This window comes from Dromiciops gliroides, chromosome 6 (genome assembly GCF_019393635.1).
Source record: "Dromiciops gliroides isolate mDroGli1 chromosome 6, mDroGli1.pri, whole genome shotgun sequence".
NCBI lineage: Eukaryota > Metazoa > Chordata > Mammalia > Microbiotheria > Microbiotheriidae > Dromiciops > Dromiciops gliroides.
This window is the reverse complement of record NC_057866.1, coordinates 14,768,987-14,841,075: the sequence shown is the minus strand read 5'-3', so window position 1 is coordinate 14,841,075 and position 72,089 is coordinate 14,768,987. Positions and strand designations below refer to the sequence as shown.

The 72,089-nt window shown below is 38.7% G+C and overlaps 2 protein-coding genes across 2 annotated transcripts; both read right to left on the bottom strand.

Annotated features, from left to right (window-relative positions):
- Window positions 1-25,898: 25,898 nt before the first annotated feature.
- LOC122732932 (high affinity immunoglobulin epsilon receptor subunit beta-like) lies at window positions 25,899-45,411 on the bottom strand. Its single transcript, XM_043973373.1, has 7 exons — window positions 45,334-45,411; window positions 34,773-34,929; window positions 33,893-34,024; window positions 29,949-30,005; window positions 29,030-29,185; window positions 28,566-28,673; window positions 25,899-26,399 (listed from the first exon to the last, which is right to left on the bottom strand). The coding sequence occupies exons 2-7, from the start codon at window positions 34,911-34,913 to the stop codon at window positions 26,226-26,228; spliced, it is 768 nt and encodes a 255-aa protein (XP_043829308.1). The 5' UTR covers window positions 34,914-34,929; window positions 45,334-45,411; the 3' UTR covers window positions 25,899-26,225.
- Window positions 45,412-56,422: 11,011 nt separating this feature from the next.
- LOC122731814 (high affinity immunoglobulin epsilon receptor subunit beta-like) lies at window positions 56,423-68,774 on the bottom strand. Its single transcript, XM_043972085.1, has 6 exons — window positions 68,631-68,774; window positions 64,815-64,949; window positions 60,182-60,238; window positions 59,636-59,782; window positions 58,641-58,727; window positions 56,423-56,545 (listed from the first exon to the last, which is right to left on the bottom strand). The coding sequence occupies exons 1-6, from the start codon at window positions 68,772-68,774 to the stop codon at window positions 56,423-56,425; spliced, it is 693 nt and encodes a 230-aa protein (XP_043828020.1).
- Between the last annotated feature and the right edge of the window lie 3,315 nt (window positions 68,775-72,089).

Sequence of the window (72,089 nt, the reverse complement as noted above, 5' to 3'; positions counted from 1 at the left end):
ATCTCAGTGATGACTATAAGTTCAAACTGATCTCTTTATTTAGTGGAATTACTAATTAATTTTATTTATTACCTAAAGTTTGTACAAATGTATATAGAGGGTGTTTGATAAGGAATTTTCCTCAAATTGGTTGAGTTTATAGATAGGTGAGCCTTTGTTATTTTTTTCTATATCATTTTTTTTCACTATTGATATATTTTTTTGGTGGGGCAATGGGGGTTAAGTGACTTGCCCAGGGTCACACAACTAACAAGTGTCAAGTGTCTGAGGTTGGATTTGAACTCAGGTCCTCCTGAATCCAGGGCCCATGCTTTATCCACTGTACAACCTAGCTGCTCTCTGATATAATTTTTAATTGTGCTGATGTAGGCTCCACAAGGGTTTTAAAAAGCTATGAAATAATCTTTCAAAAAACTTGGTTGTTATTGAGAAGAAAGTAAATATGAGGATAAAAAAAGAATAGGTAAATATCTTTTTTGTTCTTTCATTAGTGAAATTGGGAAAGCCTCTTCATAAGATTTAGAGATTCAAATTTTTCTCCCTCCCTCCCTCCCTTTCCTCCCCCCTCCACAAAATCACAATCAGGTTATATATGTACAATCCACAAGTGTTCTTTTTATCAGTTCTTTCTATGGGGGTGGATAGTAAGCTTCCTCATTAGTTCCTTGGGATTGTCTTGGATCATTGCACTGCTGAGAGTAGTTAAGTCATTCACAATTACTCACTGAACAATACTGCTGTCACTATGTACAATGTCCTTTCAGCTCTGCTCACTTCACTATACATCGATGTTCATTAGTCTTTCAAGGTTTTTTGGGGATCAACCTGTTTGTCATTTCCTGTAGCACAAGACCATTCCACTACAGTCATATAACACAGCTTTTTCCATCATTCCTCAATTGATGGACATTCCCTTGATTCTCAATTCTTAGCCTCCACCAAGAATTGCTATAAATATTTTTTGTACAATTTTCCCCCCTTTTCTCTTTTTCATGATTACTATTGTTAACTGTTTCCCTTCCATCCTATTCCCTTCCCCATGATGTTTATTCTATTATCCATCTTCTTTCATCCTATCACTCTTCAAAAGGGCTTTGCTTTTGTCCTCCCCCACTCTGCCCTTCTTTCTTTTGCCCCCCCCCCCTCTCTCTCTCTCTCTCTTTTTTTTTAGTGAGGCAATTGGGGTTAAGTGACTTGCCCAGAGTCACACAGCTAGTAAGTGTTAAGTGTCTGAGGCCGGATTTGAACTCAGGTCCTCCTGAATCCAGGGTCGATGCTCTACCCACTGCGCTACCTAGCTGCCCCTAGCCCCTCTCTCTTTATCCCTTTCCCCTCCAATTTTCCTGCAGGGTTAGAGAGATTACTCCACCCAATTGAGTGTGTACATTATTCCCTCCTTGAGCCAATTCTAATGAGATTGAGGTCTTTGAGCCAATTTTGATGAGTGTTAGACTCATTTACTGCCCAGATTAAATAGATTACTCCACCCAGTTGGGTGTGTCTATTAGTCCCTCCTTGAGGCAGCTCTGATGAGTTTAAGATCTTTGAGCCTTTTCTGATGAGTGTAAAATTCATTTACTGCTCTGCTCCTCTCCCATCTCTTCCCCCACTCCATAAGCTTTTTCCTGTTACTTTCATGTAGGATTTCACTTCTGTGCTTCCCCCTCCCCCAATGAATTCCCTTCACTCCTCAATTTAATCCTAAAGATGTTATCATCTAGCTAATTGACACAGTGGACAAATCATCACCCCTGGACCCAGGGGGATCCCAGTCAAAACCTGGCCTCAGATACAAGACAGTCGCCCACTGTACAACCCCAGGTATGTCCCCCAGCTTCAATTTTTTTTTTTTATGGTTCTCTAGGGTCTTGTATTTGAAAGTCAAATTTGCCATTCAGTTCAGGTCTTTTCATCACAAATATCTGAAAGTCTTCTTTTTCATTAAAGTCCCATTTTTTCCGCTGAAAGATAATGCTGAGTTTTGCTGGGTAGGTGATTCTTGGTTGTAATCCCATTTCCTTTGCCCTCTGGAATATCATATTCCATGCCCTCTGGTCCTTTAATGTAGAAGCTGCTAGATCTTGTGCTATCCTGACTGGGGCTCCACAGTACTTGAATTCTTTCTTTTTGACAGCTTGCAATATTTTCTCCTTGACTTGAGAGCTCTGGAATTTGGCTATAATATTCCTAGGAGTTTTCTTTTTGGGATCTCTTTCTGGAGGTGATCAGTGGATTCTTTCAATTTCTATTTTAGCTGCTTCTTCTAGAATTTCAGGGTAATTTTCCCTGAGAATTTCTTGGAAGATGGTGTCTAAGCTCTTTCCTTGATCATGGTTTTCAGGTAGACCAATAATTTTCAAATTATCTCTCCTGGACCTATTTTCCAGGTCAGCAGATTTTCCCAGAAGATATTTCACATTGCCCTCTATTTTTTTATTCATTCGGATTTGCTTTATTGTGTCTTGGTTTCTCATAAAGTCACTGGCTTCCATTTGTTCAATCCTAATTCTTAGGCAATTATTTTCATCAGAGAGCTTTTGTACCTCCTTTTCCATTTGACGTTTCAAGCTGTTGACTTTTTTCTCATGTCTTTCCTGCATCACCCTCATTTCTCTTTCCATTTTTTCCCCTACCTCTCTAAATTTATCTTCAAAGTCCTTTTTGAGCACCTCTATGGCCTGAGACCAATTCATATTTTTCTTGGAAGTTTTAGATATAGGGGCCCTGATGTAGATATCTTTCTCTGAGGGTGCCCCTTGGTCTTCCTTGTTACTGAAGAAACTTTCTATGGTCCTCACCTTTCTCTGTTGGCTCATCTTGCCTTTCTTTTACTAGACTTTTAGCTCCTTAAAGTGGGGCACTGTTTCCAGGCTGCAGTAGCTCAAGCTTAAGAAGTCCCAGGTGGTATGATTTCTTTTCTTTTCTTTTTCTTTTTTTTTGTGAGGCAGCTAGTAAGTGTTAAGTGTCTGAAGCCGGATTTGAACTCAGGTACTCCTGACTCCAGGGCCGGTGTTTTATCCACTGCGCCACCCAGCTGCCCCTAAGGTGGTATGATTTAAGGAGAATCAGGTTCTTCCCTCACCCGGCCTGTTTCCTGGTCCTAGATGACCCCAGACCAACTTGCTAATCAACCAGCTTTGTGTGTTGTGGTTGTCAGCTCAGAGGAGCCTGTGCCCCTCCCCCACCTGGGCCACTGCTACTGGAGCCTACCTCCTGGTTCTCAGTAGGGGTGTAAAATCCAAGTTCCGCCTTAGCACCAGCATAGACCCCTGTAGTCTCTCCCCTGCCCAGGGCTCAGTCCAACTCACCAGACTGTGAGCTTAGTTCCAGACAACACTGGTGCTTCAGCTGATTCAGAGGCTCTGGGGGTCTCCTTCTCTGGTGAGGACTTCCTGAGACTGGATCTGTGTCAGGGTGACTGTGGGGTTGGGCCCGACTCCTGTATCAGCACAGCAGCTCCCTCCTTCTGACTTTCCAAAACGTTCTTGGTTAGAAGATGATTTCAGAACATTCTTCTGTGAGTTTTGCTGCTCTCGTGTCATGAGTTCGGGAGCTCACTGCCTTTCCTCCGCCATCTTGGCTCTGCCCCGGAAGTCCTCAAATTGATTTTTAAAAACTTTTATGTTCCAAATTTTCTTCCTCCCTCCACACCCTATGAAATCAAGAAATTCTATATAAGTTATACATGTTCAGTCATGCAAAACATCTCCATATTAGTCAGGTTGTGAAAGAAAACAGACAAAATACCTTTAGAAAGAGAAACTAACAAAAATTATGCTTCAGTCTGTATTCAAATACCATCAGTTCTTTCTCTAGAGATGGATTTCATTTTTCATAAGTCCTTCTGATAGCATCCTGCTCATCATTTCTTTCACAGTTACTATTGCTAACTGGATTGCCCTTCATCCTATTCCCTACCCTTGATATTTACTCTATTTTCTATCTTCTTTCACCCTATCTCTCCTCAAAAGTGTTTTGCTTTTTACTGCCTCCTCCCCTAATCTGCCCTCCCTTCCTTCACCTCTCTCCCCTTATCCCACTCATTCTCAGCCTACCTGGCCTGTAAGTAACCATGGGCCCGCTTGCTCTTTAACCCAGAAGCAGAAATCTGATTGAAATCTGATTCTCTGTGGTCTGCAAACTTGGCGTGCCTGTACCTCTCCCCACTGGGCCTCTGTCATTCAAGTCTGCTTTCTGGGCAATGTGCTACACCTCTGCTCCTGCAGAGACCCCCACTATTCCCCCCAGCCTACCACTGGACCCTTAACTGGTCTATGAGCCAAAATTCAGAAGAAGCCATTGACAGTGAAGATTGTGAGGCTCTGAATGTGTAGCCTGCCTGGGGCTGGATCTGTACCACTTGCTGAGCTCCTCTCTCACCCTTGTATAACAGACCACTCCTGCCGACCTTCTAAGCTGTATTTGAATGGAAAATGATCTTTGTTCTTTTGTGGGTTCTGCTGCTCCAGGACTTGTTTTATGGCATTTTTTGCAGGTATGTGGACAGATCTGTTGGGAGCTCTGAGAGTCACAGCCTTTCTTCCACCATCTTGGCTCTGCCCTCCTTCTATATTATGTTCTTTTGCAAAATGTAGACATGCCTGTTGGTATCATGATTAAATCTCTTCATTAAATCTAAGCATCTATGGTTGTTCCAAGAAGAGTAGTTATCTCAGAAGCTTGGGTGGATGGATTTTTGGGGAAGGAGCAATTCTTTATTTGTCTATAATAGAGCACAAAGGATGTCTTTCCCAACATGGTTGATCATATCGAGAGTCAACCCATCTCAGTAACAGATCTCAAACTATACTACAGAGTGGTAATCATAAAAAAATAAAAACCAATCTGGTACTGGATAAGAAATAAAGTGGCTTGATCAATGTAATAGGCTAGGCACCCTATATAAAGAAATAAATGATCACAGCAATCTAGTGTTTGCTAAACCCAAAGATCTAAGCTATTAGGGCAAGAACTCACAAAACCTTCTGAGTAAACTGGAAAGCAGTGTGGCAATAATTAGACATAGAACAATATCTCACACTGCTCCAAATGGGTGAATGCTTTAGATATAAAGAATGATATAAAAAAAATTAGAGCACCATGGAAAAGTTAGTTTTCAGATTTATAGATAAGTGAAGAAGTCATGACCAAATAAGAGACAGAAAAGATTATAAGAGGTAATATAGACAATTTTGATTACATTAAATTTAAAAGGTTTTGCACACATAAAACCAATGTAGCCAAAATTAGAAGGAAAAAGGGAAATTAGGGAAATATATGAAGTTTCTTTGATAAAGGTCTAATCTGTCAATTTTTTTCTTTTTTTAATCTGTCAAATTATATAGGGAACTGAGTCAAATTTATAGACAAGATTATTTATAGACACAGGTGATCAAAGGTTATGAACAGTCAGTTTTCATAGGAAGAAATCAATGCTATCAATGGTCACATGAAAATTCCTCTAAATCACTATTGATTAGAGAAATAAAAATTAAAACAACTCTGAGGTACCACCTCAGACCTTTCAGATTGTCTAACATGACCGAAAAAGATAAAGACAAATGCTGGAGGGGATATGGAAAAATAGACACTGTTCATGGAGAGAATAACTGGTCCAACCATTTTGGAGAATGATTTCGAACTATACTCAAAGGATTATCAAGTTATGCATATGCTTTGACCCAGTAACACTAGTCTGAAGTTCATATACCTAAAAGATCAAAGGAAAAGGAAAAGGACCCATGTATACAAAACTATTTATGGTAACTTTGTGATAGTAAAAATTGGAAATTGAATGAATATACATCAACTGCAAAATGGTTGAACAAGTTTAGTGTATGATTGAAATGGAATATAATTGTGCTATAAGAAACTGAAGGAGACAGTTTCAGGAAAACATAGACTTATAGGATGACTTGATGTAAAGTGAGCAGCTAAGTCTTTCACAGTTGATCATCATTAGAATATTCCAAAGTACCCACGATGAAAAGTGCTATTCACCCATCAGAAAGAGGACTTATGAACTCTGAGTGCAGATTGAAGCTTATTTTTAAACTTATCTTATTTTTTCCTGGCTCTTAAAATTTTTAAACATGGCTAATATGGAACCACATTTTGCATGACTTCCTAAGTACAATGGGTGTGATCTTTCTTGCATTCTCAGTGGGTAGGGAGTAGAAGGAGGTAGAGAATTTCTAATTTAATTACAAATAAAAATGCAAAAAAGAGAATAAATGTGAGAAAACATTAAAAAAGAAATAAAATTCTAAAACTAAAAAAGACTCAACTCATTCATCTTGGGAAATCCCTGTCAGTGATGTTTAAATAGGAGTTATCTTTTTATCTCTCATCAAAATGAAAGGAGGCATGTTCATAGCATCCTAAATTGGGAGATAGGAAGGATTTTTAGAGACTAGTAAGATCAAATATTTAATTATACAAATAAGGAAACCACAGTCTGGAGAGGTTAAATATTATAGATATTAAGCAGAAAAGAATATTAAATTATTTCTAATAAGCATGTGTTAAGTGACTTTCTATGTGTAAGGATGAAGAACTTGGGTAACAAGTTCACCTAAGAAGAAGACACATTCCTGGACTTTAAGATGACTCCTATGTTTGCCAAAATCAGTTCTGAATGTTTCTCTGGTACTTATGAGAATGATCTAGTTTGACATATCATATGGAAAGGATGGATACTTAAGCAATTTCAGTTTTAGCTTGTATCTGGGGAGTTTTGCCATGGCTTGAGTGCATCGGATCCATCCTTGTTCTCAGAGCCAGTGCTAAGAAAGAATAGGCTAATGTGGAAAAGAAAGACACCATTAAGACAACTTCCCAGAAACCCAAGTGCCCAATTCAGGTTTTCTGTTACTATAGCCAGATGATTTTTTTCTTTTTCCTTCCCCTTTCATATGGCAAGAAAAGGGCAATACATTCCTTCCTCTTTTTCATCAAGCTTTAGAGAAAGAACTGTCACTCACCAGAACCTTTGTGGTTTTATTCACTGTTGTAATGGAAAAGGAACCTGTCATGATGAATTGGGGGCAGAAAGGGAACATTTCAGTGCTTGATTTCCTACATCCTGTTCTCTTCATCCTTTCTTTCATTCAGCCATACTCTAAACCTATGATCCTATGACATTATGACCACATATACTATATTTAGTTTCCTACCTCTATGCTTTTGTACAGATTTCCCCCTTATTCCTGGAAAATTTGGCAACACAGCAACTAGTGCCAGGGGGCCACCGTTAAACAAGCTCTTGCCTGAGACATCAGTCAGTTTTCCTCTTTTGTGCCTCTTTGTTCTTGATTATAATTGAATGAGTATTATAAAGGTGGATATATCCAGGGCGATAGGTAATCTTGTTATTTTGAAGGGTAGGACATACCATTGACAGTCAGAGATGAATGGATGTCAGAGAAACTGGTCTGTAGAGGTGTTGTCTCTTGCGATTATCACAGTGCTTTTGGAGTAGAAGCCACTTTCAACAAGTGAACTGGCCAAAATCTGCTTGCTTTCCCATCAGCATTGTTTGTACAGTACATAGCAGAGGTGATATGTAAAATGCCTGCTATTCAATCTTAGAAATTGCTTCATGGTCTGATGAGGTTTAAATATCAGCTTCAGTGTATACTGTTTGACCCTCACAGAATTTAATTCACTTTGTAGCTATTTTGAATGAGTTTTCTATTTCTTTTACTTTTTCTTGAATTGATTTTATGACTATTATTATTAAATTATGTTGATTTTAATTCTTTTGTTTTATGGTCTGCAAACTTAGTATCTTTGGTGATTTTCTAATATTTCCTAAGTAACACATCATGCCATCAGTAAATACAAAACTTTAGTTTATAGTAAAGACCTCTCTCTTTCTTTTCCCCTGTTTCAAGTCTTCTTTTTTTGTCACTTAACCCCTTCTCCCATAGCCTCCCTTTTTCCTGAGAAAGAAAGGTATTTCCTACAAGTTATGTTCACTTCACTGTTTACCATTGATTTGATTTGATTGGGTTTTATTACATATTTCTCTCTCTCTCTCTCTCTCTCTCTCTCTCTCTCTCTCTCTCTCTCTCTCTTTCTCTTCCCCCCACCCCTGTCTCTCCCTCCCTCTCTCCTTCTTTTATGCACATGTCCATTCTAAAGTTTGGTTCTTCAAAATATGTTACTCTAGTGGCTTCCTATGGTCTGCAGGAGCAAATACAAAATATCAAAATATTCTCATCAGCATTGAAAGCCCTTCTTAACCTGGTCCCCTCAAACTTTTCCAGTCATCTTAAACCTTTCTCTTTTTTTTTTGTGGGACAATGAGGGCTAAGTTACTTGCCCAGGGTCACACAGCTAGTAAGTGTCAAGTGTCCGAGTCTGGATTTGAACTCAGCTCCTCCTGAATCCAGGGCCGGTGCTCTATCCACTGCACCACCTAGCTGTCCCCCCCCCAATAAATTTATATTCACCACAATTTCTTTTACTATTTTTTCATTTTGAGCTCCAAATTCTCTCCTTCCCTCCAGTCCCTCACCTACCCATCGAGAAGACAAGCAAAATGATAACACTTACACATGTGAAATTATGCAAAATTTATTTCCATGTCAGTCATGTTGCCAAAAAGCAATAAAGATAAAGAAAATGAAAAAAAAAGAGTGTGCTTCAATTTGTACTCAGAGTCTATCAGTTCTCTTTCTGGAGAGAACACTCTTCATCATGGGTACTTTGAAACTGTCTCGGATCGTTGTATTGATTAATCGATCATCGTTACAATATTGCTGTTACTGTATACAATGCTCTCTGGGTTCTTCTCGCTTTACTTTGCATCACTTCATATAAGTATTCCCAGGTTTTTCTGAAATCATCCTGCTCATCATTCCTTAAAACACAATAGAATTCCATTACAGTTATTTACCACAACTCATTCAGTCATTCCCCAATTGAGGAGCATTCCCTCAATATCCAATTCTTTGACATCACAAAAAAGAGGTACTATAAATAGTTTTTGAATAAATAGGTGCTTTTTTCTTTCTGGGGGTGTCTTTTTTTTGTGGGGCAACGGGGGTTAAGTGACTTGCCCAGGGTCACCAGCTAGTAAGTGTCAAGTGTCTGAGGTTGGATTTGAACTCAGGTCCTCCTGAATCCAGGGATGGTGCTCTATCCACTGCGCCACCTAGCTGCTCCAGGGTGAGGGGGTGTCTTTCTGATAAAGACCTAAGAACAGTATTGCTGAGCCAAAGGGTATGCACAGAGTCATCACCATTTAGACTAGAATGGTTGGACTAGTTCAAAACTCTACTGACAATGCATTAATGTACCTAGTATTCCATATCCCCTCCAGCATTTATCATTTACCTTTCCTATTGTGTTAGTTAATAAGACAGGTGTCATGTGGTACCTCAAAGTTGCTTTAATTTGCATTTATCTAATCAATAATAACATAGTAATTTTTCATGTAGCTTTTCATAGCTTTTGTTTCTTCTTTTGAGAACTGCCTGTTGATATCCTTTGACCTAATATCAAATGGAGAATGGCTCTTATTTTTAACATTTGTCTCAGTTGCTTATATAGAAAATGCCTTTCTTTAATTGAATATCCATTTTTTATCATTGATAATTAGGCTCAGGCTTGCAGGATATGCCATTTTGGGATTGAATCTTGAGTTCCTTTACTTTTGAAATATACTACTCCATTACCTTCTGCTGATTCTGGTAGGTTTAGAATAGTTTTCCATTATTCAGATTTCCTTTTCTTTATATTAGATAGCTATTGCACATAAGATTTGTCATTGGAGTTAATTTAATCACGGTATATCTCAGATTTTGTAGCATAGATTTGATTGTGTGGTTTTCACTGTTGTTCTTTTGTTCTCTTCTATATTTTTTTTCTGCAGACATATGTGGATCATTTCAGTTGTTATTTTTGTTTTCATGTCCAGAAGTTCTGCTGTGCAGGCCATAAATACTATCATTTGTTACCTTTAAAATTTTTATAAGACTCTAATTTCTCTCTTGAACCATTTGGGAGCATCTAGTTCTGGTTTCCTGATCTCCTGGGAATTCACAGGGTTCAATGTTCCATAAGATGCTGACTCAATTATTTCCTTTATCTTACAGTATTTATTGAGATATTTCCAATTGCTTATATCCATTGGTAACCATAGTTTCCTCTATTTTATTAACTTCTTTGTATGTTTATCTACTTGTGTTTTAGGGATTTTTTGGGGGGCGAGGCAATGAGGGGTTAAGTGACTTGCCCAGGGTCACACAGCTAGTAAGTGTCAAGTGTCTGAGGCCAGATTTGAACTCAGGTCCTCCTGAATCCAGGGTTGGTGCTTTATCCACTGCCCTACCTAGCTGCCCCCTTGGGTTTTAGTTTTAAATTTTTTTCCCACATAAGATTAATGGTTAAATTATTTTTTGTCCTTATATTACTTTATTGTTCATTTTTCTGTTTTATTCTCATTTGATAATTGCTCCTCTGGGGATTAGACATCAAAGCTATCTCAGCTTGCACCCATGATAGGAGATTTACTCTTCCCTGGCCCCACTCCTTGATTTAAATGGTTCTCCAGAGACCAGACTGACCCTAGCAGAATTCCAAGTTCTTTTCCTTCAGGGCTGGTGCAAACCTCAGCATCCTCAACAAAAACACACCCTGGTAGCCCATCCAAGTCCTCTTTGTTCTTAAGTTCTTGGGCTGAGCTCTATCTCCTCAGGCAGAGGGCAGTCTTCTCTTTCTATAGCTTCTTCTCCAAAAGCAGGTTGTGAGATTAGAAGGTTTTTTTTTATTTAGAATTTTATTTTCCCAAATTACATGTAAAAACAAATTTTAACATCGGTTTTTAAAACATCGTGCTCCACATTCTCTTCCAAGTTTCTTGTTTTTTTGCTGCAAAATTTTGGGGTGAAGGGAGAAGCAGGGTGTGCCAGCAGCAGCCACAGAAGTAACAGTAACATAACTGAGTAAATCCCTGAACCCACACATATGGATTGAATTGTGTACTTTGTCAGAGTGAAAACATTGCATAGTGTAATGGTTGTGAAAAGCTTAAAGTTAGGTTTAGAAGTTGTGATGAGGGAAGTTTCTGAATTCTATTGTTTGTTTATTTAGTGTGTGTGTGTGTGTGTGTGTGTGTGTGTGTGAATCCATACTTGTGAACGTTCTGTATTTCACATTCCTTTTGTGTATAAGAATAATCACCTATGGGGCAGCATCTGCCCTGGATTCAGGAGGACCTGAGTTCAAATCCAGCCTCAGACACTTGACACTTACTGGCTGTGTGACCCTGGGAAAGTCACTTAAGCCTCATTGCCCTGCAGGGAAAAAAAAAACCAAAAGAATAATTACCTATGCCAGATGCATATTGTACATTGTCTACCTCTTTTATTACCTCTCCTTTTGGGGCTGGGGAAGTTAGACCTAAAGACCAACTAAAAATTCTGTTAAGTAGTTTTCCCTAGGTTTGTGGTTCCTGCCTGGTGTTCACTCATAAGGAACAGTAATTCTAAGCATTTTCCATGGGGTGGAGTAGGTATATTGGGGGGGGATGCCAATGGCCCCTGTTACACACACTCACTCGCACACACATACACATGTGTTTATATCACTATCTACCTATGATTTTCCCAAGTTCAAATCCAGCCTCAGACACTTACACTTACTAGCTGTGTGACCCTGGGCAAGTCACTTAACCATCATTGTCCCGCCCCCCCCCAAAAAAAGTAATTGGAAAACATTTAACAAAATAAATAAAAGTACAACAAAATAGAGATAATATTTTTTGTTTTCTAAGTTAATATATGGCTTGAAGGCATGCTCCTGTACTATTTAGTGACCCTTGTTTCTATTTGAGTTAATCATTGGGTTAATCCTTCTCTAAGGCCTTTTTTTCAGTTTTAACTTTCTAAAATTTCTATTGGTCAGTCCCCTATTGCAAAAAATCTAATAAAACAGGGGTGAACCAGTCATATTAGGTATTTTAGAAGTTGGGAGTGGAAGACTTTTCAAAATGTGAACTAGGAAATCATTCAATTCCCAAGATTAGAAATCAGGTGGATTTTATAGGAAGATGAAAAATGTTTCAAAATGAAGTCAGTTTTACAAGATGGAGTCAGTTTGGTTCACACAATTCTTTCATTTATCCCCTTTGATTCATGGGGGAGGGAACCATCCCACTCCACCTCACTTCTATGGATTATTTATCTATTAGCCAAATTTATAAGATTTTTAATGTGCTCATGCTATCAAGATTACATACCAAGAAAAGATTACTTGAAAGTATCCTCTCACGTAGCTTAGTAAAAGAGCTAATACCAAGTCTAAGAAAAATAATGACAATATACAAACCTTGTTAAATAGATTCTATAGGGAAACTAAATCAGGTCACAGATCAAACTACTGGGACAGCTCACAATAGACCAGTTTTGAGAGGGGAGATTTGCTCGTCAATAAGGTAAGCGATAAACTCAGCAAATATAAACATGATGAAACCAAAGGTCAAAGCAATATGATGATATGATAGATTATCACCAATATTAAATAACATCAAGTTTCCTTGTATCCTAGTAATCCGCTCCCCAAATCCATTTAATCAGAATAATTTGTCTTGAGTCCCAGATGTTCCTAGTAGTGGAATAGGCCCCATTCTCAGGATTGCTTCATAGGGGCTCTACTTTTCTGGTTCCAAGTCACTTAGAGAAATTCCTAGGTAATTCTGCTACAATCTGCCAGTAACAAGGCTTAATACAATTTAGTACAACTCTCCAATTTAATTTTCTATTAACTTTCATGTGGTGAAACTCAGTTTGAGCCTCATGGTTCTGATTCTATTAACAACAGACCTACAGGGGCAACTAGGTGGCACAGTGGATAGAGCACTGGCCCTGGAGTCAGGAGTACCTGAGTTCAAATCCGGCCTCAGACACTTAACACTTACTAGCTGTGTGACCCTGGGCAAGTCACTTAACCCCAATTGCCTCACTAAAAAAAAACCAAAAAAAAAAATTAAAAAAAACAACAGACCTATATGAAGAACTTCAAATTAGGAATCCGTAATTCACCCGAAACATCAAAGAATTTCAGTTTTTACATACCACTTGATGTTTTTTTTTTTGTTAACCTTAGCCCTATACATGGCATAAGAATCTAAAAAAAACTCACGAGTATTTGACATAAAGTGAACCCTTCTATCTTTTTTTTTTGAGGCAATTGGGGTTAAGTGACTTGCCCAGAGTCACAGAGCTAGTAAGTGTCAAGTGTCTGAGGCTGGATTTGAACTTAGGTACTCCTGACTCCAGGGCCAGTGCTCCATCCACTGTGCCACCTAGCTGCCCCGCCCCTTCTATCTTTTAAAGTTATCAAACAGATACTTTAAAATGAGAAAATAATTTCACTTTCTTTACAATTATCAATGCAATTTTATGTAAAATCCTTAATCCAATTTTGAGAATTTAACATACTCAAAGTCTGTATTTCCCACTAAACACATTTAAAAGCCAATCACATACAAAACTCCACTTTCTTCACAAGGTATCATTGCCAGGATCAGAATTAACTAACTAGGAGGGAATATTTTCCTGTTTAAAAAGGAAATGGCACCATGAGGAAACTAAGTCAAAAGCATCCTACCCTACACTATGCCAAGGCTGTTTCCTCAACCTTCCCCAGGGACAGACATCCACTGTTATCAGTTCTCAGATGGCAGTATGTGCTATTTTCTCCCTGAATGTCGGACTGTTGGCTCTTTGACAATTCATACAACTATCTCTGTAATCAAAGTAAAAACAATATTAAAGTGTAGTCCCAAGAGTTTTTACTTTAAATAGTAAAATTTCACTAATAACAGCTTAGGGCTTGAATATTATTTCCTCATGTTTCCCCAACAGTTACGTTTAATTTATCCTTAATTTATAAATTAAAAATGAACACATTCTGGAGTACTTCAAATTACACATACAGTGAATACACGATAGTTAACTCATATTACTATATTGAAGCTATAACTTTAAACCACTCTAAACATTTTGATAATTTTTACATGATTGTCAGATAATTTAAAATAAAAATTCACTCTTTATTATAGTAACTTGTAAATTCCTCCTGCCCCATTTTTTTTTTATTACTAGGAATGGGAGAGAAGATCTTATTTTCTTGGTTATAGGTTCTCAAAGCTCAGTACTTTAGAATTTTACATGTGTTCAGTAGGACTGATAAAATTTCAGGATCTAGCTTGAATACAGTTTCAAGGGACCTCACAGATAAGGATATCTTAAAGAGTCTGTGCAACTATTTCCCCCCAAACAGTGAATTAATATTATCTCTTTTAAAACAAAATATATCCAATTAAATATTTAAACATTTTCAAATATCTAGTTTTATCACACATTTTAAAAAATTCAATTTGTAATATAATAATATTCAGATTAAAAAAGAAGTTATTCGTCTACCAGCATTTCTGATACAAGGGTCTCTCAAATTTCAAAATAGAAAAATATTAAAAACACAATAATAGGGGGCAGCTAGGTGGAGCAGTGGATAAAGCATTGGCCCTGGATTCAGGGGTACCTGAGTTCAAATCCGGCCTTGGACACTTGACACTTACTAGCTGTGTGACCCTGGGCAAGTCATTTAATCCCCATTGCCCTGCAAAAAACAAAACAAAAAAACCCCACAATAATAATATGCAATGTATTGTATTTAAAACATGGAACAAAACTTGTTATCAGTCAAATGACATCAATTCAACCTATTGCATTTCCAAATTATATTACATAGAAAATAATTTATTTGATCACCTTTGACACTTAATACTAATCACATCTAAAACCTGGTATGGAGCTATCAAGTATGGAACAATTAAATTAAAGATTTAATAATAATAGTTAACATTTATATAGTGTTTGCCATAGGCCTGGCTCTGTGTTAAGCACTTCATAATCATTATATCATTGGATACTCACAACAATCCTGGGAGGTGGATGCTAATACAATACCCTTTACAAATTAGGAAGGAGAAACAATCAGAAGTAAAGTTACTTGCTTAACATCACACAGCTAATAAATTTCTGAAACTAGAGAAAATCAGGTTTCCCTGATCCATGCATTTTAAAACATTTTTTTTTGCATTTGATGACATAATTAATAAAAGAACACTTTCCACCACATCATAATTTAGTTAAAGACAAATTTCAACCAAATTAAATATGGATTTGAAGTCACAAAATCAAAATCTCAATTAGGTACCTGTGCTTTAAAATTTAGAGCTCTGAATTAAGAATTAGTATATTTCCAAAGGTTTCCAATAGCACTTTCATCTTTCCATAAACTTTTTATTATTTTCTTTCAAAAATCACCCAGAGATGGAGTTGTGAAAAGGTCCAACCATTCTGGAGAGCAATTTGGAACTATGCCCGAAGGGCTATAGAATTGTGCATACCCTTTGATCCAGCAATACCACTGCTAGGTTTATATCCCAAAGGCATCTTCAAAAAGAGAAAAGGGCCTATTTGTTAAAAATATTTATGGTAGCTCTTTTTGTGGTTACTAAGAATTGGAAATCAAAGGAGTGCCCATCAAATGGGGAATGTCTAAATAAGTTTTGGCATATGATAATGATGGAATATTATTGTGCTATAAGAAATGAGAAGCAGGATGATTTCAGAAAGGCCTGGAAAGACTTGTATTAATTGAAGTGTAGTGAAGTGAGCAGAATCAAGAGAATGTTGTGCACAGAGACAGTAATATTGTTTGATGAAGAACTGTGAATGACTTAACTATTCTAAGCAATACGATGATCCAAGACAATCCCAAAGGACTAATGATGAAACATGCTATTCACCTCCAAAGAAAGAACTGATATTGATTGAACACAGGCTGGAGTATGCTATTTTTCACTTTCATTTTTCCCTTTTTATTCAAGCTTTCTTATACAAAATGACTAATATGGAAATGTTTTACATCATTGCACAACCCACATCTGATTGCTTACCTTCTCCAGGATGGGTTAGGGGAGAGAGGGAAGGAGGAATAAAATTTGGAACTCAAAACTATTAATAAAAATGTTTGTTATTTAAAAAAAAACACCCAAAGAGCCAAATCAATTTCTTTCATGTTCATAATCTAGCCCCACACTTTCTTTCCCCAAGGCTTTTTAGTTTTAACACTGGGTCAAAGGTAAGGAAGTGATTTCAAGTGGCAGCCTCATATTTTTATCCCCTTATTTTGGAACTCAAAATTCTAAAGACTTGGGAATATGTCCCTGAGATGGTCTTCCTTCCTTCCTTCCTTCCTTCCTTCCTTCCTTCCTTCCTTCCTTCCTTCCTTCCTTCCTTCCTTCCTTCCTTCCTTTCTTTCTTTCTTTCTTTCTTTTTTGGTGAGGCAATTGGGGTTAAGTGACGTGCCTAGGGTCACACAGCTAGTAAGTGTTAAGTATCTGAGGCTGGATTTGAACTCAGGTATTCCTGACTCCAGGGCCGGTGCTCTATCCACTGTGCCACCTAGCTGCCCCTGAGATGGTCTTTCAAGGGCCGAGTATTACATTTTCTAATCATATCTCAAACTATCTAAATAACTAATCTTCACTTGTATTTTTTTCTGTAATTTAACACCAATTTTTAAAAAATTCCAATTAATTATAATACTGTTAACTTTTTGGATTTCTAACACCTTATAATTAGTGAATTTGGGGACCTTGCTTCTGATTTACTTAAACAACTCATTCTGCTGGATAAGGTTTTGAAAGTTCTACTTTAGCCTTTTCAAAGGACATTCCTAGTTCCCAGTCACCTCCTTGCCTTGCCCATTATGTTCAACAGGGTCTGGGTTCAGGCCATAGATGGGAGTAAGATAGGTGGTCTCACATGACTGAGGGTGAGGTTTGATAGCCCCTCCTCCTGGACCCTTCTTCATTATAAATCTCACTTTCTATACCTTAAAAATTAAATTTTACTTATTTTTAAATTGCACCCTGATCTAAATAAGCTTTTCTCTTTTCATGGCCATGAAAGGGTTAACAAGAGGCAGCTACTAAGTGATGGGTTTCTTTTTTGTTTGTTTGTTTGTGTGGGGGCAATGAGGGTTAAGTGACTTGCCCAGGGTCACACAACTAATAAGTGTCAAGTGTCTGAGGCCAGATTTTGAACCCAGGTCCTCCCGAGTCCAGGGCCAGTGCTTTATTCCCTGAGCCACCTAGCTGCCCCAGGATTACTTTCAAACTAGCTGCCTTCTTTCATTACACTGAAACAATCTCTCTGTAGGTTTCCAGGGAAAAGGTACCTTCTTTCCCAAACTACTTTGTAGTTAACTATATTTTTACTTTACACACATACTCTCTCTCTCTCTCTCTCTCTCTCTCTCTCTCTCTCTCTCTCTCTCTCTCTATATATATATATATATATATATATATATATATATATATATATATATATTTATTACTATTGGTTTCTTATGAAGGATCATTTTACTCATATTAATATCTCCATTACAAGTGTCTGACTCATAGTAATCATTTAATAAATGCCTATTGATTGATGGAAACTGAGGCCCAGGGAGAGTACATAACTTAACAAATCTCACCAAATAGTTAAAAGTAGAACCTGGATTTGAACCCATGACTTCTGACTACAAATCCAGTGTATGTTCTACTACACCACACTGTTCTCCATCTTCTCCCCATGTGACACATCCCTCTTTCTCAGTGTGGTAAAAATTATTTGTGGTATAGGCAGCTTTTGAAGGACCTCCCCTTTTCGGGGAGAAAAGATTGAACGCTCCCTGTAGGGAGGTTAGAGGGCGCTTCCAGAACGCTAGCTCTGGAGTCACTTCTGGAACGCTAGCGCATGCTCAGTGTGGCGAGTGCTGGTTCTTGGTCTGGCGGGCTGTTCAGGTGGTTGGTGAGTTAATTACGGAAAACCCTAATAGGCTAAGTTTAGAGTTAAGAGCATTTCTCTGTATTTCTATTTTCCTATTTCCTTATCTTTGATTTTTTATTAGTTTCACCTTTGTTGTTTAATTAATTCCCAAGTAATAGAATCTGATCCTTTTGTGAACTAAAGTTTAGAGGCTCCTTTCTTATTGGCCTGGGAGAAATATCAGAGCGGAGAGAGAACCTAAAAAGTCCCTCATATTTCCGGGACCCCAATATTAAGGTGAGTCACCTAAATAATGCTCCATATATCAAATTTTGACCCTCACATCAGTTATGTATTACAAGAATTAAACACACTAAATGTATTGGTGAACTGAAACTAAAAGAAGGGAAATCTCTCGCCTAAAGTCACTGCTCTATTACAGCAGAAGTCCCAGGCTATTTTCCACTATGCCACCCAGCAGAGGGCTTTAGTCTCAGTGTTCAGTCTCTGAGTAGTTGGATTGGTTTCAGAGTAGTTAGTCTTAAAGGGAATTGGGATACTTAGAAAGAATAGGCTTCACACCCTGATAAGAATTTTCCTTATTGTTTTTTCAGCTCATGGGCTTAAAGGTTAGAATTAAATTTATATTCCTATGCAAGTTTATCTGAAAGTCAGGAAGGATGTATCTCTTCTTCCATAGGGACACCCTGTTCTAGGTCTTGCCTGTTCATGTTTGCAGGCAGCCTCCTATCACATCTATTTTTGTTACTTCCTCTTTTCTAAAAACATAACTGAGAAATGGCGTAGATAATAGACACCGTCAAAAACATTAATGTGTAAGCAAATTCCCAGGCAGTCCCCCTGATTTAATTTAAATCATTTGATTTTTGTACATTATAAGCAAAATTAATTTGAGAGACAGAATTCCCCCTACAGATTCTGGAGACCCATGTTTCCAGACCATTTTCATTGATCTCAAAAAGGTGCGTGCTGAAAAAGGACCAGTCTCTTGCTACCAATGGTACATGTCTATCATAGTTCACCTTTTGGGAGTTGGGAGGTGCAGTGGGTAGAATGTTGGACATGAGTCAGGGACACTCAAGTTCAAATCTGTCCTTAGACACTTACTAGATGTGTGATTCAGGGCATGCCACTTATCCCCTGTTTTCCTGAGTTGTAAAATGGATCAAATATTTGTCAAACACAGCACAGTGCCTGGGAGATGTGAGGTAATTAATAAACGTTTGTTTCCTCCCTTTACTTCCTTGATTTTTTTTTTTTTTTTGGTGAAGCAATTGGGGTTAAGAGACTAGCTCAGGGTCACACAGCTAGTAAGTGTCAAGTGTCCAAGGCCGGATTTGAACTCAGGTCCTCCTGAATCCAGGACCAGTGCTCTATCCACTGTGCCACCTAGCGGCCCTTCCTTTACTTCCAATGTAGCAGGAACTGTGCCCATTCAGAGGCTGGAATAATGTGTTGAAGAGTGAACCTTTCTTGTAAAGTTTCTCAGTAGGTGAGGACAAAGTGGGAGAAAAGAAACTGAATACCCATTAGGAAGAAAGAAATTCATTTTGAAACATCTTTCAAAGGCAGCCTGGTATAGTAGACTAAAGGCTATTGACCGCTGCTTTGCAGTCCTGCTTCCATTACAGTCTTACCTTGGTCAAGTCAGTTGCCTTCTTTAAATTTCAGTTTTCTCCTTTTGTAAAAAAATAGGCTCCAATTTGATCAGGGGATAGAAATATATATATATTTTTGTCTCATGAACACAATTGGCAATCTGATTGAACTAATGGATACCTTTAGAATAATGTTTTGAAATGCATAAAACAAAAAAATAATTTTGAAGGAAACCAATTATATTGTAATAAATGATATTTCTTTCCTATCCAAGTTCATGGAATCCCTGAAATTTTTCCACAAATGCCTTAGGGGTCCATGAATCAAAGATTAAGAATACCTGCATTTGGGGCAGCTAGGTGGCACAGTGGATAAAGCACTGGCCCTGGATTCAGGAGGACCTGAGTTCAGATTTGGCCTCAGATAGTTGACACTTACTGTGTGGCCCTGGGCAAGTCACTTAACCCTCATTGCCTGCCCCCCCCCCAAATACCTGGATTGATTTACCTAGACTATCTTCTAGTTTTAACATACTGCATTTTATGTTCTAGTTTCTTCTTTAATGTTCTCTATTTGGTGCTCTGAATTCCTTTTTAGTTCTAATTTTTTTTTCTCTCCTAGAGACTTTTTTTTTTGTGTGTGGGGCAATGAGGTTAAGTGACTTGCCCAGGGTCACACAGCTAATAAGTGTCAAGTGTTTGAGGCTGGATTTGAACTCAGGTCCTCCTGAATCCAGGGCCTGTGCTTTATCTTCTGCACCACCTAGCTGCCTCCTTAGTTTTGAATTGTATATCTTATCCTCAAGTTCTTTTTTGGTCTGATATTCTATATTCCAAGGTCTTTCTGAGTGTTGGCATTATATAGTGTGTGACTTAAATTCTGTTTTTTATACTCTTATCCTTTCCAGGTCTATATTCTATCTTTCATGGTTCCTTCCAGATCGAGAGTTATGATCTTAAAAAGCAATTTAAAAATAAATTTATTTGTTTTAAACATTTTTTTTTATATTTTAAAGTCCAAATTCACTCCCTCTTTCCCACACCTCTCCCACCTACTGAGAAGACAAGCAAAATGATATTAATTATAGATATGAAATCAAACAAAACATGTCTATATATTAGCCATATCGCAAAAAGGGCAAAAAAAGTAAATCAAGAAAATATTTCAATTTGCATTTAGAGTTCATCAGTTCTTTCTCTAGAGGTGAATGGTATTTTGTCATCATGAGTCCTCTGGAACTGTCTTAGATCATTGTACTGATGAGAGTAGTCAAGTCTTTCACAGTTGATCATCATTACAACATTGCTGTTATTGTGCCTAATGATCTCCTGTATCTTTTTACTCCATATACGTCTTTCCATGTTTTTCCCCATAAAATCACCCACCCCTTGTTATTTATTTATTTATTTATTTTTTAGTGAGGCAATTGGGGTTAAGTGACTTGCCCAGGGTCACACAGCTAGTAAGTGTTAAGTGTCTGAGGCCAGATTTGAACTCAGGTACTCCTGACTCCAGGGCCAGTGTTCTATCCACTGTGCCACCTAGCTGCCCCCCTTGTCATTTTTAATAGCACAAAAGTACTCTATCAAAGTCCTATGCCTCACCATTTTTAGCAAAACTCCAATTAATGAGAATCCCTGCAACTTCTAATTCTCTGCCACCATAAAAAGAACTTCTATAAATATTTTTGTATATATAGGTCCTTTTCCTTTTTCTTTGTTCTCTTTGGGTTATAGACCTAGTAGTGGCACTGCTGGGTCAAAGGGTAAGAACAGTTTTATAACCCTTTGGGTTCTTTCAAATCGTTCTCTAGAATGATTGGATCAGTTCACAACTCCAACAATAGTTTATTAGTATACCTATTTTCCTCTAGCACTGGTAGTAGTAGTAGTAGTAGTAGTAGTAGTAGTAGGCCTCCACCAGTCACGGATGACCATGGATCAGCGCCTTGAAGAGCCACAGGCCACAGTGAGGCTGTGCAGTCCGATAAGGGAGCCGCAGCTCCTGAGTGACTTATAACCAGTAACTGCCACATCCCGTGTTGTATCTACCCCATGAGGAGTAGCCGGAGTGTCCTCTCCAGGGTGCTGGCCTGGGCGGATCAATATGGAAAACAAGCTGTTGCCCATACAGCAGGTTTTCCCTTTCTGTGACATTGGTGGATCCAAAGGAGAGGCAGAGCCAATACAGTTTGGCACCAGTGCCACCACAGGAGTTGCCAGAGGGATGTGATGGCCAACATCCAACTGCATAAGGGACTTTGACTCCTGATTTTTCCTTGGTGTTAACTCCCAAAGCCTTTCCCAAGGCAGCGGTGGTTTAAAATCAGGGTTTTCCTTCTTCTAGGCGGGTTGCCTGCCAAGGCTAACGAGCCCCACCTGCCCAAATAGCGCTGGTAATTTGTGATAATTGTAAGGTGGTACCTCAGAATTTTACTTTGTCTTTCTCTAATCAATAATAATTTAAAACATTTTATGACTATAATTTTTTTTTCAGAAAACTACTTACTCATATGCTTTGACCATTTATCAATTAGAGAATGGCTCATTAAAAAAATTAACTCAGTTCCCTATATATTTGAAAATGAGTCCTTTATCAGAGAAACTTGTAAAGTTTTTTATATTACTTTATTTTCTGTGGTACCTTTGATCAAAATGTAGTTTCCTTGATTATCTCTTTGAATTAGGTCTGTTTTTGCTTTTGTTTTCTTGGAGATCATGATAACTACCTCTGCTGTTAATGTCTCTGGGATGAGCTCCTGAAGTTGCTGCTGCTGCTGCTGCTGCTGTTACGACTGCTCCTGTAAAAAGTAATTTTCATGAAATTTCTGTGTCTATCCATCAGAATCTGAGATTGAGGGGAATTTGATTTAATCTCTAGCTTCCCTTCATCACATTATTGTCACCATCAACTCTCTTGAGATCATTTTACACAATATCTTCTAAAAATAATCTGGCAGTCTTCATAGCTGGTGTCACACAGATATGCCTTTGACAAATTGGAATTTATTTTATCTCTTCAAGAAAGTAAAAAAAAAACTTTCTGGAAACTATGCCAAGAAATTCCTCTTTCAGTCAGTCCCCACTGCCTGTGCTCTAGTTTTTTGTCTCTTGATTTACATCTGTCATTACCAGGAGAGTAGGTTCTATCACAGACATATCTTGCTTAAACAGCAGAATGACTTTTGATAAATCTCTTATCACTCTCAACCAGATGGTCTTTCTATGCATTTCTGGAATCAGAAAGCAACAGAGAGGTCCTAGCCTGTTGTAAGATGCCATGCACCATAGCAATCCCATTGAAAGAAATGGGTCTCTTTTCCATCCAGAAGCATCTGCAAACACAGCTTCACTCACCTCCAGCTAGTGAAAATCAGCACTTTTGACAGCACTCCTATCAAAGTGAGATCATCCAATTTGGAATTTGACCATATTCCAACACATAGCAGCCTTTTTTTCTCATTGGAGAATGGAATTAGATTTGAAGGCCATGTAGATTTCCAAAAGAGTAGCTTCCTCTCTGATCCTAGGGTAATTTTTTTCTATCAAGGTACATCAGGGGCATTAATAATTCTCTTTAATAATTATTTTTGAGATCTTCAGTCTTATATAATCAAATGCCCATTGGATGTCTTGACCTGGATACCCCATAGACATTTTAAACCCAACGAGAACAAAACTGAACTTATTAAATTTCCCCCCAAATTTTCTCTTCTTAATTTCCCTATTAGAATCAAGGATATCATTATCCTCACAGTTATCCATACCCCAAACTCCTCGCTATCTCTATCCCCCCATATAAAATCTGTTTCTAAGTCCTGTCAGTTTTAGTATCTCTCACATAAGCCCCCTTCTCTCCTCTGACACTGCCACAACCCTGTTGGAGGTCTTTTCACTTCAAGCACAGACTATTCCAATAGCCTGATAGTTGATTTCCCTTCTACAAGCTTCTTCCCACTCTAGCCCATCCTTTACTCAGTTATCTAAGTGATCTTTCTAAACCTCATATTTGGCCACCCTATATTCAAATTCCAGTTTTTCCCTACCACCTCCAGGACCAAATATGAAATCTGTTTTTCATTCAGTGCCTTCATAATCTCCCTTCCCCACATCTCTAGGTTTCTTATACCCTATACCCCTATGTGTTCTCCGTGATCCAGGGATTCTGACATCTTTACTATTTTTTGAACAAGATCCTCTATCTCTCAACTCTGGGCATTTTTTTACTGCATATACCCCATTCCTGGGGTATATTCTCTTTTCTTATTTCTGCCTCATAGCTTCTCTGGCTCCCTTCAAGTTTTAGGTAGACTTCTCACCTTCTATAGTTAGCCTTTTCTTATTTGTCTTTATTGTAGAGCCTTCCTACCGCTGATTATTTCCAATTCATTTCACTTATAGTTTATTTTTATGTAGTTGTTTGCAGGAATAAAATAATAAGACTTGTGCCATAGGCATTAGTCAGTTAGCAAGCATTTATTAACCACCTATTTTGTGCTAGAAACTGTAGTTAGTGCTGAGCATTACAAAGAAGGGCTAAAACACCAACCTCACTTTCAAGATGCTTTTATGCCAATGGCCCAGACAACATGTAAACAACCATGCATTTGCAAGATATATGGAAGAATAAAAGAAATGAGGAAGGATAGTTTGATGGCTTAGTTGGCAATGAGCTGAAGAGAGCAGGGTTGGAAACAGGTAGAGCAATTAAGAAGCTGTTGCAATAGTAATCCGATAATGCAGTGAAGTAGGAAGTATAGGCTAAACTAAGGTGGTGACGGTGGAAGTAAATAGATGGGTGAATGTGAGTAATTGGAAAGTAAAAGTTATAGGAAGGGAGCAGCTAGGTGGCGCGGTGGATAGAGCACCGGCCCTGGAGTCAGGAGGACCTGAGTTCAAATCCGGCCTCAGACACTTAACACTTACTAGCGGTGTGACCTTGGGCAAGTCACTTATTAACCCAATTGCCTCACTAAAATTAAAAAAAAATTAAAAAAAATTAATTAAAAGTTATAGGAAGTAGCACTAATTCATCAAGTCTCAATGTATTGGAAACAGAAGGAAGACTTAAGAGCCTTCAGAACATGATTCATAGGTCTTTGAATTCATTTAAACATCTTCAATCTTAATTTCCATCATGCATCCTCATGAAACAGTTGGTCTAGTTTCCTGATCAATTTTCACCTATTCCATCCCCCTTCCCAAATCTGCACAAGCTCCGCAGCTTCTTGGTCTAAAATGTTCTTCTGGCTCCTTCCTTTTTATTTAAATATGACCAATCAATCCTTCAACACTTTGTTCAGGTCTCCTCCACCTTGTGCTATGTGTGTAATCCTTCGAAGTGCTTAATGTTGGGTGAGCACATGATATATATTCACCAACAGCAGCAGCAGTACAACAATGTTGAATTGATGACAAATATATGGGTAGACCACAACATGGCGGACAAATTTTAGTATTTGGGATCTGAAAGAGTTTGGAAAGACAGGTTAGCCTCTTTGGGCCTCATTTTCTTCATCAGTAAAGCTCTGATAGTAATTCTTGTAATATCCACTTCACGTGGTTACTGTGAGGCTAAAAACATATAATCTATGAAAGATACATTAAAAGCTTTAAAACAGTATATACACGGTAGGTCTTACATAGTACTACTCAAAGTCAAAGGAGAAGGGGAGGGTTGGGTGCCTGAAATTGGATAACGTGAATTTCAGAAAACCAACATCAACTCATTCACACACAAACACTTGTGCAATCAGGAAAACAACATGTTGGTATGAGGCAGAGAAGAAGGGTATTAGATTTGGAGCCAGGAGAAATGGATTAAGATCCTGTCTCTGACACCTACTCTAGGTGTTCTCAGAGTTCTCATTATAAAATGGAGATAAACTTTTAAATGCTTATGACACTGAGTCCTTATGAAGAAAGCCCTTTTTAAACTTTCATGTGCTAAAGTAATGTAAGTTATGAGAGATGATACAAATAGGAAGCTTACAGGAAGAAAGAGAAAGACTGGGAGCTTCACAAAACACTCCTAGAAACTATATCCTGGGATCACAGATTTGGGTCTGGAAGGTAACTCAGAGACCATATATCCTAAAGCTTTCATTTTGCAGAATAGCCAACTAAAGGCTAGAATGAATCAGTGACTTCACACAGGAAGTGAGAATTAGAGGCACGGCTTGTACCAAGATCGTGAGCAGCTAGGTAGCACAGTGGATAGAACAGGGGATCTGGAGGCAGGAAGACTCATCTGCCTTCCCGAGTTCAAATATGACCTCAAACACTTCCCAGCTGTGTGACCTTGAGCAAATCGCTGAACCCTGTTTGCTTCAGTTTCCTCATCTGTAAAATGATCTAGAGAAAGAAATGGCAAATCATTCCAGTATCTTTGCCAAGGAAATATCAAAAAGGGGGCACACAAAGAGTCATACACAGCTGAAACTGATGAAGAGCAGAAAGGTCGTCACTTTACTAAAGTTATACAGGAAATAAATGACAGAGGCAGAAGGCAACCCGGGTACTGTGACTCCAAGTAAAGCACCCTTTACACTGGGTACCATGCTCTTAAAACTTTTGTTGGGGGGGCAGCTAGGTGGCACAGTGGATAAAGCACCAGCCCTGGATTCAGAAGGACCCAAGTTCAAATCCAGCCTTGGACACCTGACACTTACTAGCTGTGTGACCCTGGGCAAGTCATTTAACCCTCATTGCCCCACCAAAAAAATACAAAACAAAAACAACAACATTTGTTGGTTTCCATGACTGTTTTCTAGAGTTCTTCTGGTGACTGATATAATCTTGAATGAAGTGACTCCATGGACTCCGTTCCTGTGTCTTTTGGTTCACCGGATATAAGTTCTCTTTTCTGTAGCTCTATGTTTTCAGGAATTGGGTAATAAATGGATAATTCTTCATAAAGAGCTTCTTGGTGAGCTTTGGGATGCTGAGGGAAAAACATACACGCAATTATAAATGGTCAGACCCTTCTCAATCTCCAGGTTGAATTTATCTCTCTGAGGGCTGTCAGTATCACCTCATTATCATCTCTCTTCCACCATAATTCTACCATTCTCACGTTTTCAGGCCACATCGAGAAGTTCCATGTGAACAGATTCCACCAAGTCCGTCATGGGGGATAAAGGCCTCTCCCTGCTGCCCCTATCATTTTACTAGGAGCATGTATAGGCCAGAAATTCTAGTTTGATTCCCAGACTAATATCAGCCCTGCATCTGCACTACCATCTTGAAAGGGAGGTTGTCATGATCACCATAATGAGATTAAGGAAAAAGGTAGTCAGTAGGGACGTAGTTTTTGTATATTTCTGTGTGATTGTACAAGTCTACATATTACATATGTAGGGATAGGTAGAGAGAAAGATGATAGATAGATAGATAGGTAGATGATAGATGATAGAAAGGTAGATGAGAGACTATAGGTAGATGATAGATGATAGATGAGATTGATAGATGATAGATAGATGATAGATAGATGATAGAAAGGTAGATGAGAGATGAGATAGATGATAGATGATGTATAGATACATAGATGATAGTGAAAGAGATAAAGAGAAAAAGAGAAATCTTTAAAACTCAGCCCAAATGCCATCTTCTAAATGGTCTTTCCTGATGTCTCCCAACTTCTAATACCTTTCCCCAAGTTTCATTAATCTATTTTGTACTTTCTTATAAATATATGCATATTGTCTCTCTAGGCTAGATTATAAACTCCTCAAGGGCACGGAATATTTCAGTATTATCTTTTGGGCTCCAGTGCTAAACACAACTGCTGCTATATATTTGGTACTTTGTCATAATTGTTGATTAATCACTTTGTTGATTTATCCTTTTAAATCCTGGGCAGTAAATCTTAAGAGCTAAAAGGGGCCCCAGAAGTCTCGGAATCCAAGTTACTTATCCTCTTCCAAACTCAGTTTCCTCATATGTAAAATGGGAGTGATAATACCATCTACTTCATATCATTATATGAAGATCAACTGAGATAACACAAGTAAAGTGCCTTACAAACTTGAAATTGTTGTGTTAATATTTAATATTATTTTAATATAATAACTTGCATCTATATAGCACCTTAAAGTCTCAAAATCATTTTACATATATTATCTCGTTTGGTTTTTGAGGATATGCTACAAATATTTGGCATAACTAGTATGGAAACAAAAACATTTCTAACTCTGAATCTGAGGGGCAACTAGGTGGTACAGTGGATAGAGCACCAGCCCTGGAGTCAGGAGGACTTGAGTTCAAGTCTGACCTCAGAAACTTCTTAGCTGTGTGTCTCCCTGATTGCCTACAAGAAACAAACCCAATAACTCTGAATCTGAGATTCTTCTCACTAGCACTCTTGTTCTGTGCCACAGAATTCAATTTTATTGTTTCGTTTCATATAACTTTAAACGATTTCGTATGTAGGTCCTTTGTCAGCAAATTCGTATACCTCTCTGTATCTGTATCTTATGCATCTCTATATCAATGTTTTACACCTCTCTGTATCTTGTAGACACATACACACAGACACACTCATATATACATGGTAGTTAAATAAGAGATCATTTGGAAGAGAGGGCACCAGAAGTTAAAGGATCAGGAAAGACTTCACAGAAGATGGTACATGAGCAGCATCTTAAAGGAGAGAAGGAATTCTAAGAGGATGAGATAAGAAGGGAGTACATTCTGGGCATATGGAATGGCAAATTCAAAGGCATAGATATGGGAGATGGAGTTCCATGAGTGAGGAACAGAGGGAAGTCCTGGAAGCTAAATTGCAGAGTATGAGCAGGATAATAATGGCCATGAGGGCTTGGAAAAGGTGGAAGGGGAAAAAGGAACCAATGCATATTTTATGGAGATTGAAATGATGCTATGATGTGCATCCTCAGAAGCCCACTGAATTGAGAAAGAGCTAAGGACCTTCCACAAATTTCCCTAGTTCTTCCTTTCCTCCACAAGCATTATCTGCTTTACTCATTGACATAAGATTCAACTTTCCAAGGTACCATTTTAGTCATGCTTCTTCCTTGCTTCTGATTCTGGATAGCTTCAGACTTTCAGCTTTGCATTCTAGATACTTCACCACTTGTCACCAACTTACCTTTGCAAACCATGTTTCCACTATTTTTCCAATTATTTCATTGACAGGGAGTAATATACCAATGCCTAATTCCAGGACAGTGAGGAATAAAACCATGACTGCAGTCTCCTGTCAAACAGTGAAAAACAGTCACAAGATAGATACATTCTAAAGGGTTACTTGACCGAGAGATTCTGAAGCCAGGCCCACTTTCAGGGGCACCACCTCAAAGGGAACATAGCTAATGGAAACTAGAATTTAGGTCAACATAGTCAGTGTTTCTCCACTTCATTCCACTTCAGGATCATTGTGCTGGACACAACAGCTACTTTCTCCTATGCCTGCAGACACTCACAGAGGACCAATCTAAGTCTTTTCCATGACTTTAAGTTCTAAAATTTAGTCTTACTATGAAGAGAAACAATGAATTTTTCTAACCACAAGGAGGTGAATGGATTCTTAGCTTTTCAATAAGAACCACTTACATTTAAAAAAGTAGCTGCAAAGCAAAAATCTTCAAACGGTAGATCATGGCATTCCTCCATAACTGAAGATGTTTCCTCCAGATTGGAACAGAGAATGCTTATCCCAATTCCTGCCACCACAGCACTGAGAATGGCCATCACCAGGCTGCTTTGTGCCTGAGAGACAATTCAATAATCATTGAACCCTTTGGTTTGGGCATATCCATGTTCCTAGTTTAACCTGTTCTCCAAGTAGTGGAAAAAGCTCACGATTTGGTGTCAGGGGACCTGGATTCAAATCTCAGTTATGCTACTTGCTCCCTAAGTGTCTTTGGCCAAGTCACTCCCCTTTTGGGGGGGGGATCACTTTGATTTTCTGGAAAACGAGGAGGGTTAGATTAGATGATATCAAAACTTTCGGCTCTATCTAAATTCAGTAAGCCTAACAGACCTAGCCAGCATTTAGGCCTGGGTGCCGTGTTTGGTGTAAGGGACCTAGTAAGTGATGTTTTGGAGCAAATTGATATTCAGGGGTATGTCTGGGCACGTTGCTCTCTGGAATAGTGAGGATTGATCATTCTTTTCCCCACCACACTGCAAAGAGGGTTAAGTGACTTGCCCAGGGTCACACAGCTAGTAAGTGTCAAGCATCTGAGGCTGGATTTGAACTCAGGTCCTCCTGAATTCAGGGCCAGTGCTTTATTCACCCAGCTGCTCTTTGATCATTCTTTAAACAAAATTCCCAGGTGTATTTCCCCATTCCATGAACTTTTCCCAGAAATATGCTATCTACACTATACTATATTATACTATACCATGCTATAATATGCTATCCTACACTAATATACCTCTTCACTGTCCTAAAGACATTCTTTTCCACTAAAAAGCATGATTTCTTTCTACATTACTGATGACAAAAATGGACAATGCCTTTACTCACCAGGTATTTGGTGCCTTTTCTTTCAGATGCGATCAAAAGAGATCCAGAAATGGTGAACTGTCCAAATAGGGAAAAGTAAAATCAGTCACTGGAAGTTGACTGCCTGCCTTATTTCTTCCAAAAAATATGAAGCCCTAACAATTCATTCCATTTTCAAGGCCTCAGAGCTTAGCCTGATGATCCATAGCATCTCAAAACTAAATGTCAGGAATTCAGAGAAGGTAAACATTATCATCAAAGACAAGATAGTTGAAGGCTGGGGAAGGACATGTGCTGATAAGTCCAGTACTCAATATATTTTATGATGAGAACCAAGTGTCATGTTATCATGGACTTTAATTCTTCCAAACCCATCTCATCTGCCCATCTAAAATTCCAAGCCATCAGTCTATTTCTCTGAGCATGTTCCTAGATTTCCTTATCAGTTTAAAAAGGATTTGGTCCTTCTCAAATTTTCCTAGGGAACTTTGTTTATATTACTTCCCTATCATCAGACCACACTTTATTTTATTTATCTTTTTTTTTTTTTTAAAGTGAGGCAATTGGGGTTAAGTGACTTGCCCAGGGTCACACAGCTAGTAATTGTTAAGTGTCTGAGGCCGGATTTGAACTCAGGTACTCCTGACTCCAGGGCCAGTGCTCTATCCACTGTGCCACCTAGCTGCCCCTTTATAGCATTAGTTCTTTTTTTTTTTTAATGAGGCAATTGGGGTTAAGTGACTTGCCCAGGGTCACACAGCTAGTAAGTGTTGAGTGTCTGAGGCTGGATTTGAACTCAGGTGCTCCTGATTCCAGGGCTGGTGCTCTATCCACTGCGCCACCTAGCTGCCCCTTTTCTTATCTTTAGATAATAGCATATAGCTATGCCTAGAGTGAGGTATCAGGCCTAAATCCCCAGAATGCCAAATTTAGAAGGGGTCAAATTTAGAGGTGGGAGAGTTTTAGCACTTTCAATGCTGAAATAGTATAGAGGAAGAACAGAGAAAGAAAATGGAAACTGTGAAGCTACCCTAGCAGGTTGAAGTGAAGCCTTCCTATGTTTCCTAAATCTGCCCCACTACAGTGAGGACCTCTCCCCCACTGTTATGTGATCCCCTATGTCTTAGAACCCTGTCTTGTCCCTACTCTCTACCCCATCCCCATCGAAAATGAGGCTGTATTTTCTGCTACTTGTCCCAGGTGTGGTTCGTGGTGGTTAGCTTAGGGCAAGAATCCTAATTTCAGCTCTGATTTCATTATTAGACTTTAAGTCCATTTGGGGCTTTACAGAAACGGAGTTGTCTTTTTCTTTGCTTCTTCAGCCTCTAGAATTGTCTTGCACATAATAATACTACAGACGGGAAAAGCTGAGAAGTCTTGAAAAGCATGCTCAGAGGTTGGTATCTAATCAAGAGAGTAGAGAAAGCACTGAAAAGCTATGCATTGTAGAAAGCAGCCACTGTGACGTTTTCCTTTAGAAATTTTTAGTAGAGCTCACCATATGGCTTTGTATTTAATTCAGATACAGCTTGGCCAGGCTCACATGTTAAGGGTCAAGGGATTTGAACCCAGGACTTCTTGACTCTCAGTCCAGCACTATATCCACCATGCCACATGGCTTTACTATGCTTTTTGCTCCACTTTCTCGAACTTTGCCAAGACTTATTTCCAGCTATATTCTCTAAGCAAGAAAACTGGATATTGGAGGAATTTTGAGACAGTTTTTTAAACTAACATCTTCCTGGGCATAATGATATGGTATCCTTTGCTGTTGTAAGAGCATAGGCAAAGATCCAGGATGGACTTTAATTTTACAGAGTAAGAAACTGAGTCACAGAGAGGATAAGTGACTTGCCTAAGGTTAAAAGGAGGATAAGTAGCCAAGTCAATGTTTGAATCTAGGCCCTGTGACTTCAAGTTCCATACCCTTTCCACTGCACTACACTGTCAATTGACATGTTATATTTTGGCTCTGGATAGATTTGTTAATCAAATGGTTGAAAGCTCTGTCTAACATACCTTTCTTCTTAGAGATTCCTGGCCTCTCTTTGTAGATAAGCAGCCTCTTGGGTTTGGAGATTATGGTCATGCATACCCTGTGTTCTCATTCAGTACATCATTTAGAATAGCCCACGCAGTGGGCACTCGTTCAATACTGCCTGCTGCTGAGAGTTGGACTGTCCTTGCACAGAAATCCCTCCTGATTCTCCAAGGGAGTGCAAAGGGCCTAAGCTACAGAGGGCACAGGATTGTTGGTCTAAGTTGAGTCCCCTTTGTGTTTACTGGTGAGTCATGTGAAGTTATTTTCAGGAATATGTATGCATGCATGTATATATACATCTACATGTATATGTATGTGTATATACATCTACATGTATGTATATGTGTATGGGCATGCGTATGGGTATAGATAGGCATGAGTGTGTGTATGTACATACACATACATACATACACACTTACATATATACATATTGTTGAAAGTCATGTATCTGGAATTGGGGATGTAATGAAACTGTGAAGAGAAAAGGGAGAATCTGGTGGGAAGTGGAGTGTGCAATCTTCTTGAATAAACTTAGCCCGCAACCTTATGGCTGGTGTTGATTGATTTGGAGACTGAGAAATAAGGTAAAGTGGATGGAGCAGTAACAGTGGAGAGGAGAGACTTCTTTGGTTATCCTTTGTACTGATGGAAAGGCTTGTGCTTGGTGTGCACATTCAGGGGAGGGAGCTTTCAGTGTTCAGTATAAGGAAGTAAGAACACTAATGATTTTGTTCATGCTAGGATAAGTATAGCACTTGATGACCTTGGAAGTGAAGAGAGCCTATGTGAGGGAGGGATGATGAACTGATTGGAAACTTGCAGGTAGGGAGTGAGCCTAACTTTACAGAAATTGAGGGTGGGGGTGCAGTAGTGGTGTTGTAAGTCTTTAGTTTATGCCAGAAAATTGAACGGAATGCCAGTTTATAGAATGATAGGAATTTAGAGCTAGAAGGGGCCTTAAATATTTTCTAGTCCCAAACTCTTAATTTATTTTCATTATTATAATAGGCTGTTTTTCATATCACTTTCATTTCCCAGAATGTCCCTCTCCTGCTCATAGATTAATTCCTTATTTTTTTCAAACAAATAAACAAAAAAGCTAAAAATAATGAGAATATTGACTGGGATGTGGGGAGGCAGCAAGATGATTCATCAGAATCAATCACCATATCAACTTAATCTTGACAGTATGTAAAATATTTCTCTCCGTTCTCCCTCCTTTTTTCTCCCCCTCCCTTCCTCGTTGACTTCCTAGAGAAGGGAAAGATATATTTTCTTTCCTGTTCTTTGGAACCAGGACTGGCCATTACAATTGCTTGGGGGTCAGTTTCAATTTTTGTATTTGTTCAAAAGTGTTTAGTTTAATTACAAGAAATCTTAGAACCATAGGGTCTCAGTGACCTGCCCAATATGTTACAAGTAGTAAATAGCAAAGACATGATAAAATCTTGGGGTTTTTCACTTAATTGTTTTCTTTTCCCTATGCTATGCTACCTCTTTTCTGCTACTTATGTTTCTATGCTAAGTCCAGAATTTATAATGGAAGGGGAGTCTGTTGCCATCTGGAATGGTAGGTTCATTGCATGAATGGCCATGAAGATAGCGAATGATATCAAACCATTTTTCAATGCCATATTTTTTGTAGAACATGTATCTCAGAATACCAAGCAAGAACTGACTGTCCTTTTGTTTCAATGGGAGAATCTAGAAGATATTCTGAATGTCTTCCACACTTCAAATGGTGGAAAATATTCAAACATAAGATTCTGACAGGATGATTTGGAACTCAAAACTTTAAATAAAAATGTTTATTGTAAAAAAAGATTCTGAAAGGATGCTAAGGTGAACATAGAAGATATTTAGACATATGAGATGTTCGAAAGGTATGCATGGGACTGAGCTCAACTGCCTTGAGTAGACTTACCAGTAATCCTCCCCATATTGGATAGCCTAAGTGAAATGTGGAGAAAGTGTGATCAGGTTTTAGAAAATTCAAAATGAATTCATTAACTCCTCCAAAGAAGCAGCAAATGAGGCCAATCATTGTCTGAGTCACCTGCAAGGAGAGAAATACACTCAGAAGAAAGGTAAACGTTTCCTGGAGTGGATACTTTTTCCTCAGCACAACTAGTTAAGACTTGAGTCATGGATCCTGAATGTTGGTTAATCACTGAAAAGGCCCGAAGGAGACAATAGGCCCTACAGATGCATTTTCCTTTGTTGGGGTGTCAGTGAATATGGATTGGTGATGTTTTGATGGAGTTGCTTTAGATAATCCTCAAGTTTTTTCTCCCTAATCTCAAACATTTTGTATTCTCAAGTACTTTCCAAATCTGAAATTCTATACCATGAGATTCCTCCTATCTCTGACATTCTCTGTTCTGAGAGCCCTCCTAACTAATATTCCATGTTCTAAAGCCCTTCTCAGCTATGAATTTCTGTTCTTTTTTTTTTTTTTTGCTGTCTCTTCTAGCTCAGTGACTTGCTTTTCAGCTCTGAGACTCACTCTTCAATGATTTAAGGTTTTGTTCCAGTTTAAACTGTTTAATGTTCTATGAGGTGGTCTCCCTGAGGGAAAAAAGAGATTATTATCCTTTAGGAGCTAGAAACACACACTAGTATTTTTCTCATCTTCTTTAGGCATTGGCAGATAATGAAAGCAGACCCTTCTAGGGGGATCCAACAGCAATTCCAGAGCATACACTCCTGAGTTGGAAGAATTTTATTTCTAATATGATAATAGCAGCAACTTGCCAGGGATACTGGATCTATCTTATTTACTCAAATATCCATAAAATGATTACCCCCAGGAATTCCAGTTCCTTCCTCAGGAATTTATCCAGTTTGCCCCGTGATGGGGAAGGGGATTTAACTTGCTTTATTTTCTCCTGCTGGATGTGCTCTTCAGCGGGATCCTCCAAAGAATGTATAGTTGATGAGCTCATGATTCTGTAGTAGATTCTGTAATAGAAGGTCATTCATTTCATTATAACCCAGAACACTCTCTGTGCAGAATCTGGTGGTTATCATTAGCTGTAGAAATGATAGTGGCCTCAATTAGTTTCAATGCTAAGTATGAATTAGGATTTTTATTGCCTTTTTTCTTCAGGGCTTATCATTTGGTATAAGTAGAGTGTCTTGCTTTTCTTTATCAAATGCACCAGGACTCAGGAACATACAAATAAAATATATTTGATATCTTGAAAATTTTAATTGAATTCTATACATTCTACTATTCCTCTAAAGAGTCCTAATTTCAGTCTCCAATTTTGCATGTATATATGTAATCTCTTCCCAAATCAGCCTTGTCCTCTAATTCAATTCACCAAATATTTATTAAGTGTTTACAAGACACCTGTTGGGGATACAAAATGGCCACAGGGCAGTCCATGTACTCACTCTAGCCCCATCACAACGATCCATCCATGTATCATTGGCATAAGTATATGCGTCCTCTAGACAGGGGAACTTGAGAGATTTACGTAACCAGGGAATTCAAAGAAGGGAATTCACAGAACATAGAAGTGGTAGCATCTGACCTAGGCATCAAAGGGAGGGAAGGATTTCACAAATGAAGAGATGCTTATGTGCATTGAGGAGAGATAATAGTGAAGTCTGTGGGGAATGATAATCTAAACAATGTCATAGAATGCATGGTGTAGAGGCAAGCAGAGAAGATCCTTATACCTCCCTTCTTTTGACATGTGTTACTCTATCTTAGAAACCAGCCTCCATTCCAGTTAAAGTGTGTAATGATATTTTCCATTTTTCAGTTCCCCCAAGTCCTCTTTACTTCTGTCCTTGCTTCCAGGCTAACAAAACAGACAATTTTAGTTTTGGTCAATAATGATAAAATTTGTGGCTAAGCTAAAGTACAGATTAACCCATCTACAGTGTCATTGTTAATCTAGTCTCCATTATGCCGAATACTTCTCCAAGCAATGGAAAGGTGGGAGAATGCTTTCTTAAAGTTTCTTTCCTCTAACACAAAGGTCTCAGACATGTTCTGATTGAACCAGATTAAAATTGAAGCAGGACATATTAGATAACAAATAAAAATACAGTAAACATAGTTATTGTTTGTATGTGATTTTCTAAGTCAGCCTATGGCCCACAGGAATCCTTGTGTATGATTTAGTGGCCCCAGTTTTCATTTGAGTTTGATACCACTGATCTAGATGCATGTATACTTGTGTTGGTTTCCCATAGCAGTGGTTTAGTAGAATCTGAATCAGAAGGACTGGGTTTGATTCCTGGTTTTGCCAATTCTTACTTGTGACCTTGGGAAATTTATTTAAACTTCAGTCTCTTTATGATTATAATGAAAGTATTGCATTGAAAGACTTCTTAAATCCTCTTCTGCTACAAATAAATGATCCCAAGTGCCTATTATATACATACAAGCCATATCTGAAAGTACCAAGACAACTATGAAATAGTCTCAATCATCAAGAAAATTAAGTTCTACTTGAAGGATTCCAAGTGTAGGGAAATAAGCATAAGATAATTGAGGAATAAAAGAGCACTGGAATGAAGGGAATCTGGGAAGGATTCACAGAGAAGTTGATATATGAACTGAATGTTAAGAGACCAAGCTAAGAAGATATATGGATAAAAATGTATTAAGACCTTATGGTGTATTAGAGAAATGCAAATTAAAACAACTCTGAGGTACCACTTGACACCTACAAATTGGCTAATATGACAGAAAAAAAGACAAATATTGGAGGGGATGGAGAAAAATAGGGACAGTAATGTACTGTTAGTGAAATTGTGAACTGACCCAACTACTCGAGAATAATTTGGAACTATTCCCAAAGGTCTATAAAACTGTGCAGACCCTTTTACCCTGGAATACCACTACTATGTCTGTACAACAAAGAGGATCCATATGTACAAAAATATTTATAACACCTTCTTCCTTCCTTCCTTCCTTCATTCCATTCTTTTTTTCTTTCTTTCTTTCTTTCTTTCTTTCTTTCTTTCTTTCTTTCTTTCTTTCTTTCTTTCTTTCTTTCTTTCTTTCTTTCTTTCTTTTTGCAGGTCAATGAGGGTTAAGTAATTTGCCCAAGATCATATAGCTAGTAAGTGTCAAGTGTCTGAGACAGGATTTGAACTAGATCCTCCTGAATCCAGGGCCAGTGCTTTATCCAATGTGCCACATAGCAGCCCCTATAACCCCTCTTTCTAAGTAATATTTTATTTCTCCCCCAATTACATGTAAAAACAATTTTTAACATTTGTTGCTGTATTTTTTTTTTCATTTTGAATTCCAAATTCTATCCTTCTCTCACTTCCCTCCCCCTCCCTGAGATGGTAGACAATCTGATATAAGTTATACATGTGCAATCATGTAAACATTTCCTTATAAGTCATTTTGTGCAAGAAGATTCAAACAGAAAAAAAAAGAAAGGAGAGAAAGAAAAAGGAAAAAGAAAGAAAGTGAAAAATAGTATATTTTAGTCTCTGTTCAGACATTATAAGTTCTTTCTTTGGAGGCAGATAGTATTTTTATCATGAGTCCTTTGGAACTGTCTTGGTTCATTGTATTGCTGAGAATAGCTAAGTCATCCACAGTTCATTATACAATATTGCTGGTACTGTGTACAGTGTTTTTCTGGTCTTGCTCATTTTACTTTGTATCATTTCATTTATGTGTTTTCAGATTTTTCTGAAATCATCTTGTCTGTCATTTCTTATAGCACAATAATATTCCATTACAATCATATGCTACAACTTGTTCAGCCATTCCCCAATTGATGGTCAGATATTCAATTTTAATTCTTATCCACCAGAAAAATAGGTGCTATAAATATTTTTGTACAAGTAAGTTCTTTTCCCTTTTAAAAATCTCTTTGGGATATAGACCTAGCAGTGATATTACAGGATCAAAGGGTAGGTAAAGATTTACAACCCTTTGGGAATAGTTCGAAATTGCTCTCCAATATCATTGGATCAATTCACAACTCCACTAACAGTGCATTAGTGGCCCAGTTTTCCCATATCTCCTCCAATATTTATCATTTTCCTTTTTTTTTGTGTCATATTGGCCAATCTGATACATGTGAAGTGATACCTCAGAATTGTTTCAATTTGCATTTCTCTAATTAATAGTTAAATAGAGTATTTTTTTTCATATGACTACAGATAGCTTTGATTTCTTTGTCTAAAAACTGCCTCTTCATGACCTATGACCATTTATCAATTGGGAAATGACTTGTATTCTTATAAATTTGACTCAGCTCTCTATATATCTGAGAACTGAAGCCTTTATCAGAGATAGTTGCTGAATAATTCACCACCCCCAGTTTTCTAGCAGCTCTTTTTTTGTGGTAGAAATGAATTTAAAATTGAGGGGATGCCCATTATTTGAGGAATGGCTAAACAAGTTATGGTATAGGATTGTGATGGAAGACTGTTGTGCTATAATAAATGACAAACAGGATGCTTTCAGAAAAACCTAGGAAAACTTTCATGAACTAATGCAAAGTGAAATGAGCAGAACCAGGAGAACACTGTATCCAGTAACAGCAATACTTTATGACAATCACCTCTGAATAACTTAGTTATTCTCAGTAATACAATAATCCAAGACTATTATGGAGGACTTATCATGAAAAATGCTATCCACCTGTAGATAAAGATCTAATGGAGTCTGAATGAAATTTGAAGTATACATTTTTGAAAAAAAATTTTTGGGGGGTGTATGTGATTTCTTTTGCATGACTGCACATGTATAAGCCATATCAAATTGCTCACCTTCTCAAGGAAGGGGGAAGAAAGGATAGGAGGGAGAGAATTTGGAATGCAAAATTTAAAAAATGAATGCTAAAATTTTTGTTTCCATGTAATTGAGAAAAACAAAATAGAAATTAAATGTAAAAAAGGACCTTATAGTATGCTAAATGGTGTGCTAAACTCTGGGAATATCAGGAACAAAGAAGTCGGTTTTTATTCTTGAGGAACTTATATCTGAATGTGATAGGCAATATAGGGAAATTTAAAAAGGGGCAGGAAGAATGGGCATTGGGGTACATTCCAGGGATGGAAGTAGGAGTGACAAGAATGACTGTACAGAATCTAGAAAAAGAGCATAAAGTTCAGAGAGTAGTCCACATACTTTCAACTCTGACAAAGGGCATGCTATGAAATGAGGGAGAAATTGAGGTGGAAAACAATTCATGGAGGGCCTTATATACAGGGCTGAGGGATTTGCATTTTATCTTCTGGTATTTTGGAACCGTGGGAAGTTTTTGATGAGGGGCGGGCAAGATCAGGTCAGTGCCTTAGCAAAATTATTTTGATGGCTCTGTGGGGGGTGGATTGGAGAGGTGTGGACTTGGAAAGAAGGTGTATGAGAAAGTTTAGATGAGAGCTGATGAGAGTGGGAGTGTCAGGGCAGAGAGAAAGAGATGGATGCAAAAGCCTCATTTGTAAAATAAAGATGGAACTAGATGGTCTCAAGGGTCCATGCCATATCTAAATCTAAGCTCTTGTGAAAGTTTGTGAAGAGAGAATCAGTAAGATTTGACAAACAATTAAATTTGGGCAACAAGGGAAAGGAAATAGTCAAAGAAGCTTAACTTTAATTTGACTTGTATGGACTTTGTAATTGAGGTTACAAACCTGGTTGAGTGATGATAGTCCTCAACAGAAATAATGGGATTAAGAAGGGAAGATGATCAGTCCTCTTTTGAACATGGTGACTTGGAGATACTTATGTGATGTCCAGGAGGAAATGTCCAGCAGCCTCCCGATGATGGGAGATTGAAGTTCAGAAGATAAATTAGGGCTGGATAAGTTAAAGGCAAAGAAACAAACCTTCCCTTAGGGTGGTGTTCCCTTAATTAGGTATCCCCTCAAGCAGCGGGACAGTTGAAGAGAGATATATTTAAACTTGATGTAAGTATATTGTTCCAAACACAGAGCTCTCCAAAAGTGGACTGAGCTGTTTCAGGATGTGGAAGCTTCTCCCTTACTGGGCCTCTTCATGCAAAACTTCAATGACTATTTTCTGAGATACTCTAGAAAGGAAGACATTCTTTCCAGGAAAGATTGAATTAGATGACCTCCAAAGTTCCTTTTTGGGATTCTGTAATTTGGAAGTTTTTTTTTAAAGATGATACGTGAACATCTGGAAACTGACAAGATCATCAAGATGAATAGAAGAGAAGATAATGCATGGATGAGCACTGGGAGACACTCATGCTTAAGAGGCAAGAAAGTGAGGATGATTCACTTGGGTAACTAAGGAGCAGAAATCAGATACATAGAAGAACTGAGACAAAGCATTGTCTTGGAAGTCAAGGCAGAGGGCCAATGTCAAAGGTTGTACAAAGGTCACAAATGTCAAGGATAGTGTAAAAGCAATGAGTAGTAATTAATAGATAATTGGTAAATGAAGAATAAAAGCTCAAAGAAAATTATTAAGAGCTATTTTGCCCAATTATATGCCAATAAATTTGACAATCTAAATGAAATAGATGAATATCTAAAAAAATATAAATTACCCAGATAAACAGAAGAAATAAAATACCTTAATAACCCAATTTTAGAAAAAGGAAATTGAATAAACCATCAATGAACTTCCTAAGAAAAAATCCCCATGACCTGATGCATTCACAAGTGAATTTTACCAAACATTTAAAGAACAATTAATCCCAATACTTTATAAACTATTTGAGAAAACAGGTGAAGAAAGAGTCCTACCAAATTCCTTTTATGAGACAAATATGGTGCTTATACCCAAACTAGGAAGAAGCAAAACAGAGAAAGAAAAGCATATACCAATTTCCCTAATGAATATTGATGTAAAAATGTTATATAAAATACTAGTAAAGAGATTACAGCAATATATCTCAAGGATCATTTACTATGACCAGGTGGGATTTATATCAGGAATGTAGGGCTGGTTGAATATTAGGATAACTATCAGCGTAATTGACCATACTGATAACAAAATCAATAGAAATCATATAATTATCTTGATAGATGCAGAAAAAGCCTTTGACAAAATACAGCACCCATTCCTATTAAAAACACCAGAGAGCATAGGAATAAAAGGAGCTTACCTTAAAATAAGAAATATGTATCTAAAACCATCAGCAAGCATTTTCTATAATGGGGATAAGCTAAAAGCCTTCCTAATACAGTCAGGGGTAAAGCAAAAATTCTCATTATCACCTCTGGAAACAAAACTAACTCTTTGCAGACAATATGATGTTATATGTAGAAAATCAATTAAAAAGCTACTTGAAATTATTAAAAACTTTAGAAAAGTTGCAGGATACAAAATAAATCCACACAAATCAGTAGCATTTCTATATATTACCAATAAATTCTAGCAGTGAGAGATAGAGAAATCCCATTTAAAGCAACTGTAGACAATATAAAATATTTGGGAGTTTGTCTACAAAGACAAACCCAGGAACTGTATGAACAGCACTATAAAACGCTTTTCACACAAATAAAGTAAGATCTAAACAATTGGAAAAATATTAATTGCTCATGGGTAGGCTGAGCCAATATAATAAAAATGTCAATCCTACTTAAGTTTATTGATTTAGTGCTATGCCAACCAAACTATCAAAAATATTTTATAGATCTAGAAAAATCACACAAAATTCACCTGGAAAATAAAAGCTCAGGGATATCAAGGGAATTAATGGGGAGTGGGGAAAGCAAAGGAAGGTGGTCTAGCAGTATCAGATCTCAAATTGTATTATAAAGTGGTAATTATCAAAACAAACTGCTACTGGCTAAGAAATAGAGAGGTGGATCAGTGGATTAGAATAGGTAGAAATTATACTATTGTAAATGCCTGGGGGCAGCTAGGTGGCACAGTGGATAAAGCACTGACCCTGGATTCAGGAGGACCAGAGTTCAAATCCGGCCTCAGACACTTGACACTTACTAGCTGTGTGACCCTGGGCAAGTCACTTAGCCCTCATTGCCCTGCAAAAAAAAATCTGTTATTGTAAATGCCTATAGTAATCTAGTATACAATAAACCCAAATACCCAAGCTTTTGGAACAAGAACTCATTAATTGACGAAAGTTGCTGGAAAACTGGAAAATAGTATGGCAAAAACTATGTGTAGACCAACATTTCACACCATATAATAAAATAAGGTCAAAATGGGTACATGGTTTACACATAAAGGATGATACTGTAAGCAAATTAAGACAGCATGGAATAACTTATCTGTCACATTTCTGGACAGGGGAAGAATTTAGGACCAAAGAAAAAATAGAGAGCATTACAAAATGTAAAATAGATGGTTTTGGTTATATAAAATTAAACAGCTTTTGCACAAACAGAACCAATGAAACCAAAATTGTAAGAAAAGCAGAAAACTGGGAAATAATTTTTGCAACAAGTATCTCTGATAAAGGTCTCATTTCTCATATATATGAAGAACTGAGTCAAAATTGTAAAAATAAATTCCTTTCCCCAATTGATAAATGGTCAAATGTTATGAACAGGGCATTTTTCAGACAAAGAAATCAAAGCTATCTACAGTCATATGAAAAAATGCTCTAAATCACTATTGACCAGGGAACTGCAAATTTAAACAACTCTGACATACCACCTCACACCTATTAGAGGCAGAAATATAATAGAAAAGAAAAATGTTGGATGTTGGAGGGGATGTGGGAAAACAGGAATGATAATCCATTGTTGGTGGAGTTGTGAAAAGATACAACCATTCTGGGCAGCAATTTGGAGCTATGACTGAGCAATATCACTGCTAGGTTTATATCCCAAAGACATCCCCTAAAAAGAAATTTATCTATACAAAAATACTATTGTGCTATTTATACTATTTGTACTATTTATACAAAAATATTTATAGCAGCTCTTTTTGTGGTGGTTAAGAATTGGAAATCAAAGGAATGGCCATCAATTGAGGAATTACTAAGCAAGCTGTGGTATATGATTGTAATGGGATATTACTGTGCTATAAGAAATGACAAGGTGGATGATTTTCAGAAAGTCCCGGCAAGAATGAACTGATATATAGTGAAGTGATCAGAACCAGGAGAATGTCGTGCATAGTGACAGCAATATTGTTTGATGAAGCATTGTGAATGACTTAACTATTCTCAGCAAAAAATTATCCAGGATAATCCCAAAAGACTGATGATGAAGCATACTATGTACCTCCAAAGAAAGAACTGATATTGATTGAACACAGACTAAAGCATGCTATTTTCACTTTCTTTCATTATTTTTCTTTTGAGTTTTCTTATACAAAATGACCAATATGGAAATGTTTTATGTAATTGCACATTATAATCTATACCTGATTGCTTATCACCTTAGGGAGGGGGAAGGGGAAGGAAGGAGGCATTGGATTTGGAACTCAAAACTTTAAATAAAAATGTTTATTACAGAAAAAAGAATGAAATCTCAATAGGATGTTGTAACCAGAGACAATTATGGAAGGGTTAGAGAAGTATCTGGGCAATGAGCAAGTGAAATCAGAAAGCATATCCTTTTTTTTTTTCTACTAATTTTTTAGTGAAAAGCATGGGATACCTAGGATCAGTAAATAATTTGTAAAAACAAGGTAAAACTAAGATTTTTTAAAAAATGGTGAAGGAGATAGTAGTTAGGGAGAAATTGAAGATGTGAGGGCATAACGAGGCAATCAATGTTCCAAGTTCCGAATGAGTCCAGAGGTCATAAGATTGAGAGAACAAATGGAAATATTGGACTCAGTGAAGCAGTCAGTCTTTTTCTCATGGAGAAGAGAAAAGGAGAAATGGGTCAAGAGAAATTCTGAGATGCACAGATATCAGAAAACTCAATTATTTCAATAAGGCTATTAAAATAGTCTATCTATTGAAATAGTTTGTAAGTGGGAGGACAGAGTGGAGAGTTAAGGAAAAAAGAGAGGGTTTTGACCAGTCACTGGGGATAATAATAGAGGAAATCAGAGAAGAAAAAACATAGGGTTGCCTTAGAAGAGTAAAGCATTAATGAATTTAGATAATCCAACCGTGCTGTGGACCCAGCTGGCATGGTGTTGCAGGACTTCCTCAGGGGGCATGGAGCAAAAAGGAATTGAGAGTGGGAATGAAAAAGGATAAGACAAGTGACTTCCCCAACGTCACATAGGTGGTAAGTGGCAGAGCAGGGACACAAAGATCAAGGATCTTTTGATTGTACCACAAAGAAGCGAAGAACATTGTTGGCCTGTCTCTTGAACATACAATGCTTGGAAATCATAGATGTCCAGGTGGAAAACACCATAACAGTCATCTAGTTCAATCATATTACTTTAAAGATCCAGAAACCAAGACCCAAATAAGTAAAGTGCCTTGCAGAGAATCACATAGGCAATAAGCGGTAGATTCGGTCAGCAAACACAGGGCCTCTTGAATACAAATCTGGTGTTTACCCATTACAATGTGATGACCTTTCTAGACTGTTTGACGTAAAGGAGTCTTAGAAGTTATCTAATTTCTTCATCTTACTATGGAGAGCCCAGCCCCCTCCTCCAGTTCCCTTCCCAGGCAGACACTGACTGCCCATGAATACTCTCATAGGGGAGAACTCCAGGGAGTTCATTCCTTATGTCTCTCCCTCCTCCCTTTAGTGTGGTGCATTGCACCCCCCCCCACTCCCTCCACAGTGGAGTTTCATGTGACTGTTCATACTGCTTACATAAACAGAAAAATCAACAACTATAATCCTTCCAATAAGATAGATGATCACTAGACCTTATCTAGGTACCTTCTAGATCCCCCGGAATTACTATCTGCCATTCCTATGCACCAAAATGATACCTGAGATCTTCCATTTGCCCTGGAGTTGAACCTTCCCATACATATTGTCTTGATCAATTAATGTGTGAGTTTCTTGAAAGGAGGAAATGTCATAATTTTTCTGTTTGTATCTTTGGAGCTTGGCATATAGTAAGTGTTTAATAAGAACCTCTTTTTATCTGTTCATTCATTCATTTATTTATATGGATGAGGAAATGGAATCTTTGAGATGAGAAATTCACGTTTGGGAGAACTACTCACTAAAGGTCTTTTAAAAAGGTTGGGTGATGACTACTTGAATTGTTATTAAGGTTGGGATAGATGGCTTTTGAGGTCCCATCTCTCTATAAGATTTTATGATTTATTGAAGCCAGCACAGGGTAAGCAGCCCTACACCTAAATCTTTCCTTGAAGGGCTGAAAGAAGTCAGCTTCCTCCCCCAAAAGACAGAAAGATGAGGATACGACTCAGTCTCCCATTCATTCATAAGCCAGTTTGTCCTCAAGGCAAAGGCCCTGTAGTTCCAGAGTCTGGAAACCACCTTCAGGACCATCTAAAAGGCTGAGATTTGCATGAGATCATCTGTACCTACCTGAGTCTTTTGAATTTGGAGCTGTGAGTGCTCTTGATCCTGGGTCTTCCAAGACAGTTTCTTTCAGAGAATGCACTATTCTGGGGTGTGAGAGAACTGATACCATGGGGCCCTGTGTGCTTCCTCTCTTACTTAACTCCAGATGGGCTGGGATCATGAGATATTTTACTCTGATCATTATCGACAGACAACTGTCATTCTTAGTCAGCAATACTCAGTAGCTAAGACTAGCTAGAAACCTGTCCATTGGTGACCCTTCACTCAAGCCCACTGCCATAACCCACCCACTTCTGCTGCCCTTCTTCTGCTGTCTTTGTTGGAGACTCGATAACTTCTAGGATACAATTACCCCAAACATTGAATCAGGTGCTCTTAGGGCCATGAAGGGATGTCCAGCCCAGATGCCCAGGAAGTCCGGAAGCAACAGCATTTACCTTTACTTTTCAGGGACTGAGGTGATTAGAGAATTGTCCCCAGAGTCAAGAATCCAAATTCTAATATCCGTCACACGGTGGCTGTGTGACTTTGGACAAGTCACTTGACCGATAATGTTCTAAGAATAAAAGTTGCAGAAGTAGTGTAGAGCTACATGGGTAGAGATTTCCTTTCTAGGAGTTCTCTCTATCAAAAGAGTTGCAATAAAATCCAGAGGGGCAGGATACCTTCTGCCACCATATATGTGAGTTCAATGGAACCCGTGACCCTGTATGGAAAGATTTGCATGGGAATGGAGGCTTTGAGCCACAGGGAGACCCAACAAGGCTCATTCCACTGAAATTGGATGATAGTACCCTATTAGAGAATGAAGGCCACAGGGATCATTCTCATCGAGGGACATTTGAGAAAAAGGAGAGGCCCCTTTGAGTATTCTTAGGACTCTAGATGACCAGAATCTATAAATTATCAGCATGGGTCAGAGTCTGGACACCCAGTTGCTCCCTGAAAAATTTATAGGGCACCTTGTTTTCCCCTGAGGCATCAGATAAACTCTGCAGATGGGGTGTTTCATCTCATCCACCCCTACTCCAAAATTTCCATTATAGATATCTGAGTAGGCCTGAAAATGGTCTGATATTCTTGCATGCCAATGATTTAATTTCTTTGAGGGACATCCCAATAAACCAAATGGACTTAATTGTCTCTGAATTAAACTTCTTTTGGACTAGGCAGGGGAGAGACCCTTAGGGTAGCCTCAGCATATGGTAATTACTGATTAGGAAAGATGTGCTCTCTCCCCCACCTTCATTTGAAAAACCACCTGTGAGTCCCACAAATGCTTTAGAAATCTGTAGACTCATTTTTTAATGCTTCAGTTACATTCACTTTCCTCTTTGGTGGTATCTTTATGAACATCTTTATGAACCAGGCCTCCTTTCTTAAGTGTGTTACTACCTTAGGGGGCAATAGGACTGGTTTGGGACGCTTGTGTGGTGCATGCACACGTGCATGCATGTGTGCATGCATGTGTGTGTGTGCATGTATAGTCAACTATTTGTCTCTAGATTTTTTTTCCACTTGTGTCACTCACATGATTCTCTGGCACATCAGACATGATGAGTGGTGGTGTTTCACTAACAACAGGAACAAGTAGAGGAAAACAGGACACCCAGATTTTTTTTGAACTTTGGGTGTTACAGAAAGTCCAGAGAAACCTGTTTCTGGCCACCACAAAATAATTTCTCCTGATATCCAGACTAAATCTTTCTAAAGTGACTATCATTACATGTGTATATGTATTTGTGGTAAGAGAAAGAGAGGGAGTAAAAGTGAAAATGAAACGAGGAGGGGGCAAGTAGAGCAGGAGAAGGCAGGAAGAGGAGTAGAGATGGATTAATGTGGGGAAAGGAAGGCGAAAATTGAGGAGGGGAACAGAAAGGGGATGAGAGAGGAGAAAAAAGGGGTAGAGGATGAAGGGAAAAAATGAAAGGGAAGTCAGGGAAAGGGGAAAGATGAAACTAAGAAATAGAGAGAGGAAGGGAAGAAAGACTGGAGAAGTTAGTAAAGAGGATGAAACAAAAGGTGAAGGGAAAGTATGGGAGGGGAAAGGAGGGATGGAGAGAGAGTGGGGGTGGGAAGGGAGGCAGAAGATGGGAAGAAGAGAAAAAAGGGAGCAAGAGAGATGGGGAGGAGGAGAAAAACAAGAGAAACAAGAACAGAGAAAGAGAAGGGAAAAGATAAAAGAAAGGAAGGGAGGGGAGAAAAGAATAGGGATAGAAAGAGTAGGGAGGACAAAAAGGTGAAGAGGTGGTATGTATGCATGTGGGTATGTATGCATCTCAGTGAAACTGCCATAGTTAAAGCCAATTTGGGGCCATTTTCTTCTCTGGCCTTTTTCTTTTACTACAAGGTTTATGATTTCTTTGCAATAACATTATTTTAATGGAATATTCATGAAGGTAGAGCATAGGGAAAATGGAGGTGGGGAAATACACTTAAGAAATCTAGGAAGCCAATGTTTTATACCAGATAGAGTTCTAGCTATACTTGGATTGAGGAAGATCTGGATTCTAATTCTACCTTAGATACTAGCTGGATGGACATGGTCCAATAACTTAAGCTTTCTGAGCACAAGGTCCCTTATCCTCGTATGCCTAAGTAGTTAAGGTTTGAGCCTAGAATCTCTGACTCTAACTTCAGAATTCTTTAAACTTTTAAAATACTGAATCATTTAACACACAATGTGGGACTCCATATAGATCTATACATATGTATGTGTGTGTGTGTGTGTGTGTATTTCTTTTCCTATTTCTGTGTGGGTTTCTTGGTTTCACCCCCTTCTTCTAAGTTATCAGCTTCATGTTTTATCAGTTTGTTTTTCTGTTTCGTTTCCTGCCCCTAGATCTATGTCTAATAAAGTGTTCAGCCAAATGCAAGTGCTCTGTATACACTGATACCAAGTGATGCTTTGGGATACCCAAACTGGAGTTCTTGTTTCTTTCAGTTGAGTCTGAAGAAACTGATCAATGGAGAGAGTCATATAATTCCAGAATCATGTATTAATCTCTTTCATTCATGGAGGAGATGTTGGGGAGAGAGAGAGAGACAGGGAAAGAGAGAGAGACAGAGACAGAGACAGAGACAGGGACAAAGACACAGAGAGAGAGACAGAAAGACAGATAGACAGAGACAGAGATGGAGACAGAGACAGAGACGGAGATGGAGACACAGAGACACGTAGAGACACACAGAGACAGAGACACAGAGAGACAAACAGAGACAGAGAGAGACACAGACAGAGAGACACAGGCACAGACACAGACAGACACAGAGACACAGGCAGAGAGTCAAACACTGGGTTAATGCTAGGAACACAAATACAAGCAAAAAGAAAGAAATTCCCTACTTTAAAGTAGCTTACATTCTAAGTGGGGATGACACCAAAAAGGAATTAAAAGGGTGAGGGTGGTACCAATAGAGAAAAGGTACAAAAATCCAGGGAGGTCAGAGTGGAACTGAGAGAGAAATGAGATGTGGCTAGCCCCAGCATTTTCTCAACTAGAAGGAACTCAACAAAAGGAGGAAGTTTCGGGAGGAAGTAAGTGGACACAAGGATGGTAGCATCTTCAGGGTGGAGAAACCAGCTGGAGTAGAGGTGGGAAAGTCCAGAAATTTAGGAGCTTAATTCACAGAAGAATGAACTGTGGCTGGCCCAGAGATTTCTTCAAAAGGAGACTTTAGGCAAAAACTCACCAACGGGAAGCTGAGACAGATTAGATTAGAGTTGAGAAGGCAGATAGGGAAGAGTGGGACATGTCCTTGAATGAAAACAAAGAAAGAAAGATTTTAGCCCCATGAAAAATCGAGCCAATCAAGTCTCTTTCTTTGGGAAATAAAATTATAATACGATGATGATAATTAACAACAACAACAACAATAATAATATAGCACTTTAAGTAATCACAAAGTAATTGTGATCATTTTCTTACTTGATATTTACAATCATCCTGTGAAGGAGACGCCAGTAAGAGCTCCATCTTAGACATAAGGAAATTGGATCTGAAATAGTCTATTTGCTTTCTGTGATGCAGCCAGTAATTCTCTCAGGCAAGATTCAAACTCAAGCTTTTCTAAATTCAGCATCGTCCACTCTGCTGAAATACTTTTAATAATAATGCTTCATATAAATCCTCTTTGCCGAGAGTAAGACTACACTGAACTTGTTATGGTTAACATAGCAAGAATCAAGGTCCTGGAATTATCTAACTCAATCATTTCTTTACCGCCAATGTAGAAGTGGCTATGGGATTAAGAGAACCTTAAGACTGGATTGTGATGAGGGCATACTCTGTGGTGAGTTGGAATATACCTCACTTGCCTCAAGTTCTTCTGGGGAGAATCACAGCAGGCACAACCAATGCAGAACCTTTGAGATCATCTCAGGCATCTTCCTCACTTGACAAGATATTGATCATTAAATATTCTTTGTACAGATGGGGAAAGTAGAAAACATGGTCATGCCCCATTGATTTATCTCATGTTTCATTTGAATTTCAGAAACAGAATAAAGTACCTGGTAAAAGCCTTATTTATGGGCAAAAGATAAAAAAAAAACCTGCCTAGGGGCAGCTAGATGGCACAGTGGTTAAAGCACTGGCCCTGAATTCAGGAGTACCTGAGTTCAAGTCCGGCCTCAGACACTTGACACTTACTGGCTGTGTGACCCTGGGCAAGTCACTTAACCCCCATTGCCTACCAAAAAAAAAAAAAACCTGCCTAGGGGGCAGCTGGGTGGTGCAGTGGATAGAGCACTGGCCCTGGATTCAGGAGGACCTGAGTTCAAATCTGACCTCAGACACTTAACACTTACTAGCTGTGTGACCCTTGGCAAGTCGCTTAACCCCAATTGCCTCACTAAAAAAAAAACACAGAAAAAACCCCAAACCTCAGTTACAAAAAATATGTCATGCAGAGTTGATGACTATCCATGGACACTTTTCCTGGGGTTATCTATACTATATTTGTTTGACAAGCTCTGCAGAAAGGTGAAATCGTGACTTAGAGATCACAACCTTCACATTCTAATTCCTGAGGTATACATCTTTTTTTTTAAAATCTCTTTTAGGATACCAACCTAGTAGTGGTATTGCTAGGTCGAAGAGTATGCATGGCTTTATAGCCTTTTGGTCATAGTTCCAAATTGCTCTACAGAATGTTTGAATCAGTTTACAACTTCGCCAAGAGTGTATTAATGTCTCCTTTTCCCCATATCCCCCACAACATTTGTCACTTTCCTCTGCTGCCCTATTATCCAATCCAATAGGTATGAGGTAGTACCTAGAATTGATTTGACCTGAATCTCTCCAATCAGTAGTGAGTTAGAGCATTTTTTTTTCACATGGCTATGGGTGGCTTTGATTATTTCTTCTATCAGTTGGAGAATGGCTCTCATTTTAATAAATCTGACTCAGTTCTGTATGTGTTCAAGGACTGAGGCCTATCAGACAAACTTGCTTCAATTTTTTTTTTTTACAGTTACCATTACTAACTATATTGCCTTCCATCCTATTCCCTTCTCTTTCTATTTACTGTATTTTCTATATTCTTTCACCCTATCCCTCTGAGGTATAGATCTTACAAGAATGCCCTGGTAATGTCTCCCAAGGGACATTCTACACCCTCTTCATTCTCTATACTCTCTTTTGGAGACCTCATCAGCAACCACGGTTTAATTTATCATCTCTATGTCATTTGCTTCCATATCTTTGTATTCAGTTCTAATCTATCTTCTGAATCCAGTACAATATCACCAACTACCTATTAGACATTTCAAAATATATGTCCCATAGGCATTTTCAAAACAGAATTTATGATCTTTCCCTACAACCCACCCTAACTTTCTTCCTGTAGTCTAAGTTCACAACTTTGGAACCATCTTCAACTCCTTTCTTTCTCGCATCCCATGTGTCCCATTATCTGCCAAATGCTTCAATTTTTGACTCAGTGATACTTTTTGTATCTTTCTTCTCTCCCTTCACATGACCACTTACTTCCCTACTTCAACAACTTAACACTTTTTGCCCGGATTATTACACTTGTCTCTTCATTGACTTTCCAGCCTCAACTATTTTCCCCACTCCAATCTAGACTGCCCAGAGTGGCACATTGATATTCCTCTACTCTTCTGACTGGTTCCTCAGATCCAACCCTGGGTCCATGATCTACTGATGACCTGGTCCTTGGTTGTCCAGAACTGTCCACTAGTAGCCCAATGCAGAGCCATTATAATGCTCCTCTGATCATCTTCATTGCATTTTGCTGCTTGTGTACCCTTTACATTTCTGTCTTCTCTGGCCCCCCTCCTCCCCAAACATACAGAGACAGAAACAGACATATCCCCTTCCCCCCCTCCCCCGCATCATTTTCCACCTCTATCTTTTGGAACAACAATACCATTCCAGGGAAAGAAATGTCAATCTAATTGGGGTTTTTTGTTGTTTTTGTTTTTTTGCAGGGCAATGAGGGTTAAGTGACTTGCCCATGGTCACACAGCTAGTTAAGTGTCAAGTGTCTGAGGCTGGATTTGAACTCAGGTTCTCCTGAATCCAAGGCCAGTGCTTCATCCACTGCGCCACCTAGCTGCCCCCATGTCAATCCAATTGTTGCATGGGGTGAGTCACTATCCTTGTGATGCCCCAATGTAAAACACACCTCTCCCTGGAGAGTGCTCCTTTGTATGTCTTTTCTTCCCTTTTTAGGAAGCAATTACATGGTGCAGTGGATAAAGCACTGGCCCTGGAATCAGGATGATCTGAATTTAAATCTGGTGTTAGACACTTACTGGTGGATGGCGGAGGAAAGGCAGTGAGCTCTCAAACTCATGACACAATCACTCCAAAAATCATCCAAATAATGCCATAGGACAATTCCTGGAACAGCAAAATCCACAGAAGAATGTACTGAGATCATTTTCCAACCAAGGACAGCTTGGAAGGTCAGAAAGAGGGAGCTGCTGTGATGAGACAGGAGTGGAGCTCAACCCCACAGTCACCCGGACACAGATCCAGTTCCAGGAAAGCCTCACCAGAGAAAGAGACCCCCAAAGCCTCTGAATCAGCTGCAGTGCCAGTGTCTTCTGGAACTAAGCTCACATTCTGGTGAGAGGGCTGAGTCTTGGCAGGGGGGAGATTACAGGGGTCTTTGCTGGTGCTAAGGCAGAACTTGGGTTTTTCACGCCTGCTGGGAACCAGAAAGTAGGTTTGAGTAGCAGTGGCCCAGGTGGGGGAGAGACACAGACTTGTCAGAGCTGACAACTACAGTACACAAAGCTGGTTGATTAGCAAGTTGGTCTGGGATCATCTACGAACCAGGGAACAGGCCAGATGAGTGAAGAACCTGATCCTCCTTAAATCATACCACCTGGGACTTCTGAAGCTTGGGGATACTGCAGCCTGGGAACAGTGCCCCACTTTAAGGAGGTAAAAGTCAAGTAAAAGAAAGGAAAGAAGAGCAGACAGAGAAAGGGTGGAAGGAAACAGTTAACAATAGTAATCATGAAAAAGAGAAAAGGGGGAAAAATTGTACAAAAAATATTTATAGCAACTCTTTGTGGTGGCTAAGAATTGGGTATCAAGGGAATGTCCATCAATTGAGGAATGACTGAAGAAGCTGTGGTATATGATTGTGGTGGAATGGTTTTGTGCTATACGAAATGACAAACAGGATGATAGCCGAAAAACCTGTAAAGACTCATATGTACTGATGTATAGTGAAGTGAGTGGAGCTGGGAGGACATTGTGCATACTGACAGCAGTATTGTTCAATGAGCAATTGTGAATGACTTAACTACTCTCAGCAATACAACGATCTAAGACAATCCCAAGGGACTAATGATGAAGCATGCTATCCACTCCCATAGAAAGAACTGATGAAAAGAGCACTTATGGATTGTACATATATAACCTATATCAGATTGGTTGATGTTTTGTGGAGGGAAAGGGAGGGAGAAAAATTTGGAACTCTAAATCTTATGAAAATGAATGTTGAAAACTACGCTTACATGTAACTGGAAAAAAATAAAATAAATGTTTGTTGCAAAAAAACAAAAGTCACTTACTGGCTCTGTGACCTTGGACAAGTCATTTAACTTCTGTCTGTCTCACTTTCCTCAACTGTAAAATGGACATAATTGTACCTACCTTGCAGGGTTGGTATGAGGATCAGATGAGATATTTTTTTCGTTTTTTTGTTTTTTGTTTTGTTTTTTGGCAGTGCAATGGGGGTTAAGTGACTTGCTCAGGGTCACACAGCTAGTAAGTATCAAGTGTCTGAGGCTGGATTTGAACTCAGGTACTCCTGAATCCAGGGCCAGTGCTTTATCCACTGTGCCATCTAGCTGCCCCTCAGATGAGATGTTTTTAAAGTGCTTAGCACATAGAAGGAGCTATATAAGTTCTTATTTCCACCCTCCCCAGAAGGTAAGCTCTTTGAGCTCAGAAACTAACTTTATATTTGTATTCATATTCCTAGTGCTAAGCATGCTACCTGTGATTTTACCAGTGCTTAATGAATGCTTTTTCATTAATGAATTTACATTAATTCCACAAGCACAAGTCTGAAGATATCATCACCCCCTTCAGTAAGTTCCAGTGGTTCACTATTGCCTTTATAAGCAAATATCAAGTCCTTTGTCATTTAAATTACTTCATAATTTGACTACAATGTGCTGTTCCAACTTAATCACATATTTCTCTCCTCACTTATATCTCTTGGAATCCCTAATTGCCTTTAAAGCTCAATTAAATGTTATCTCCTCTAAGAAGTCTTTCCTGACCCCCTCAACTGCTAGTGACTGCTTCTGACAAATTACCTTGTATTGATTTTGCATGTATTTTCCGTGTTTAATTTGAATGACTGGCATGTGAACATATGATTTCCATGATAAAACATTAGCTTCTGGAGGTCAGGGATTTTTTCATTTATGTATTTCTCTCACTCTTGCCTACTATAATGATTGGCATATAGTACTTGATCAATGTTTGTTAACTCATGGATTGATTGAGCATTCAGTTCTTTGCAAATCTTATATCAAAATCTCTCATGATCTACATGTAGACAAGAAAAAGAAGGATATGTGTTGTGAGGCAAGAACACTAGAAAACTATATATATATATATATATATATATATATATATAAAATGGACCATATTATTTCATGCCATATAGCACAATACACTCTAAATAAATATATGACTAAAATATTGATGGTTATATAAAAAAATTGAGAAGAAGGGAAGGAGATACCTATTCATAATGTGAATACATTATGACTTGGGGGGCAGAGTATGAGATACACAAAGCAGAGAGAAGACCTCAGAAAATAAATCAGACAAATTTAATTATGTAAAATTGAAAAGTTTCTGCCCAAGCCAAAGCAAATCAATTGGAATTAGAAAAGAAACAGTTAATTGGAAAAAAATATTTGCAGCACATTTTTCTGGTGGACATCTTTTATCTATGATTTCTATGTAATTAATAAATATAAAACATGAAATATTCACAGGAGGAATATGGTCATCTAATATGTGTATGTGGGGGTAGGAGGAATGGGAGGAGAGGCACATTAATCTGTTTTTGGTTTAGCCATGCATTGGTCTAAACAATCTAGAAAGTGATTTGGAACTCTTCTATAGATGAAACCCCTTATTTGGGGATGGTTTAACAAATTGTTGTCTGTGAATGTCATATATAATTTAGCAATAAAAAAAATGACGAATATGATGAATTCAGAAAAACCTTGGAGACTTATATGAACTGATTTAGAATGAAGTAGACCCAAGAGAACAATTTACACATTGAACACAACCCTGAAAAGAAAAAAACCCAACAACTAACTGATGTCAAATCTGTGGTCCATGTTGTATCCAATCAGAATAGAAGAACATTTTCTGAAAGACCTGTATCCAATGAATAAAAATGTCATGTTAGATTTAATAGAAATAATTGTAATTCAAATCTGATTTAAAGGAAAATAGTATGTGACCTTTACTGTTTGCAAAATCATATGTTTTGTTTTGATTTTCAGAGATAACTGAATATAGAGGTGTGGCCTGTAGGAGGGAAGACTATTACATTCTATACTTTTTTTTTTGTGAGGCAATGGGGGTTAAGTGACTTGCCCAGGGTCACACAGCTAGTAAGTGTCAAATGTCTGAGGCTGGATTTGAACTCAGGTACTCCTGACTCCAGGGCCGGTGCTCTATCCACTGCGCCACCTAGCTGCCCCGACTATTATATTCTGACCAATACAATATTCCAGATGAGGGGGATAGACCAGCTCTGAAGTCAGAGGCCAGATCCTCATTTGCTTTTGTTTAGTTTGGTTTGGTATTATTGGTTTTCCATTTCCTTTAGAACAAAGCTCACAGGTCTGTGCATAATATCATTATATGGTAAAGGAATATTAGTGCATATGTGACAGCAGCTAGGTGGCACCATAGTGCACAGAGCGCTGGGCCTGGAGTCAGGAAGACTCATCTTCCTGAGTTCAAATCTGGCTTCACACACTTACTACCTGTGTGGCCCTGGGCAAGTCACTTAAACCCATTTGTCTCAGTTTCCTCATATGTAAAATGAGCTAGAGAAGGAAATGACAAACCACTCAAGTATCTTTGGCAAGAAAATCCTAAATGGAGTCATGAAGAGTGAAATGACCAAACAACAATAATAACAACAACGATTGCAACACTTGGGTAGAATAACAGATTTTAATAAGTGACAGTAAGTCCAAATAAAAGAAGGTAGAAAAAGAAAAAAGTGAACTGAACCTCTGATTTCACTCCTGTAGGGAACACTCAGTGAGGCAATTCTGATAGCAATGTATGACTGCATTTTCTCTATAAGTTATCTTACAAGGTTACCTGGGGCACTGAGAAATTAAGTGAGTCTTCCTTAAGGTCACAAATTCAATTTGAGCAGAAAGAAGATTTAAACCCACATCTTTCCAGTTCTGAGGCACTTTCATGATATACTAAGCTATGTTGACTCTCTACAAAGGTAGAATGTATAGAAAATGTGTTGGTCAATAATTTGCCTTGAGGACTTTTTTTTTTTTTGGCAGGGGGGGGAGATACAACAGCTTAGAAGGCATGAGTTAAGGGTTGCATTGCTCATATCCTTCTTGCTCAGGCTGTATCTCATCATAAGGATCAGGTTGAAAGAGCAGGTCTTCATAAGGATTTTCCATTGAGATGCTTATTGATTTGTCTTCAGGAACCTGCAAAAACACAATTCAGAATTCCAATGGAGATGGCCTTCACCAATCACCATCCACCATTCTTATTCCCATTATTTCCACCAGCCTCATCTTTCCCGTTCCATGCTCCTCCTTTCCTTTTTTTCTGGCTAGCAGTTTCCACATTCTGACAATTCCTACCCCATCTGGTTTGCCTTGCTGTGCAGAAGTAATGGAAACTACTTCAGTCTTGGCTGGCATCTCCACATCCTCCTAACACAGAGAAAGGAAGAGAATTTTACATCTGAGTTCCTGGATGAGTGGAAAATGTTTTGGAAGGCTGCATATGCTCTGATATCCCTTATCTCCTCTCAAAGGGGAGAACCCTCCCTCAGGCAAGCAAATGTGCAGAAAATGCAGATCAAATGGACTCGGTTCAACCCCATACTCCCTTAGTGACAACATCTCAGGGAGAAGCTACAGAATGGCAAGAATTACCCAAAATAACAAAATTATGCAATCACATGCTTTTGAGAGTTGGAAGGGAATTTAAGTCCAATCCATATATCAAAGCAATCTCCAATATAATAGAGCTTACAAGGACAGTTCTAATTTTTTGGAACTCTGTGTGTGTGTGTGTGTGTGTGAGAGAGAGAGAGAGAGAGAGAAAGAGAGAGAGAGAGAGAGAGAGAGAGAGAGAGAGAGAGAGAGAGAGAGAGAGAGAGAGAAAGAAGAGAATTTCCTGATAGTAAGTCCAAATGTATTTATTTGTAATTTGCACACCTTGTAACTGCTTCTGTTCTTTAGGACCAAAGAGAAAAATTCTAAATCTCTGTTCCCTGTGTCAGTTATTTGAATGCAGATATTGTACCACTCTTCCTTCCTTCCCGCCTCGCCAACCCCCACCCCGCCAACACAAATGCTCATTCTCCAGGTTAAACATTCTCAATTCTTTCACCTTAACCTCTTATGATCAGGACTCAGTGTCCCTCATCTTCCTGGTCATGGTGCTTTCAATGATTTCAAGCTTATCAATGTCATGCTCAAATTACATTGCCAAAAATTGCTTTTATGATTGTTCAGTGTAATCTTCTGAGATGCACTACTGACGATATCAACATAGTCCCAGTGAATCTGCCTTTTGTAAATTTGATTCAGTAAGTGGCAGAGGGATTCTACTTGGCCATGGAGCCAGGGGCTAAAAGTTCAAATCTTGACTCATACATCTTGACTCTGTGACATGGGCTAGTTACTTAAACTCATGGTTCTTCAAGCCTTTCTCTAAAACTTTATGTTTCAGAAAAATTGCAGTCTGCTTTGGTAGAGGGACTTTATTCATATAGAAATTTTCTATATTGGACTTTGCTATGTGGGACTTTTCTATATTGGAATTACCAAGTCCAATATCTATTACTAACAATAACTAGCAATAATAGGGAGCATTAAGGGTTACAAAGCACTTTATGAGATTTATCTTCTTTTCCCCTTATAGCAACTCACTGTGTTTGTTTCTATTATTAACCTCATTTTACATCATGGATAATTGAGACCCAGGGTCACAATTGTCAGTGCTTCAAGCAGGAATTGCCTTACTTGAATTAGATTCAAGTATTCCTGACTCCAAACACAATAACACTAAGAAGTCATCCTAGTTAGAAGTCAGAGAGGCATGTGAACATGCATGATGAGTAGAGCTCAGCTGCATAAGTCAGGGACCGTTCTTTAACTTCACTGGCACATTTGATAGGTTGCCAATAGTGAATTCAGCCTTACTTCTAGTTAAGGCAATGAATGTGTCTCTGCAGTTGGGCTGAAGAGGCTGACTTTACCTTTTTATATTTATGTATGTTTTGTGTAACCATGTGTCTAGATTGAGACATTGAACTATTCTAGGAGAGATTCGTTAGTCGTTAACTATTTGAACTGGTCCTTAAAGGTGAGGTCAATGTGATTACAGAAGATTGTTTGAATTCACAAAAGGAAATCAAGGAGATTTCCTAATTGTAAATATCCTCTGAAGAAGCTCCTCTTCAATAGCTGGGTAGTTGGCAATCAGTGTTTCTTCAAAGTTTTCCCTGATCTCCCCTGTCTTCCAGATATACGGTATTCCCTGAGAAGTATAGCTTTAAAGGGGCACCTTGATCTGAAAGGCAGAAAGGGCGATAAGGAAGGTTGAGATGCAGAACTCCATAGTAGCCATTGTGAGCTTCCCCAAGATAAAGCTCTGAAAAATACAAGACAAAAATACAAGCGGAATACCTGAAGCATAATAAACACGATTGTAGGGAATAGAGGCTAAAGGACACAGAAGTTACCACTGGGGTTGGTCTTTGCCTCTGAGTGCCTAAAAGAATGCTTGAGAACCTGGCTTCATAGGAGAGCTATTCACTATAAATTTAAGGGCAGGAGAGTGAGGGGATGGAAGGAAGATGGGAGATGCCAGGTGGTGACAAAGTAGCTCTCTCCTGTGGACCCCCCATTTATTTCTCTTCTGCTGTCTTTCATCTTCTTTTTGGCTCCTTGGCCTATTCCACTTTTCTACCATAAGGCAGTTGGCTAAGTTTTACTGTTGTTGTTCAGTCACGTCCGACTCTTTGTGACCCCTTTGGAGTTTTCTTGGCAAAGATTCTGGAGTGGTTTGCCATTTCCTTCTCCAACTCACTTTACAGATGAGGAAACTGAGGCAAATAAGGTTAAGTTATACAGATAGTAAGTGTGTGAGGCCAGATTTGAACTCAGGAAGATGAGTCTTCCTGAGTCCAAGGCTGGCAATCTATCTACTGCACTACCTAGCTGACTTAGTTGGCTAAGTACTTATGAACTAAATCATTTACTGCTCTGCAGCTGCCTTTCTAGTTCACTGTTTTTGTTTTTTGTTTTGTTTTTTTGAATAGGGGAGGAAAGATCTATGGTAGGGTGCTGTTGTATATCACTTATGAACCCACTGATGCCTGAAATCTGGAACAGCTGGGATATTCCCTGCAGATGTGTCCTGAAATTCTCTAATTTTCACTAAAAGGCACTATGGCCAGCTATGTAGATTCTTGTGGTTCAGACAACTGTTCTCATGAAAAACAAAGGGGAAAGCAAGGTCCCTAAGTAGTGTCAGATATCAGAAATAGAAACACTTACAGTGATAGTGACAGTGTTCCTGTAGCAGCTCGGATCGGCATCATACCACTGGCATCTGTGATTTGCAATCATGTTGAAGTGAATTATGATTATCCCAGCCAGTGCAGCAAATGCACTTAGGATACTCGCTGCCAGGCAGCATTTTACCTAAAGGAAAGATTTTTAATTTTCACTGTGCATCTATCCTGCTGAACAGTGCTTTTCCTGCAATCTGGGCCAAATCCCTCTGTCTCTTAAAACTCCATGAATCTAGCAGCAGACCTTACCTAGCCTGATTTCCTGATAAATACTAATCGAATTCAATTTGAATAATGTCTTGGCCAATGACAACTCTAGATGGAATAATTCTTTTACACTGAGAAGATAGTAGTTTCTGGCTGTGTGCATCTCTATTAGTCTATCCCCCCCACCCCACAACCAATTTTTCCTGGCCTTCATAATGAGAGAACACCAAGGCATGACTCTTATTAATTTCCAGAGATGAAAAATCTGTCAAATTGTTCTTCTTACTTGCTAGTGGGTGAAAGGGACAATGTCATCACTCACCAGAACTTTGGAGAATATCTTTGTGGAAATAAGTGTGAAAATGCCCGAGATAGTGAACTGTCAATTAGAGAAAAATGAATCAAAGATGAGGTCTATCCCCACATTTTCCCCAGCCCTTAATGATGCTTTATATTCCGTGAAGCCCATTTTTGATATGGTGAGAAATAGAACCATAGAATAGAAGGAAGAGGATAGTTCTTGCCGATAATTTTTGCTAGACCATCTTTTAGTTTCTCTATAGATTTTTAGTGCTAATAACAATTAATCTGCATTTACTGAATTCCTGTCAACTCTATAGCTCTCACAAGACTAATAAGGATTCTCCTCCCTGGGAACTAAATAGAAAACATGACATAAGCCCCCAAATATTCATAATAAAAACCTATCCAAATGCATAAATTGAGTTCTGTCTACCAAACCTAATATAACATACTTCTTTGTTGTTGTTGTTTTGCAGGTCAATGAGGGTTAAGTGACTTGTCCAGGGTCACACAGCTAGTGTCAAGTGTCTGAGGCTGGGCTTGAACTCAGGTACTCCTGAATTCAGGGCCAGTGCTTTATCCACTGAGCCATCTAGCTGCCCCCAATATAACATACTTCTAACTGCTATGGTATCTATGCTCCCTGTGGAGTGAATATTAGTGCCGTCCCCACAGCTGGCACTGTTATACTTGGATAAATAAATGATTTGTGATGCTTTGCACCAGGTTCACACGATGAAAAATTTATAGACAATGGTAAGGAACTGATTGGTTGAATTTATGAAGAGGAAAAGCATCTGAGTTAATTGTCTATGGTTATTTCAGATGGTAGTGAGATTGTTGAATTTGATAATTATTTTTTTAAAAGTCTTTAATAAAAGTGTTATTGGGGGCAGCTAGGTAGTGCAATGGATAGAGCACTGGCCCTGGATTCAGGAGGACCTGAGTTCAAATGCAGCCTCAACACTTGACACTTACTAGCTGTGTGACCCTGGGCAAGTCACTTAATCCCAATTGCTTCGCCAAAACAAAAGTATTATTGTCTTCTAGTGAAAGGTTTACAATCTATACGTTAAAGATGTCAAAAAGTTCTGTGTTCAAACTTGACCACAGGTGAATTTATGAAATAAACCCAAAATGGGTTCAGGGGCCTCTCTAATCACTATTCTGTGCCATTTCCTGATGTCTACTTTCCGCCATCAATTTCCTCTCAGATTAAGCCTTGATGTCATCAGCAATCATCTTCTTCCTAAAAATGTGTCAACTGATAACAGTTTACACTACGTCAGTATTCAGGGGGTACATGAATCTTACCAAATAATATTTGAAGACTAAGGAGTGTTCAGAACTTAAAGGTCATTATCTCTGATGCTGGAACTTGGCCCCTGTGACAGAACAAGAGGGCAAGGGGGCGGTTGATCGGCTCATAAATTTCCAAGTTGGAAGAGACATTAGAAACCATGTGATTGACTTTCAGATTATGTGTACCACAAGACAGATGACTAAGCATTTTCTCTGATCTCTGCAACCTCTCAAATATCTCCAAAACAAACATCACATACCCAATTTAAAGCAATTTCAGCTGTCTCAATCATCAAAGGCATCCAGGATCCAAAACAAAGTTTTAAAAAATCGCAACCTGCCACCTATCCTCAGCTCCCTCAGAAGCCCCTCTTATACTGCTCACCATGTTGCTGTCATGAGCTGCATGCACTAGCCAACTCAATCACCCAACACATGAATTTGCACTAAAACTCAAGGACTTAACACTAGGGCTTGTAACAAAACCTACCCCCAGACCCTGGACCCCATTTGCCTCTTTTCGGTGCTTTGTAGAGCCAGACTCAAGGCTACACAAGTTTTCTTGGGTGGACCAGGCAGCCAGTGCCATGGCAGTACTCTAGGCCAGTTCTTCTTCTTCTTCTTCTTCTTCTTCTTCTTCTTCTTCTTCTTCTTCTTCTTCTTCTTCTTCTTCTTCTTCTTCTTCTTCTTCTTCTTCTTCTTCTTCTTCTTCTTCTTCTTCTGACTTGCTCAGGGTCACACAGCTAGTAAGTGTTAAGTGTCTGAGGCCAGATTTGAACCCAGGTCCTCCTGACTCCAGGGCCGGTGCTCTGTCAGCCACCCTAGGCCAGGTCTTCTTAAACTTTTCCCACTTGTAACCCCTTTTTGCCTCCGAAATTTTTGTGTGACTCTGGGTCTATGGGTCTATCTAATAGGTATTTGTAACCTTTTACTGTTGCCCTCACATTCAGTTACACTGGGTCTCGACCTACAGTTTAAGAAGCTAGGCTCTAGGCTTCCAAAGCTTTCTGGTGTTGTGATAGGCAATCTGCACTGTGTAGCATTCTGTGTTGCAAAATATTTTTGAAGGAGAATAGAGGAACAGAAAAAAGGAGAAGTCTGTATGTCTAGGCTCAAAATAGAGCTCAGCCCCACATATATTCCTGCCTCCCAGAACTTCAAAGACACAAATTATAGAAATCAATCCTGTAGCAAAAGAGCAGCAACCCTTTGAACTGCCGATGCTGGGGCAAAGAACTAAGGACAGAGGGAGTAGAGCAGGACATTGTGAGTGTATGGAGGTGGGGGTGTGTGATCGTGTGGCACTTTGCTAAGCCTGAGTGAAAGACCCTAGCATCCAGTTGGGGCCAGTTCTGTTTCTCCAAAGTCCCTCATGGTAGTTAGTGATTTAGGCTGGTGAACAGTGAATTGCCCATTCTGGGAGAAGGATGAGACAAATTGAAGCTCAGCCCCATGAAAATTGCCAACAGAGGGAAGGGAGTCAGGAATTGAGCCATGGTGGAAAATAAAGGGAAAAACCCAGAAATTACCCAAGATCTTTGGAAAAAGAAAACTTAAAGATCTTGAACCAAAGCAGATAAATCAGCAGGGAAAACATTAGGAGCAAAATGATATTTGACCCTTAGATCTACTAAATGAGTTCAGGCATCTGGGAAATAAATCCTGCAAAACAAAGGAACATGTTCAAACATTTAATAAAACAAGGGACCCAACTGAATTTGAGGAAAATATGGAGCCACAAAAACTTGTTTCTGGTTGGTTTAAAAAAGAAATTAGACCTGAATAGCATAAAATAATGGGCAAAAGAGAGAAAAATTCTTATCTGCGATGGCAAGACTCACAAAAAACAAAAGATAGGATAATAGATTGTGAATACAAATACAAAGAAGCACAGGACAATCTATAAGAGAAATAAAAACAGACATTAAAAATATGTACACTAGAGGGCAGCCAGGTGGCGCTGTGGATAAAGCACTGGCCTTGGATTCAGGTGAGTTCAAATCTGGCTTCAGACACTTAACACTATCTGTGTGACCCTGGACAAGTCACTTAACCCTCACTGCCCTGCCCCCCCCCCCCCCCAAATATGTACACTGTCTCAGCAACAACATACTGATCTTGAAGATGGGAAGACAGGATATATAGAAACAGCCTAAGGATCATAGGTATTCCAGAAGAACATGGCAAAAAAAGAAAGAAAGGAAGGAAGGAAGGAAGGAAGGAAGGAAGGAAGGAAGGAAGGAAGGAAGGAAGGAAGGAAGGAAGGAAGGAAGGAAGGAAGGAAGGAAGGAAGGAAGGAAGGAAGGAAAGAAGGAAGGAAAGGAAGAAAGGAAGGAAAAAAACAAAAGCTGAAATCCATAATTTAAGACATGATACAAGAGAATTCCTGAACTTCTGAACACAGAAAATGAAATACCAATAGAAAAAAATCATAGATACAAAACCAAATATCAACATAACTCAAAATCAAAGATAGTCATTAAACTTAACAATTAAATTAAAAAAGCAAGTTCTGCAAGTTCTTTAAATATAAAGGCTGGGAAGTTCAAATCACACAAAATTAGTCTGTTCCCACGAGAAAATAGAATGGAGATTGTGCCTGGGTCAAATTGAGGGCTAGTATTGAGGGGAAGGTGTCTCCTGGAAGAAAAGATCATGCAGGGGAGTGGGTGGGGAAGGGTGAGGAATGATTGAAAAGGGGAGGGAAAAAGAAGTAGATTGGGGTGAAGAGAAATGTTCTGTAAAGAGAGATAGAGACCTTGTGCTGGATGTCATCTGGGGATTTACTACTTGAAAAGTCACCTCATTCTACCTTTCTAACTTGTTTTTCTAGCTCCAATCATCCATATATTCTATTTTCCTTTGGAACTCTAATATTCTACGATGTTGTCTCCTTGGGACGAAATGAAAAGTTTTCACTTTCTTTCTGGAATATAGGAACAAACTTCCATCTCTTTTGCTTTTGGGGGCCAAAGGTCTTTGAAGTGATGGACTGTGATATTTTTGGTTAGTTTAGCTTTCACCCATTGACTTGTATGAGAACACACAGATGAATAGGTAACACGTAGCTCTCTAAGGAATAATTTGAGCACATTATTAAGTGGCATGGGTGAGGAGGAGGGGTAATGAAGTACAAGGTTTCATGACTCTCTTGACTGAAAGCTCCCTATGTGATCAAGTCACTTGTCCTTTCTGGGCTTCAGTTGCAGACCTATCTCTTAGAAGAGAGGCTTTTGCTGGATGATGCCAAAGGTCTCTTCCAGTTCTATTGTTCTATGCCCCATTGTCTAAGGCTACTAAATGAAAAATTTCATGAGACATCAGAAAAGGGACTTTATAAATGTACTCACACTCAGTCCTCCCCACAGTGCATAGCCTGAGGCAAAGATTTCAAGATGTCCTCTCTCTAGCTGTTTCACTGACATCCACGAGACCCATTTCATCCATAAGCTGGTATTAATCAGGCCAATTAAGATCTGAAGTGCCTGAATGGGAAAAAGAAGCCTTGAGGATGGAGATATTTCACATAGGAGAGTCCTCATCTGAAGAACATCTAGGTCCAACATGGTCATGTTCCCTGTGTCATACAAACCAAGTCAAGGAAGAAGCCCCTGGATATTGGGGTCTCTGTGCCAAGGTATTAGAAAGTGGGGCCTGTATCCCTAAAATTGGAAATGGGCTCCACGGGGGAAAACATCTCCTCTATGCTTAAACATATCCAGGAAGCTCTTTTGCCTATCAAACAGTGTTTATCAAATATGTGCCATAAAGAGGGATGGCCAGGGAGTTGAGTTTATCCAAACCCAACCTCAGATACTTCCTTAGCTGTGTGACCATAGAGAGGTCACTAAGTGTTTACCTGCCACAGTTTCATCATCGGTGAAATAAGGATATTAATAACACCTACCAGGAAGGAAGGAAGGAAAATGAGGAAAAAGTGAGACGATGGTTATAAAGTACTTTGTAGCTATGAACACATCATCAAGTTCCCATGCTGGTTGTGACAAATATCATACATACAAGGATTCCTGCTCAGGAAAAAAACAAACACGACAACACTATATGATTAGTGCAAAGTGAGTAGTAAGAGCAGGAGTGACACACCCAGTGTAGGATAGTCATCAAGGAAGGATTCATGAAGAAGTGTTTGTTGAAATGGTCTTTATTGAATTGCTTATGAAAGAAATCTTGAAGTCGTGATAATGGACATAATTGCCCTTGCTGTTGGGAACTGTGTGACTTCTGGCTCTTGGTGCTAGTCAGAATTCAAGGAATTTATCACTCAGATTGTTTAGGAAGAAGTTGCCTGACCATACCACCACTTCCTGTTCCCTCTCATCCATATTACCTGTTTCTCTCCTCAGTCATCATGGCTCTTAACTGTCATCTTCCTTTGTGTCCCCTGCTACTTCCACCCTACTTTTCTTTTAAAAATTTTTGATAAACATTTTTATTTAAAGTTTTCTAAATTCTATCCCTTCTTCCCTCCCTCCCCTCTGCCCCTCTCTGAGGTGCTAAGCAATCAGACATAGGTTATATATGTGCAATTATGTAAAACATTATCATATGAGTCATTTCATATAAGAAAATTTGAATAAAAGAAAAAAATGAAAGAAAAGAAAGGGAAAAATAGCCTGCTTCAGTCTATGTTCCATCAACATCGATATCAGTTCTTTCTCTGGAGGTAGATAGTATGTGTCATCATTAGTCCTTTGGGATTGTCTTGTATTGCTGAGAAGAGCTGTCATTCACAGTTCTTCATCAAACAATATTGCTGTCACTATGTACAACGTTCTGGTTCTTCTCACTTCACTATATATCAGTTCATATAATTCTTTTTTTTTTTTTTTAGTGAGGCAATTGGGGTTAAGTGACTTGCCCAGGGTCACACAGCTAGTAAGTGTTAAGTGTCTGAGGCCAGATTTGAACTCAAGTACTCCTGACTCCAGGGCCAGTGCTCTATCCACTGTGCCATCTAGCTGCCCCAGTTCATATAATTCTTTCGAAGCCTTTCTGAAAATCATCCTCTTTGTCATTTCTTATAGCACAAAAATATTCCATTACAGCCACATACCACAGCTTGTTTAGACATTTCTTTGATTTCCAATTCTTAACCACTACAAAAACTCACTCTACTTTTCACAAACATCTTTAATATTAAACTTCTCACACTACCTTCATCTTCTTGCACTAATAAAAACCTGCCCCCTGTTGGAAGACAGCATCAATCCCTGATAAATTTCTTCAGTCCTGGCTATGTCTTCTCTCATGCACCCCTAAAATACCCCTACAGGAGTGGGAAAGCCTTCTCTTCACTGCTATTTCCCGACTTTCTTCATACAATCGTTCACTCTCCAACCTTTTCTTTGTGGTTCAAGCCAACTAAATATATTAATCCATCTCTATCATCATAGCTGCTTTCTATGATTTCCCCACCCCCACCTGTACTGATCATTCTCTTTCTCATGGAGTTCACTACTTATTTAGTAGTCTTCCTCTGTACCCCAATTTTAGCCCATGCATTTGAGGGCATCAATTTGCATGTTGCAGTTCCCTCAGCCATTATCATCCTTGACTTTAGTGATCTGCACATTCATACCACCTCAACTCTTTGATGATAGGATTTCTCCTCTCCTCCCCTCCCCTCTCCTCCCTTCCCCTCTCCTCTCCTGTCCTGTTCTGTCTTTTCCTGTCCTGTCCTGTCCTCCCCTGTCCTCTCCTGTCCTGTCCTGTCCTCTCCTCTTCTTCCCTCTCCTCCTTTGCCTTCCCTTCCTCCTTCTCCATTTCTTCCTCTATTATTCTCTTTCCCTGTCTCTCTTCCTCTCCTTCTCTCTCCCACTCTGCCTCCCACTGTTCCTAGAATCTGGTAAAACACAATTTACAAAGTGGCTGCCCATGGGGTACTTTTCTCATTCTAACACAAGTTCTTTTGGCTCTTGTAGAACACACTAGATTTCTCAATGATGATAATTGTCTATGTACTAAATTATGTATGTAATAATAATTTTCTAATATATGTAGTAAAAAAAACCCTGGCATTTTGTGGCACTTAAGTTTTTGAAGCATTCATATAGCAGATAGGATTAAAGGAAATAAATGTTTGAAAGGTCAAAGTAGAACAGAAATATGATATAACAGAAATACTTTGAATATCTCTCATGTTCCTTTTCCTTTCCCTTTCCCTCCCTCATGCCACCTCCTTTGTGTCCTGACTTTCCTCTCCTCTGATCTCCTCTTCCTTTCTCTTCTTACTCCTTGTTTCATCTCTGTATGTTTTTTTTGTTTGTTTTTGTTTTTTTGCTTTTGTGGGGCAATCAGGGTTAAGTGACTTGCTCAGGGTCACATAGCTAGTAAGTGTTCAAGTCTGAGGCCAGATTTGAACTTGGGTCCTCCTGAATCCAAGGCTGGTGCTTTATCCACTGTACCAACTAGCTGTCCCCACCTATGATTTTAAAAATATGAAACCTAGATTCTCTTTGAAAGTTGATAACATCAGGGGTTCTTTCTCTCTCTCTTTTTTTCCTAAACAGGATCTCTAATGAACACCATTTGGAAAAGTTTACCAAGACCTTGAGATGAACAGCTTTCTTGCACTATTTTATGTTCTGAGTTCTACTATTCAAATAATTTGCAGCATCCATGAAAATTCCCAATATTTTAATTTTTTTGCATATATGTCTTCCCATAAACTTTGTCCTTGTCCTTATCCTTGACCTTTGCATCTTCTCCGCCTTATTCCCCTGTGTAAAAATGACTGTTAGAAGATGTTAAGGAAAAAAACCAAAGTGTGTTTAATTCTTGTAGTAGGTGATACTCTCATGCAATTTAACTTACATTCTTTTTTTTTTTTTAGTGAGGTAATTGGGGTTAAGTGACTTACCCAGGGTCACACATCTAGTAAGTGTTAAGTGTCTGAGGCCGGATTTGAACTCAGGTCTTCCTGAATCCAGGGTCAGTGCTTTATCCACTGTGCCACCTAGCTGCCCCTCTCATGTAAGTTAAGAGGGAAAAAGATATTTTAAAAAAAATTGCCATTGTTTTTTCTAGAACAGGCACCCAAATTCAACAACCCCAGGGACCTTCAGTGATGAATTTCATTTCTCAAAGGGCAAACACCCTATCTCCTAGGTAACAGTACTTAGCTATGATTGAGTCCATTGACTTACACCAAGAAATTGTAGTACAATCTTCAGGAAGCTCCATAGCCTGTCCCGGGTACTGGACGGAGACTTGGCAACCTCGGCTTTCTCTGGAATGATGTCATCATCCCCGGGGGGAGTTCTAGTGGGCAGCTGTATATCTGATGTCATACTGATATAGTGAAACCTGGATCAAGGAGTCAGTCAGTTCATTTTTATCAAACCCCTTCCAGATGTTGAGCCTTATAAAGTTTCAGTGACAGCCATATCAGTGTTGTTGTAATACCACAAAACCCACTTGACCTTGCCATCTTTGATGAATCTTATAATACTCCCATGTATCTTTCCCTAAAGGACCAAATTCTACCTATTTATCCCAATACCAATTTGGGAGAAAGAAAGAAAAAGAACATTAAAACCATCCATCCATCCATCCATTTCTCTATAATGAAGTCCAATGACCTCAATTAACTGCAAGTGTCCCTAAACGAACTCTCACTCTCCATCCCCACATTCAGTTTATATTGTTTTTATATGCAAAATCACTCAGAAGATTTTCAACTTTTAAGCTAGGGACAAACCCATTTTTTCCAAATCTACTTAGGACATTTTATAGAAAGGAATATGTACTGATGTGGAAGAAAAGATGAGATGACCATTGATTTTAGAGATTGTCTAGTTCAATAATTTCATTTTTTCGAACGTGAATAATGAGTATAAGAATGAATAAATGATTTTGCTATAAGAATGACACAACTAGGGTTACCTAGTTAGCAAATTGAAATGGCTGAATCTTCTGACTCTTTACCTAGAACAGGGCTTCTTAAGCTTTTTCCACTCATGCCCATTTTTCACCTGAGAAATTTTTTAATGACTCAAAGTATATAGGTATATAACAAAGCTTCTTAACCTTTTACTATTGCCAAATTTTTGTGACTGCCCCCCCCATTCAGTTTTACAACCACATATGGGGTTGTGATCCATAGTTTTAGAAGCTAGGATCTAGAACACATTCTTATGAACCAAAGAGGCCAGCTGTCCCAGGGGAAACTCAAACTCATATCCAAAGTGGTTGGATTTAGATGAGAAGACCCCTGATATTTGGGGACTAGGTAGAGAAGGACAATGGAGAGAGGATGTTATCTAGAATAATCTTTTGAAATGTTCCTTCTTTTTTCAGAAGCCATTGGTGTTCTGTTAAAACTCCAGATTCTGGGAGAAGGCCAAGGAGATGCTGAAAGCTGAAACCTGTGATCTCAGGCAGGTCTAGTACATGCTGTGCCACAGACATTCAGACAAAGAGTTCTAGAGCTGAGCTTATGGCTTCAGTCCTTACTGCAGGCACAAGAAGCACCATTGTGGCTGACAGTAATGGTCAGGGAGAAGTCTCACAGACTGCCAAGACTAGTTTTCTAAGAGAGAACATGCCATTTGGGGCCATTTGATTCCAGAAATATCTACAGATGATAAAAATAATGGGTTGATCTAGTGTTTCTAATCATTTAACAGAACAAATCCATTTTGGGGCTCTTCCTTTATGAAAATTAAGCTTTTACAAACTTGGGGCAGGCTTGAAAAAAGTAGGGTAGCTAGGTGGCACAGTAGACAGAGTGCTAGGCCTAGAATCAGGATGACTCATCTTTTTGAGTTCAAATCTGGTCTCAGACATTTACTAGCTGTGTGACCCTGGGCAAGTCACTTAACCCTGTTTGCCACAGTTTCCTCATCTGTAAAATGAGCTGGAGAATGAAATGGCAAATCACACCATAATCTTTGCCCCAAATCTCCCAAGTGGGGTCATGAAAAGTGAGACATGACTGAAATGATTGAACTACAACAACATTCCCTACTTCCTGACATGAAGACCCCAACTCTTTGGGAAAATGAACCATGACCTCAGAATTCCTATTTCAGATTCCTTGACTTGATAAAAAATGAAAATAAAAGCAACAGCAATAGCAGCAGCAGCAACAACCAACCCAGGCTCATCAAAGGGCAAAGGAAGTGCTTTCAAAGTTTTCTTGACTAAGGGGTAGATACATAGGATCATTACAAAGGGTCTGTCTCCATTTCAGATACATTCCCAAGGACAGAGAACATAACTACTTGCACAGAAACTGGTGGTAAAGACCTATCCTTCCCTCATCCCACCAGAGAAACTGTGTCTAAAAACCCTGGGTCCTAAATCTCGATAGCCAAGAATTTATCCTAAGAGATCTTATCATTTCAAGGAATCTCGTATAGAAAATTCACCAATCTTACCTGGAACTCTTCCTAGGAGTTGGGACTAATCCTTAGCCAAAAGTTCCTTCTTTCAGCATTAATACTTTTCTGAGTCATATGTCTTTAACTGAGAAGGCCTGGGACAAGAAAGAATTGTTATCATGAGTCCAAACAATCATCCTTGTGACATGTCCTTCTTCCAGATGGGCTCTTATGATGTGTTAATGCACAGCATGTGGATGATTATCTATAGAAATCACCAGTAGTCAGATAACAGAAAGTAAATCATTTTCACTCTCCACCCTCTTGTCTACCTCCTTTATCTGAGAGCAGAGGTGGGGGTGGGCTGGGTTGAGCTGTGGAAGTGAGAAAAGTGAAGTGACATAATTGTGGCAAAGCCATAGCCATGCTCATCATTTGAGAAGAATACCAGTATGAAGGGCGTACTGGTCGTTACTTGGCATGGTTGTTGCTACCCTTTATTTCATTTTCAGATGGCCCAGTGAAAGCCAAATGGAGTCAAAAGTCCTCAATGGCTTTAGGAAACATTCAGTGTAGGTTGAGAGGGAGTACCATTCTTCCTATTTTTCAGGGCACACTGTGTTGAGTGTTCTACAGGTACATGTAGAACACTCTAATATTAGAATTAGAGTCTCTGCTTCTGCAGAGGCTTTATGAGTCAGACATTGTGTGGAACTTTTTTTTGCATTACTTTTTCTCCTTATTAGCTCCACATTATGATGAACTAAACAATTTCAAACTATACATTTCTTAGAACTACCAGGTTCAGATTGTTCCTATGTGGAAAGGGGGGAGGAATTTTAGGGTATAATTAAATGGTGAGTTTGACAGATATTTTATTTTTATATTTCATTTCTTTTTTATAAAGTATTATTCTTTTACTTATTGAGTCTAATATAAGCAAAAATCAACTCTCTCAGACATATCTTTCACTTTTCTTTTCTTTTTTTTTTAACATTTCTTTTATTTTTTCCAGTTACATGTAAGGGTAGTTTTCAACATTCATTTTCATAAGATTTAGAGTTTCAAATTTTTCTCCCTCCCTCCCTTTCCTCCCCCCTCCACAAGATCGCAACCAGGTTATATATGTACAATCCACAAGTATTCTTTTTATCAGTTCTTTCTATGGGGGTGCATAGTAAGCTTCTTCATTAGTTCCTTGGGATTGTCTTGGATCATTGCACTGCTGAGAGTAGTTAAGTCATTCACAATTACGCATTGAACAATACTGCTGTCACTACG

Bases quoted from the DNA above. Each gene is read 5' to 3' on its own strand.
- LOC122732932 (XM_043973373.1), bottom strand. From the start codon at position 34,913: ATGAGCTCATCAACTATACATTCTTTGGAGGATCCCGCTGAAGAGCAC. The intron at 30,006-33,892 runs GTAAGTCTACTC...CTATTTGGACAG, and splicing joins CAATATGGGGAGGATTACTG to TTCACCATTTCTGGATCTCT. The intron at 29,186-29,948 runs GTGAGTAAAGGC...ATTGTCTCTCAG, and splicing joins GAAAAGGCACCAAATACCTG to GCACAAAGCAGCCTGGTGAT.
- LOC122731814 (XM_043972085.1), bottom strand. From the start codon at position 68,774: ATGACATCAGATATACAGCTGCCCACTAGAACTCCCCCCGGGGATGAT. The intron at 64,950-68,630 runs GTAAGTCAATGG...TTTCCCATTCAG, and splicing joins TTGTACTACAATTTCTTGGT to GCACTTCAGATCTTAATTGG. The intron at 60,239-64,814 runs GTGAGTACATTT...TCTAATTGACAG, and splicing joins CACTGTGGGGAGGACTGAGT to TTCACTATCTCGGGCATTTT.